The sequence below is a fragment of the Theobroma cacao genome, chromosome 3, assembly GCF_053813885.1.
Source record: "Theobroma cacao isolate CCN51 chromosome 3, ASM5381388v1, whole genome shotgun sequence".
NCBI classification, from domain to species: domain Eukaryota; kingdom Viridiplantae; phylum Streptophyta; class Magnoliopsida; order Malvales; family Malvaceae; genus Theobroma; species Theobroma cacao.
Window position 1 is genome coordinate 14,618,230 of NC_142641.1, and position 72,089 is coordinate 14,690,318.

Sequence of the window (72,089 nt, forward strand, 5' to 3'; positions counted from 1 at the left end):
TGTGTTGAGTGCTATGCTTTGATTTCATCCCTATGGGTGCCTAACCAAGGATGTCAAAACAAGATGCTTTTGAGTATAGTATGAAGCATGTGAAGGCAAATGAGTGGTCAAGATAGGAGTCATCACCTCAAGTGTTTTAGAGGACATATCCTATCAGTTCTTGGTTAACATTAGCTTATTGAAGTCCTTGGCCAAGGCGATATAGAGATTATGAAAAAGGTTTCATAACTCTCTATAAAGCTAATGCTATAATTGTAGGAATAAATATAGAGGTCAATAAGAGTAAACACTGTATCAAGCTTTTATCATCTTTGGGATATTGATGAGGGAATGAATTACACTGATAGACTGTACACTAAAGGTTGTCAAAGAACCCTTTGACTCTCCTAACAATTGGGTGGCCATGATGCATTGCTAGATGCCAATCTTGTTGGCTCCATTAGTTTTTGATGATAATAAAACATTCCCATTTATTTGTGTCTAATACCTTTACTTGAGTGTGTAGGAAATTAATATATGAAATTAATTAATTTAACTCTTCAAAGAGTATATCAAAAGAAAAAGAGGGATAAAAATAACAAGAAGCAAGTGTCTAACAAGGAGGAAGCTTATTGGTGAAACAAGGAAGAACGTTGGTTGACTAAGATTCAAAATTGGAGAAATGGCGGGCTGAAGATTTTGAGAAATAAAACCAACTTAGTCGATCAAGTCAATCGACTAAGTGCTCTTTGCCAAGATCTACAAACTAGAAACAGAATCAACTTAGTCAACCAAGTCAACCAAGTCAATCGACTAAGAGCTCTCGGTCTGCAATTTGAACCAGAGCACTACAAGACAGATTAATGGCTAGAACTCATCCTCAACTGTTTCCAACGACCATAAACTGTCAAACTGCCATCAGAGTTGCATCTTCAAGTATAAAAAGGTCTTCCAAGAATTAGAAACAAGTTTTTTAGAAGCCTTGAATGAGATTTGAGCTATAAAGAGTTGAAAAACCAAAAAATCTTCACTACACTTGTCTGCAGTTAAACGCCTACTCTTTGCATTTGTATTTTGCACTCAATCTTGTACCAATGAGATCAACCAGTGGTCATAGGTACTTTCTTTTACTACTCTTCTTGTATTCTTAGAGTGAGGAAGTCACTCTAAGGGGTTGTTCAAGCTTGGGATAGTTTGATTGTTGAAGGTTGTGGTTGCTGAGCCTTGGAAAACCACTTTGGGTTTTAGTTGAGCCTATGAAAAACTAGTGTAAAAGGTTTTGGCTGAGCCTGGTAAAAGCCATTGTAAAGCTTGGTGAAAGCTTGTGAATTTCACCAGTGTTTAGTGATTTGTGGGAAAATCCTTGGTTAGATAATCAAGGTAGTGGATGTAGGTCTTGGACCGAACCACTCTAAATTGTTGTGCATCTTGTACTCTATTTTTTATTTTAAGAGCCAAATTAGTTTCCAATATTGTTAAGAGCCAAATTGTGCTATTCACCCCCCTCTAGCACATATTAAAGGGACCAACAATTGGTATTAGAGTTAGTTCCCTGTTATTAAGGCTTAACATCCTTTGGGAGGATCTAAATGGCTCAACAAAAATCCATAATTGTTAAGGGACAATCAACAAACAGACCACCTTTGTTTGATGGCTCTAATTACCCTTATTGGAGCACTAGAATGTCAATTTACATTAGAGCTATAGACTATGAAATGTGAGATGTCATAACTGATGGACCCTTTTGTGCCCTCAACCATGAATGTGGTGACAAATGAGTTGATGCCCAAGCCAAGGTCTGAATGGATTGAGGCTAAAACTAAGAAAGTTCAAATAAACTTTAAGGCTATCAACACATTGCATTGTGCATTATCCCCCACTAAATTTAACAAAGTCTCAAGCTGTGCAACAGCTAAGCAAGTGTGAGAAAAACTTAGAATAATTCATGAATGGATTTCTCAGGTAAAGGAATCCAAAATTGCTCTGTTAACACATAATTATGAAATGTTCAAAATAGAGCCTAGTGAAGACATCACCAGCATGTTTGATAGATTTACAAACATCACAAATAAATTGATTCAGCTGGGCAAGCCTATTCCTGAACATGAATTAGTAAAAAGACTACTTAGGAGTCTACCAAAAAACTGGAAGCCTAAAGTGACTACCATTAGAGAGGCTAAAGATCTAAACATCATCACACTTGATGAGATTTGTGGTTCTCTTCTTACTCATAAGCTGGAGCTTAAGGAAGAAGAAGAAGAAGACCGAAAGGAAGCAAAGGAAAAGAAAAAGAGTATTGCACTTAAAGCTAGTATCCTTGAAGAAGAGCTGGAAGAACTTTCCTATGATAATGATGAAGAATTTGCTCAGTTGCAAGAAAATTCTGAAAGCTAATGAGCAGAAGAAACCGAAGGCTAGCTAGAAGAGGTTTCAAGAAAGACCAAGGTGCCTCATGGAAAAACAGAAACAAAATTGACTCAAACAACAAGGAGGAGCTCATCTGCTACGAGTGCAAGAAAACCTGTCACTTCAAGTCTGAATGCCCATTGCTGAAAGATGAAACTCCCAAGAAAAATAAGAAATCCAAGAAAGCAATGGTGGCTGCTGCATGGTCGGATAGTGACACTTCAAGCTCTGAAGCTGAAGATTAAAAATTTGAGGAATGAGCCAATATTTGTTTGATGGCACAAGATGATGAAACAGAGGTATCCTTATCCCCCTGCAATAATTCTTTTGATGACTTGCAAGATGAGTATGAATGCCTTTACGATGAACTTGAAAAGCTTTTTTCAAAATAAAAATCATTAAAAAAAAAGGCTGCATTACTTGAAAAAGATTTGGATCAAATCAAACAAGAGTTTACTTCTGTTTTTGAGCAAATAAATATTTTGCAAGTTGAGTTAGAACACTCAAAAACAGACTATGAGGTTTTAAAACAAGAGCTAGAAAACAAGTTTGAAGCTTTGCAAATAGTTCTTGATGAAAACACAGCTCTTAAATGTTTAAAAAATGAATCTTCAAAAAGAGATGTATACCACAATAAAAATTCAGCTAAAGCATTACCTAGATATTATAATTGTGGTAAACATGGTCATTTATCATATGATTGTTTTAAGAAAAGAAAAGTGCAGAAAGTTAAGAAAATCTAGATTCCTAAGGGATCTTTTGTTGCAACTAACTCTCAAGGACCAATTAAAGTATGGGTACCTATAAAGAAAAACTGAAATTCTGTTTTGTAGGTTGAGCTGGACTTAAAGGAGACATGTTCAAGAGCTCAACTCAAGAAGCAACAGCCTTGGTACTTGGACAGTGGCTGTTCACGGCACATGATAGGACATGAAATGCTATTTGCTCAACTAGATAAGAAAAAGGGAGGAACCGTATCCTTTGGAGATGATTCAAAAGGCAGAATCCATGGTATAGGTACAGTTGGTAAGAATTCCCAAACTCAAATCAATCATGTGTTGGTTAAAGGATTAAAGCACAATTTACTAAGTATTAGTCAATTATGTGATAAAGGATTTAAAGTATGTTTTGATTCAACTAAGTGTGAAGTTATAGATATGAGTACAAATAAAATCTCATTTATAGGAAATAGATTGAAGAATATGTATGTAATTTTTCATGAAGATCTTGAAGTAAATAATGAAGTATGCCTTGTTGAAAATCCTGAAAATGATAGCTGGTTATGACATAGAAGATTAAGACATGTAAGTTTGCATACTATGTCAAAATTAATTAAGAAAAATCTTGTTGCTGGACTACCAGAGTTAAAATTTGAGAATGATAGGATATGTGATGCTTGCCAACTAGGAAAACAAGTTAGGACATCCTTTAAGACTAAGAAGATAGTGTCAACATCTAGACCTCTTGAATTGTTACACATTGATCTATTTGGTCCAATAAGCACAACTAGCTTAGGAGGAAAATCTTATGGCTTTGTAATAGTTGATGACTATTCTAGATATACTTGGGTGTATTTTCTTGCCTATAAGAATGATGCTCTATAAGCATTCTTAAGTCATTATAAGAAAGTAGAAAATGAAAAAGGACTAGCCATAGTTAGCATAAGGAGTGATCATGGAGGAGAATTTGAAAATGATGAGCTTGAAAAGTTCTACAATGAAAAGTGGTTGGATCACAATTTTTTTGCACTTAGAACACCCCAGCAAAATGGAGTTGTAAAGAGGAAAAACTGAACCTTAAAAGAAATAGCTAGGACCATGCTATGTGAGAACAACCTACCTAAATATCTTTGGGCTAAGGCAGTAAATACAACAACTTATATTTTTAATAGAGTCTCAATAAGACCCTTGATTTCAAAGACTCCATATGAACTTTATAAAGGTAGGAAGCCAAATATTTCTCACCTTAGGAGTTTTGGTTGTAAATGCTTTGTATTGAACAATGGAAAACAACCCGTAGGGAAGTTTGATGTAAAGAGTGATGAAGCAATATTTTTAGGATATGCATTAAAGTCAAAGGCCTATAGGGTTTTTAACAAAAGGACCTTAACCATTGAAGAATCAATTCATGTAGTTTTTGATGAGTCAAATGCTTTACAAAAAGAAGTTCATGATGATGATGATGATGTAGAAATCCTAGAAAAACAAATGGAGGAAATGAGCTTGGAGAACAACAAAAATAATGAAGAAAGCTCACCTAGAAGAGAAAATGAAACTCCACCTTTAGAAAATCTGCAAAGAACAGAAAATCAACATGATGATCTTCCAAGGAGTTGGAGATTTGTAAGAGACCACCCACAAGACCAAATAATAGGTGACATTTCACAAGGAGTTTGTAAAGCCCGATGTTATAAAATACTTGTCATGACATACATGTGATGGCTAACATGTTTGCATGCTAGGAGAGTCTCGAAAAATTTATAAAAGTTGGTATTGTACCTAGAGGTACAATAAAGTTGATTTAAGCCTCAAACTAGATCAAATAGAGATTTTAGGGTGAAATTGAAAATTTTACAGTCCAGGAATGATTTAAAATGGTGATTTGGAGTTTGAGGATCAATTTGGAGTCAAATTGAAATTTCATGACCTAGGGGCAAAATGGTCATTTTGCCACTTGAGGTTAAGATGTGAGCATTGGATGAAATTTTTGATGAAGATTGATCATTTGGAGTATAATTTGAGTTTGAGAAGTGAAAAATTTTAATTTTGGTATTTTTTCGAGAATAAGGGTAAAATAGTTATTTTGCCAACCCAAGGGCAAAACTGTAATTTTACACCACCCAACACTTGTCCAGCTCATGGATTTTACCCAATATTATCATGGATAATTGAGGAAATTTAAGTGGTAAAGAGAGATTACTTTATGGCTAAGTATGACACATGGTCCAATGGAATGGTGACATGTGTCAAAATCTCATCCATTCATTATTTTCCTTATAAATTAGCACAAAATCAGCCCATTTCTCTTCATTATGGCCGGCCATAGCAAGAACAAAGGAAGAAAAGGAAGAACACAAACCCTAGGTGGAAAAATTCAAGGGAAAAGTGTGAAAATTCAAGTAATCAAGCAATCAAAGGTAAAATTTATTGATTTTGACTCGTGATCTACCTTTCCCATGCATTATTTTACATTTTCCATGGTTGAATCACAAGATATCATGAAGAATTCATGACTAGCCGAATGGGTATGGAGAGAGAATAATGTTGGATTGATTTGATTTCAAGTTATGTTAGTGTTTTTAGTTAGTTTACCATGTCTAGAAGCAAAACAACAAGAAAAGAATTCATTTTCCCCATCACCCATCAATGCCCGAACCTACCTTGTATTGAGTGAGGATGAATTTGATTTTTATTTTAAGAGAATTGGTTAGAAAATGATGAATTATGGTGTGGAAAAATAGTAGGAAAAATCACGGTGTTGATGCACCATTATTGACCAAAAATTCTAAGAAGAAAAGTGAAGATGGTTTTGCCAAATTTTAGGTTATTTGACTTGTGTTTGGTGAATTAAGGTATTAGAAAAGAAATGGAGCAATTTGGAGCTAAATTGGACGCGTTGGCCAATTAATCCGATGATAAGATGAATTAGGCCAATATCGGGTTTAAATGGTTACCCGTGCATTTTGCATTCCACATCATGCATTAGTAGTTTAAATTAGTTTAATTTCGATTTAGTACCAATGTAGTAAGTTTCTCGATTTTGTACTATGTCAAGGTGGTGAATCCTTCGATAAGGGTAAAGAAATTGTACCCGAGGATCGATAGTCGAAGCACTCTAAAAATTCGACTCCCGAAATAGTGAGTAACCTTATCATCGTCTTAATTATCTAAAGTATGTTTGATTCGATTTTGTGAATTTTATGGAAAATAAATTAAATGATTAATTTTTCGGTTTTATAAACAAAATGTGTTTAAAGGAAATGATTTTTTAAATTGTTTTGAAATTAAATGATGGTTTTGAAAATAGAGTAATTGAAGATCACTTGATGTGTTGTAAATTTATGGTTTTAATTGATTGGCTTATGGCACTATGGGCATGAATGGTTGAATTGCTAAATGTGTTGAAATATGTGAATTGTTGATTTGCCTTGGAAGGCTGTGAATTACAATAATTGCCATATCATGTTATTGAAGTTTATTGATTGGTGGGATAATTATTAGCTTACTGCAGTGGGCGGGTTTCTGTGGACCAGCCTTTTAGAGGGGCACGGTAAGCCCCGTTATATGTTACCTTAGTATGAGAGGTGCGGGTGGATAACTCGTGAGGTTAACACGTTAGAGTTCACTTCACGCCAAACCACCACGTGAGGGTGAACTCAGCCAACGCCAAGGAATGACTATGTTTTCAAAACAAAAAACATGATTTATGCGTACATAACTTTTTTACTGTTTTGGCAGACTCAGTTGGGATAGCCCTCGATCAAGGTATCCCTGATAATTGGGTATGAGAATGATTTTGGCACGAGCCAAAACTTTTAAGAAATTCATAAGCTCTGTTAATTACTCGATTTATATGAATTGATTTTATTTGGTTGAAACAAGTTGAAAGGTGATGAATTACAGTATGTTAAACTATTTTATCTGTTTCCATTTACTCGGCTTTAGATATTTTAGATGGTATTTGTTTACTCATTGGGATTTTATAATCTCACCACCATCATTTCCACCCATTTCAGGCTCAGTATAGGCTGTAGATAGCTGATATCGTCGAAGGCTACAGTTGGCTTTACTTCCTCAAAAACTGTAGGTTTACTGCTTTTAACACTTTTAGTCGTTCGTGGGCCCACTTGTTACTGTAACTTAAATTAAATACTCTGGCTTATTGTATTACAATATATATGAATTTATTTTGCTTTTACTTTGTAAAAATTATTTATGCAGTGTTCTAAAAATATTGTTTTATGAGAAAATTAAATATTTTATTTAATATTTTTATTTTATTCTAGTAATCATAATTTCATTTTAAATGAAGGTTTTAGATGTTTAAACTTATTTTTTATTATGAATTATGTGTTTTGTACTCGCATACTACATTTTTAGTGGATTTCTAGATTTTTGAGGAAAAATGACCAAAATGCTCCTGTGAGAAAAAAATTATTTTTCTATTTTTTGATTTGGAAATAGTTTATAATCTCTCAAAACAAAATTTTAGTAACTAATACTCACAAGGGAAGCGAGAAAACTAATGTTAAGCCTTGCGAGGTTTCGATTGACATTTCGGGTAATGAATGTCTATCGAGACATCGCGATAGTTGTCACGAGCTCGATGGGAGTTCCAGGTCATGACAATTCTATTGGTATCAGAGCTTTTGATTTTAAAGATCAGAACTTTTGGTTTTAAAGTTGTTTTAAAATTTACAGTGTTAGTGTGGCCCCGAGTTAAGTTAAGTTAGGTTTGATAGAATAGAATACGTGCATCTGCATATAGAATTTGGAGTTGTTTAGACTCGTTCTGTTTCTTCTTATAGATATTATAGGAGTATAAGTCATAGACAAGGAGCTATATGAACTCCTGCTCCCAATAATCCACTTTTTTGTTAATGTCACGCAAAAGTCATAAGTAGGGTCGTTGTCCAGGTTTAAGATGCCACCCGTAGCACGAGCCAGTCTTATAGAGATCTTAAAATGAATGCTCTTAATGAAACATTAACGAAATGATATATCCCTCCGATTAAGGATGGAGAAATTTAGAGTTGGACTAATAGGCCGTGATAATTTATTCATTTGATGGAGTTATAATTGAACTCATGGTTGTCAATTGGAAAAAGATTTGGGGGCTATGGATTGTATTGGGGTTAAAATAAAAGATCACGTGTGATAATGGTGATAAGGGGCGCACTTTGATTAGAATGAATAGTGATGGTTGTAATTCACTTGAAGTGTATAAATTAAGCATTGAGGTAAGAGTAAACCCATACTTATGTGTATGAAGATAAGAACACTATGTTAATTGAGCTAGTTATGCCCATATAAAAGTGGTGTTGGGATTTTGAAATATTTTATATATGAATATGTGTTGAATTGGTACAGAAGCTTAGAGGGAACTGATTTTGATTTCAATTAAGCGATTTGTGAGATTTCAAGAATTGATTGGACCTATTATAGTTCATGGATATAAGCATATGAATTAACTTGAGAGTGAGTATCAATGATTACTATAATTGATGTGTGGTCATGAAGTAAGAAATTAGTAAACAAATCTGCTCTAAGGATGAGCTTGAACTTTGCTATGCATAGAAAAAGGGGGAGCCAAGGGATTAAAGGACTAAATGTGAAATTGGTAGCTTGAGGTTAAATAATTTGGAAATGTCGAATCTAGTTTAAGTGTCATATGAAGTTCTATAATTGAGACTGATATACGAATTACTTGAAAGATCAATTTAAAAGTTTATTTGGTTCAAAATGTGGCCTATGATACGAATGATTAGTCTTGAAGGTGATCTCCCCAAAGTAAGAAATTTAGAAAATGTTGATGTTTGGATATACTCTAAGAGAGAGAACTTCTGCATCCTAAATTTATGACAACTTTGATCTTATGATTGCAAAGGCAAGGTGTAATAACTAAGTAAATTATTCACTTAATAAATGTGATTGGTTATTGATGAATAAAGTCAAGATCTTAACATTTAGTGGTATAAAATCTGATAATTATGTATTTAAGAGTTATTTGGAGACAATTCCTTCATCAAATTTGTACTAAATGCTATGGTAAAGGCATATCAATGTTAATATGGAAATGTATCCAGGAATGATCTTAACATACCACCAAAGGAGAATTAAACATGTTGAAGTTAATGTTCTAATAGTATGCATATGATAGAAAGCTAGTTTGTAAGTTGTAGTTTTCATGATCATGAAGTATATAAAGATTATCAATATATGGACATACACTTGGAGTTGTAATTTACAAGTTTGGAGTATTTAAGATATGATTAAATGGAATTAGCATTAGACAAGGTACGTAAATCTTTTAATTAATTTCTGTGGAGTGTGCATGATAGTAGAATGGAGGAACATAGTGCTGTGATACTATTTGGTGAAGTTACTATACAATATGGAAAGAATATTCTAAAGCGGGATTTAATGACTCATGATAAGTGATGTGCAATCTGAGATACATGTACCTATGAATAAATTTGGAGATTTTTACTTAAGCAAACTCGTACTAAATGTTATGGTAAAGATATATGAATGTTAGTGGCAAAATAAATACGTTAAATCAATGTTCTGATCGCACACTTGTGATAGAAAGTTACTGTTGTTAATTGTGGTATAGACTCAGAGGAAAGCCACACAATTGTGAATAATTGAGGTAGTAGGTTTAAAAGTGGAAGAGTTGCTGAGATAAAGTGAATTCAAACAGTTGCAACGCCACAGTACTGACTATCAAATGTTGTCGCGTTAAGAACCCCTAATGGCTAGAAAGCAAGAGCAAATAGTGAGCGGCATAAAGATGAAACTCACGAGTTGAAATATGGTTATTGGTTTTGATGCTAAGCTTTGTTGTTTGGAGTTGTAAGTGCATTGGGGAGGTATTAAGGTAAAGATGATGAGTGAAATTGCAGAGTTTTTTTATTGCCTTATATGTGGGCATGTAAGAGAAAGAAAAGTTAGAGAGTTTTTGAGATGGCTACATAAAAAAATAAATTAACATGTGGAGTGTTAAGATGAATAATATGTTGACTGAAGCCAAATCTTAAGAAATAAAGAAGACAAAAGATTAAGCCTTGTTAAAGACTAAAGAGAAAGCGAGTGGAAAGGTTAGATGAATATACGAGATATTAATAAGAGATACCAATACCAAGTGATGAAAGTGTGAATGGAGATTTCAAGAATGATATAGCAAATGAGTTTATTTAGAATATTGTTACGAGAATTTACTAATCTTGTCTTGACCTTGTTGAAAGGAAAGGATTAGTGACAACACAAGTAAACTACGGGGTATGCTAGAAACCCTTGGAGATAAGTTGAAGCATGAGTAGTTGGGCATGCCTTTATGGAAATGATATACTTGGAGTATGAAAGAGTAAATAAGTGATTAAGTGTTTCAAGAATGTTTAAACACCTTTGAGAAAGAATTATAAATTATACAAGATGAGTATAAGATGCGTGACTTTGAACTTGCTAAGGAGCCAAATGGTTAAGTCACGAGTTAAGTGATCACCTGCTATGAGACATAAGTTTAAGATAGATATCCCCAAAGAAATACTCAAGAGAAGTTCTGCCATGGATCTCTTGAAAGCAAGCACTAAGTTATGTGGTTATAAAAAGAAGCTGTAAGTTGAGAGTGATATTAGTATTGACATTGAAAAGTACTTGAGGAGAATCTAGTTTCAAATCTTGCAATTTCAAGTACAATTTATAAATTGGCTAAGGGAAATGATGTTATATTCATATGAAAGAGTGAAACAAAAGATGATAGAAGTTGACCTTGATAATGAAGTCAGATAATGAAACTTTCCTAATATATTATGGAAATTAGAATACGAAAATGCTTGAGGCATACATGATTCAAATGAGTCTGAGTTTTAAGTGACAAATCAATATCGAAATGCAAGAAAGATGCAAGGTAATGTAGAGGTATGAAGGATAATCGAGGAAAAAGGATGACTCCTAGGAATTGTGGTATTGCGTAAGATGCAATGATCAAGTTAAGATAAATCTTTGAGCCATCAATGGGATTATAAAGCATACACGCATAATAGATTATAATTCAAAGGAGATGACATTATGATGTGGGGATATATCATGATGAAACTCAAGCATATAATTGGAAATGATAAAAAGAGAGTATAAGTATGTAAATGATGTGGAACTATGCACAAGCATGATGAGAATTTATATGAATTATGACGATTATTCTATTGAATCTTGGTTATGGATGGAAATGAACAAAGAGAAATTAGTCTGAAGGCATTTGAAAATCGAGACCCGTATACATAATGAGGAATATGGACACTTGAATGTGTGTGTATACGTATATGTGGAGTTAGTGATGTACCCAACTAAAATGAAGAATGGTTTTAGTGGTTCGAGATTTACTTAATAAGTACTTGATCATAAAAGTACGAGAGTTTTTTTTGAGAATATGGTCACTAATGGTTATCAAATTTGAATTATCTGTGATGTTAAATATATATCTATGGATAAATAAAAGGTGTTTGATCCTTATGTATTATGAAATGCTTGAATGTTGGAAGGTTTGATAAAAGATCAAGGTAGAGAAATTGTGAATAGTTAAGTAAACATGCATGATTGATGATTTAAGGATGATTTGACTTAGATGCAACCCGTACGTATTCTACATCAAAAGGATTGAGTGTTGAGGAATAAAAAAAATCCCAATGGTTAAAGGCGTTCTTTTCGGGGGGAGCAAAAGGTATCGGGTTCAAAGCTTGGCGAGAAGGTCTTGCAAGGCCTGTTGTGCCACCCTTAGGCGTGGCGAATATGAGTAAGTCAAGTGATAGGGACTCGGATATAATAATACTTTGGAGTGGGCCCTCGAGGGGGATGCCACAGTATGCTCGAATGGAAGAGATGACGTGGGAAGTCGAGCACCCGATGAGAGACCGATATCCACGTCTTTTCTTGGAATCCAGTAAGTGAAATTTTGATGTCAAAATTTTATTTTAAGGGGGGTAGTGCTATAAAGCCCGACCTTATAAAATACTTGTCATGACATACATGTGATGGATAACATGTTTGCATGCTAGGAGGTCTTGAAAAATTTATAAAAGTAGGTACTGTACCTAGAGGTAAAACAAAGTTGATTTAAGCCTCGAACTAGATCAAATAGAGATTTTACGGTGAAATTAAAAATTTTACAATCCAGGAATGATTTAAAATGGTTATTTGGAGTTGGAGGATCAATTTGGAGTCAAATTGGAATTTCATGACTTAGGGGCAAAATGGTCATTTTGCCACCCGAGGTTAAGATGTGAGCACTGGATGAAATTTTTGATCAAGATTGATCATTTGGAATATAATTTGAGTTTGAGAAGTGAAAAATTTTAATTTCGATATTTTTTCGAGCATAAGGGCAAAATAGTCATTTTGCCACCCTAGGGGCAAAATTGTAATTTTACACCACCCAACACTTGTCCAGCACATGGATTTTACCCAATATTATCATGGATAATTGAGAAAATTTAAGTGGTAGAGAAAGATTGCTTAATGGCTAAGTATGACACATGAACCAATGGAATGGTGACATGTGTCAAAATCTCATCCATTCATTATTTTCCTTATAAATTAGCACAAAATCAGCCCATTTGTCTTCATTATGGCCGGCCATAGCAAGAACAAAGGAAGAAAAAAAAGAACACAAACCCTAGGTGGAAAAATTCAAGGGAAAAGTGTGAAAATTCAAGTAATCAAGTAATCAACAGTAAAATTTATTGATTTTGACTTGTGATCTACCTTTCTCATGCATTATTTTGCATTTTCCATGGTTGAATCACAAGATATCATGAAGAATTCATAGCTAGCCGAATGGGTATGGAGAAAGAATGATGTTAGATTGATTTGATTTCAAGTTATGTTAGTGTTTTTAGTTAGTTTACCATGTCTAGAAGCAAAACAACAAGAAAAGAATTCATTTTTCCCATCACCCATCAATGGCCGAACCTACCTTGTATTGAGTGAGGATGAATTTGATTTTTATTTTAAGAGAATTGGTTAGAAAATGATGAATTATGGTGTGCAAAAGTAGTAGGAAAAATTACGGTGTTGATGCACCATTATTGACTGAAAATTCTAAGAAGAAAAGTGAAGATGGTTTAGCCAAAATTTAGGTTATTTGACTTGTGTTTGGTGAATTAAGGCATTGGAAAAGAAATGGAGTAATTTGGAGCTAAATTGGACGCGTTGGCCAATTAATCGGGTGATAAGACGAAATAGGCCAATATCGAGTTTAAATGGTTACCTGTGCATTTTGCATTCCATATCATGCATTAGTAGTCTAAATTAGTTTAATTTCGATTTAGTACCAATGTAGTAAGTTTCTTGATTTTGTACTATGTCAAGGTGGTGAATCCTCCGATAAGGGTAAAGAAATTGTACCCGAGGATCGATAGTCGAAACACTCTAAAAATTCGACTCCCGAAATAGTGAGTAACCTTATCATCATCTTAATTATCTAAAGTATGTTTTATTCGATTTTGTGAATTTTATGAAAAATAAATTAAATGATTAATCTTTCGGCTTTATAAACAAAATGTGTTTAAATGAAATGATTTTATAAATTGTTTTGAAATTAAATGATAGCTTTGAAAATAGAGTAATTGGAGACCACTTGATGTGTTGTAAATTTATGGTTTTAATTAATTGGCTTATGGCACTATGGGTATGAATGGTTGAATTGCTAAATGTGTTGAAATGTATGAATTATTGATTTACCTTGAAAGGCTGTGAATTACAATAATTTCCATATCATGTTATTGAATTTTATTGATTGGTGGGATAATTATTAGCATACTGTACTGGGTTGGTTTCCGTGGACCAGTCTATTAGAGGAGCACGGTAAACCCCGTTATATCTTACCTCAGTATGAGAGGCGAGGGTGGATAACTCCTGAGGTTAACACTTTAGAGTTCACTTCACGCCAAACCACCACGTGAGGGTGAACTCAGCCAACGCCATGGAATGGCTATGTTTTCAAAACAAAAAACATGATTTATGCGTACATAAATTTTGTACAGCCTTGGCGGACTCAGTTGGGATAGCCCTCGATCAAGGTATCCTTGATAACTGGGTATGTGTAAAACTTAACCCTATAAATACATGTCATAACATACATGCACTGAGTAGCATGTTATTATGCTAGGAAAGTCCCTAAGAATAGACGAAACCTGGTATTGTACCTAACAGTACACTTGAATTGATTTAACCTCGAACTAGTTCAAATAGGAATCGTACGATGAAATTTAACATTTTATAGTCAAGGAATGACTAAAAATGATTGTTCGGAGTTCGAGGGTTCATTTGAGGAAAAATTGAAAATTTTGATGTTCAGGGGCAAAATCGTAATTTTTCCATCCGTAGACAAATTTTGAGATTTTGAGAGAATTTAGATCACATTTGACAAATTGGACAATAGTATGAGTATAAGGGATGAAAAATATGTCTATGGGCAATTTTTCAGTTTTTGGGACAAAAATGTAATTTTTAATTTTTACGGGGGCAAAAGTGTAAATTTCAAAAATTACTCCACCAAGACTTTGGATAAGTCTGAGAATTTTATCTAAGCTATGGATATGTGGGACAAGTGTATGGTGAAAATTTAGAAACAAATGGATGAAATTTTTAAAACGGACCAATGGAAAAGTGACACATGGTATTTTTTTTAATGATTTAATATTATTTTAATGAAAAGTCAGCCCATTTAAATCCCATTTTAAGTGATGGCCGGCCATAAGGAAGAACAAGAGAGGAAATAGAGAGGAAAGGAAGAAAAGAAAGAAAACAAAGGGAAAGTAGAAAAATTCAAAGGGGAATTCGCGTTTTTTGCCCGTTTACGCGTCTAACAGTAAGATTTTTTTACTTTAGCTTGATTTCTACCTTTCCTATGCCTTTGTTTCCATTTAGCATGCTTGAGGAGAGAGACCTAAAAGTGACATCAAGGGCTGGCCGAATTTCAAGGGAGGAGAAATTGAAATTTTTAGGTTTTGATTTTTAGTTAAATTGATAGTTTTAGTTAGTTAAATGTGTTTAGAAATTAAATTGGGCAAGAAAGCATTAAATTTTCACAATACCCACCCTTGGCCAAATCTGCAATGAGGTACAATGATGATAATCTGATTTTTATTCTAAGAGAAATGATGAAAAATGGTTAAATGTGATAGAAAAACAAAGTGAAAAATTAACCGAGTTAATGTTCCATTTTTGGCCGAATTTTCCAAGGAAGAGAGTGAGCTGATTTTGGTGATTTTAGAGAAATATTGGCTGATAATTAATGGTTAGAAATTTTGGAGAGAGAATGGGACAATTTAGAGCTAAAATGGAGCGCGTTAGCAATTTATCGGGTAAAGTGCCAAAAATAGGTTAATACCGCGTTTAAGCCGTTTTTGGCTATTGCATTTCATACCATGCATTAGTATAGGATTTAAGTCAAATACATAGTGATTTAGCATTAATGTGATGAATTGAGTAAATTTTTGCAATGTGTCTAGGAGTAGAGCCTTCCGGTAAAGGCAAGGAAATCGTACCCGACGAGTAGTTATCGGGGCACTTAGTAAGCTTTTAGTTTGTACAAACGGTGAGTAAACTTATTATTATTGTAAATTATCTAGAGTTTATTTTTAAATGCTTTTTATGTATTTTATGAAATGAAAACGAGATTAAAACAGGATTTTTGATGTTTTAGAAATAAATGTGACAAATAAAGATATATTGTGTTGATTATGAAATTGAGTAATTGGAGGCTATTAACTGTCTTGAAAATTATATATTTTCCTATGAATGGCTTATGAGATATGAGTATATGTGGCTATATTTTGTAAGTGTATTGGAAAATTTATGTAAGCTGTTTTTACTATGCAGGCTGGATAAATAAATAAAGCCACGTTATACTGTCGAAATTTTATTAAAATTGGTGGGTTAGTCACTGCAGTGATGGGTTTCTGTGGACTGCCTATTAGAGGGGCACGGTAAACCCGGTTATATAGTTACTCCGGTTGTAGAGGCGATGAGGGTAACTCTTAGGATAGTATTAGAGCTCACTTCACGTCGAACCCCCATGTGAATGTGTAACTCGGCCAACGCCAAGGAACGGTTTGTTTTAAAAATAAAAATATGTTTCATATGTAAATGTTATAACAACCTTGGCGGACTCGGTTAGATGCCTCAGCCAAGGTATCCCCGAGAATTAGTTTTGGCTTGAGCCTTGTTTTTAATAAAAGACATAAGCCTTAACAACTGTTTTAGTAAATTACAAATATTTTATGGTTTAAGAAATAAATTGAAAACATTATGAAATGGTTTGTAATTTGTTGTTTAAACTTGCCTCAATTTTACTTGCCTTTAGATATTTATAATAATGTTTGTTTACTCATTGGGATTACAAAAATCTCACCCACCTCCTTTCCAAACATTTCAGGTCTATGGTAGCTTGTAGATACCCTATTTTGTCGAGGATTCCAGTTGACATCTCTACCACACAGACAGTAGGTTTCTAGCACCAACACTGGGTGTATTTTGGGCCACTTGTCATTGTAACCATTATTGTACATTATAACTTTAGTAAATTTTTGTATGTATTAAATTATTTTACTGACACATTACAAAAGATTTCTTACACGTGTTTCTATAAATATTGTTTTATATAAAAATGCTATATTTTAATCAATATTTTGAATAGTGATATTTGTCTATAAATCCTTTTAAAAAAAAAATTTAAATTATCTTTGGATTTATTTGAGCCGTAAACGACTGGTAATGGTTTAAAATGGAATGTTTAACAATGATTGCTCACAGGAAAGGAAAGAAACTGATATGTAAGCCTTGCGGGGTTCCGGTTGGCATTTTGGGTAATGAGTGTCAATCGGGGACATCGCGGCGGTTGTCTGGGCCTGAGGGAGGTTTCGGGTCGTGATAGTATGAGAATGATTTTGGCACGAGCCAAAGCTTTTAAGAAATTCATAAGCCATGTTAATTAATCAATTTATATGAATTGATTTTATTTGGTTGAAACAAGTTAAAAGGTGATGAATTACAGTATGTTAAACTATTTTATGTGTCTCCATTTACTCGGCTTTAGATATTTTAGATGGTATTTGTTTACTCACTAGGATTTTCTAATCTCACCACCCTCCTTTCCACCCATTTCAGGCTCAGAATAGGCTGTAGATAGCTGATATCGTCGAAGGCTACAGTTGGCTTTACTTCCTCAAAAACTATAGGTTTACTGCTTTTAATACTTTTGGTCATTCGTGGGCCCACTTGTTACTGTAAATTAAATTAAATACTCTAGGTTACTGTATTACAATATATATGAATTTATTTTACTTTTACGCTATAAAAATTATTTATACAGTGTTCTAAAAATATTGTTTTATGAGAAAATTGAATATTTTATTCAATATTTTTATTTTATTCTAATAATCATAATTTCATTTTAAATGAAGGTTTTAGATGTTTAAACGTATTTTTGATTATGAATTATGTGTTTTGTACTTGCATACTACATTTTTAGCGAATTTCGAGATTTTTGAGAAAAAATGACCAAAATGCCCCTATTAGGAAAAAGTTATTTTTCTATTGTTTTGATTTGGAAATAGTTTATAATCTCTCAAAAAAAAATTTTAGTGACTAATACTCACAGGGGAAGTGAGAAAAACTGATGTTTAGCCTTGCGAGGTTTCGATTGACATTTCGGATAATTAATGTCTATCGGGACGTCGCGACAGTTGTCACGGGTTCGATGGGAGTTCCGGGTCATGACAGAGTTAGAACTAGAAATGCAACAAGAGAAACTTGTGAGTTTTCAACTTTTATATCTTAAATTGAACCTAAAAACTTTGAAGAAGCTAAAAAAGAGGAAAGTTGGATAATGGCCATGCAAGAAGAACTTGATCAATTCACAAGGAATTGTGTATGGTTATTAGTACCTAGACCTTCAAATCACCCTATTGTTGGTACAAAATGGGTATTTAGAAATAAGGTAAATGAGCAAAGAAATGTAATTAGAAATAAGGCTAGGCTGGTAGCAAAAGGATATAACCAAAAGGAAGGAATAAATTATGATGAAACCTTTGCTCTCGTTGCTAGGATTGAAGCCATAAGGTTTTTGCTAGCTTTTGCATGTTTCATGAATTTTAAACTGTTCCAAATGATGTAAAAAGTGCATTCTTAAATGGATTAATTCAAGAGGAAGTATATGTAGAATAACCACCTGGTTTTGAAGACTTTGAAAAATCTGATCATGTTTTCAAACTTCATAAAGCCTTGTATGAATTGAAACAAGCTCCTAGTGCTTGGTATGAAAGGCTTTTAAAATTTCTAGTTGAAAAAGGGTATGATAGAGGCAGCATCGATACTACGTTGTTCATAAAAAGATATCGAAATGATTTAATTGTTGTGCAAATATAGGTGGATGATATTGTGTTTGGTGCAACTATGAAGTTTTATGCAAGAACTTTGCAAAGGAAATGCAAGGTGAATTTGAAATGAGCATGATGGAAGAGTTGAAGTACTTCCTTGGTCTTCAAATTAAACAAAGTGAGGAAGGAATCTTCATTAACCAAGAAAGATACACTCATGATATGCTCAAGAAATTTGATATGCTAAAGCTAAAATCAATTTCTACACCAATGAGTCCATCCATCAAACTTGACTTAGATGAAAAAGGTAAGAATATAGATCAAAAGCTCTATAGAGGTATGATCGGCTCTTTTCACTACTTAACAGCAAGTAGATCGGATATTCAGTTTAGTGTGTGCCTGTGCTCTAGATTTCAGTCACAGCCTAAAGAATCACACCTAACAGCTGTTAAGAGAATTTTTAGATACCTCATAGACACTGAGAATTTTTAGGTAACTCATAAACACTCAAGAACTAGGAATATGATACTCTAGAGACTCAATTTTTAACTTAGTTGGATATCTAGATGCTGACTTTGTTGGCAGCAGAACTGACAGAAAAAGCACTAGTGGAACATGTCAATTTTTAGGAAAGATGCTTGTGTCTTGGTCTAGCTAAAAGCAAAACTCAGTAGCTTTGTCAGTAGCCGAAGTAGAGTATGTATCACTAGGTAGCTGCTGTGCACAATTCTTTGGATCAAACAACAATTAAAAGGCTATGGAATAACTATGCATAACGTACCAATATACTGTGATAACACAAGTGCAATCAATATATCAAAAAACCATGTGCAACACTCTAGGACAAAGCACATTGCAATAAGACACCATTTTATTAAAGATCATGTTGTGAAAAATGATATTAAAATAGAATTTGTGAACACTTTACAGCAATTAGCAAACGTTTTTACTAAACCTCTGAATAAAGATAGATTCTATGAGATTAGAAGAAATTTAGGGATGATTAGTATGAAGGAATTATAGGAAAACCTTTGGCTCTCACATAAAAAATAGAGTGCATTCAATCGACTAAGGAAATCTTAGTCAACTAAGAGTAGTCTGACAGCATTAAATAATAAGACTCAATCAGTTTAGAGAAGAAGGAGTAAAATGAGGTAAAAATATTACCAGGTGCAAAGAGAAACAAGAAATACTACCAAAGGTAAATAACCAAAATTTTATAGGGAATTTTGAAATTATAAAGAATGAAAGTAGGGCAGCACTTAAGGGAATGTGAGCAGTTTTTCTAAGAAATAACTGTTGACAACCTTTCCTCTTCTCTCCCCTGAAACCCGTTACTCTAAAGAAAAAAATCCAAATCTTTCTGTTTGCCTTTGAAACTGACTCAAACCCTCAGAAATTTCTGGAACCAAAATGGCTAAAACATCTCAGAGTAAAGAGATATTAGAAAATAAGAAAGGGAAAAGGCCAGTGGAGGAAGGAACAGGAACAGAAAGTCTGAAGAAGAAATAGAAAATCATGCCTGCTTCGGTGAAAGAAATATCCAAGAAACTAAGAGAAAAGAAGCAGAAAACTAACAAAAAGAAAGAAACAGAACCCTCACTCCACAAAGGTACCAGTTCTTCTTCTTCAAAGTTTAGGAATAAGTTGCATGAATATAGGTTCAAAAATATCGAGAATGCACCAATATTCTGTGGCAATGTTATTGATTGGAAGAGTTTTGAGGAAAATGTAGAAATCTAAACTAGTTTATCTGAGTACTTTGATGAACTGAAACTAAAAGGTTATAGCTCCTTTAAGAATAAGTCTTATAGTCCAAGTCTGGTTAAAGTATTCTATTCTAGCATTGCTTTGAAAAGAAAGGAATTAATAGATTCTGATGATTATGATGAAGATGGTTTGAATGTATATTTGAATGGAAAAGAATATATTGTGACTGTTGAAGATTTAGGAAACCTGCTGAAAATGGAATGTAAAGAAGGTGAATTTGATTTGCCTGAAAAATATGATTCGTCCTCATTGTGGGAGATCATCACTAAGAGGAAGGAAAAGTTCCTTAAAGAGTAATTCTGGACTGATAATCAGTCCTCAAATTAGGATTTTACATTATTTTATAGTAGCCAACATTCAGGGTAGAAGTGTAAGCCTTAGCTACATTAGCCTTTAGGACCTCTGGCTGATGGAGCATGCTTTCAATGGAGTGGCTCTGAATTTGGGAAGATATATGATTGAAAAGATGAGAAGTGCCTGCAGACTTGATAAGGTTAATCTGCCGTATAGGAATGTAATTACATCCCCTGTGCAGAAGAAAAGAATATAGGTAAAGGGGTATGATATGGACTTGATAAAAACTAGAGATCAAGCTATTTATTATGGGAGCTTGGTTAAAATGGGGTATATACTCAATGGGGAAAGGTTCATTAAAACCTCCAAGATTGGTCCAAGAAAAGAACACAGCCTACCTGCTCAACCTGAAGGAGCCTCTTCCAGATTTTCAAATGAAGTAATTTTTAACTTGCTCATAAGGATTGATGGAAAGTTGACTAACCAAGGAGTAAAGCTACCAAAAATTGAAGACAAAATCACTGAGTTGGAAAACAAGCTGAAGGAGAAGGAAAACACGCCAACTGAACTTGTGGTTGTAGATAGTTCTTCCACATCCATCACTGCACCTGCACAGTAAGGAGTTGAAGGTTCAACTGAGCCAGTAAGAAAATCTGTTCTTCATGTTGAAAGTTCTGGCATTCAAGCTGAAGGTTCCACTACAAGTCTGCTAGTCCTGTTCTGCAAACTAAGGACTCTTCTCAAGGGGTTGATCAACCAGCCAAGACATCCTCTCTTGAACCTTAAAGCAAAAATGATTCAGAACAAGGGACAGAAGTGGTTGGTTTAGAGACAAAGAAACAGCAGACCTCTCCTCCAAATTTAGAGGAAGTTTCCATCATGGATATCTTCCACCAAATGGTTAAGGAGGATCAAGCTGAAAAAGACACTGCCATGACAGAAACTCAAAAGGATGGTGAATATGTAGGAAAAGGAAAGAAACCTGCATCAACTACTAGAGTAAAGGCAAAAGTAGGAAAAGCCAAAGCCACTACAGCACCACCAACTGAGGCAAAACCACCAACCAAGGAAAAGAAGACTATGGCCACCAAGATAGCTTTTCTTAAGAGAAAAAAGTCTTCCAAGTTAGTAGAGAAATCCAGGCCAGTTTCAACCTCTTCTCCTCAAAGTCCAATGCTTGTCACAGACAAGTCCTCATTAGAACCTTCCCTTAGACAGTCATCACCTTTACGAGAGCCCTCTATTTTTCCTCTAAACCCTTTCTATGACACTAAAATCTCACCTTTTGGCACATCAGCTAAATAGAAGGCCCTTCCTTTGATGCTGACAAAAAATAGGAGTAGAATGGGTGCAGGAACTAAAGAATAAATTTTGAAAAAAAAAATGTTAGGCTGAAGGAACCAAGAACCTAGGAAAGAAAAGAAAGCAGAATCAGGAGCAAGAACTTAAAAAAATAGGAAATAGGAAGCAAAATTATCCAAGAGCAATTTCAGAATACTTTTGTATTAACTGCTATTTATGCCATGGTGGCACTTGGAACTTAAGTTTAATTCTGTTGTTTATATAGTTGTGTGTGAAAAGTGAATGCTGAAATGTCTATGTTGTTTAACTGCTACAAATTGAAGTCTGCTGTATTTTGTTATCTTGGTATTTTTACTGTCATGAACAAAATCTGCTGATGTTATGCTGATATTGATGTTGATAAATGATTTTTGTTATGGCATTATGAATGATTTTGTTTGTAAACAGATATAGATAAGGTGAATAGTATATCAATTGAAACATGAATGATGTAGACAAAATCTGAAATCAATAAACTATTGACAGCTGCTGGAACATTTATGAAAATCTGTCAACACTTACTGCTGAAAGTTTAATGATGATCTACTAATACTTACTTGCTGCAAATCACTCCATATTGCTGCACATATGTACGATGTCATTTTCTATATGACAAAAATAAAATTTGATGGAATGAAGTAAGCAAAATATGCACATACTTAGGGGGAGCAATCCTTATTTTCTACAGAAAACTAAAAATAGTTAAAAAGATACTATGCTGTTAATGAAGGAATGTTTTGTCATCATCAAAAAGGGGGAGATTGTTGGCTCCATTAGTTTTTGATGATAATAAAGCATTCTCATTTATTTGTTTCTAATACCTTTACTTGAGTGTGCAGGAAATTAATATATAAAATTAATTAATTTAACTCTTCAAAGAGTATATCAAAAGAAAAAGAGGGATAAAAATAACAAGAAGCAAGTGTCTAACAATGAGGAAGCTTATTGGTGAAACAAGGAAGAACGTTGATTGACTAAGATTCAAAATTGGAGAAATGGCGGGCTGAAGAGTTTGAGAAACAGAACCAACTTAGTCGATCAAGTCAGTTGACTAAGTGCTTTCTGCTAAGATCTGTAAACCAGAAACTGAATCAACTTAATCAACCAAGTCAGTTAACTAAGAGCTCTCTATCTGCAATTTGAACCAGAGCACTATAAGACAGATTAATGGCTAGAACTCATCCTCAACTATTTCCAACGGCCATAATTTGTCAAACTACTATCAGAGTTGCATCTTCAAGTATAAAAGGGTCTTCCAACAATTAAAAACAAGTTTTTTAGAAGCTTTGAATGAGATTTGAGCTATAGAGAGTTGAAAAACCAAAAAATCTTCACTGCACTTGTCTGCACTTAAACGCCTACTCTTTGCATTTGTATTTTGCACTAAATCTTGTACTAATCATATCAACCAGTGATCATAGGTACTTTCTTTTACTACTCTTCTTGTATTCTTAGAGTGAAAAAGTCATTTTAAAGGGTTGTTCAAGCTTGGGATAGCTTGATTGTTGAAGGTTGTGGTTGAGCCTTAGAAAACCACTTTGGGTTTTAGTTGAGCTCGTGAAAAACTAGTGTAAAAGGTTTTGGCTGAGCCTGGTAAAAGCCATTGTAAAGCTTGGTGAAAGCTTGTGAATTTGACCGGTGTTTAGTGAATTTGTGGAAAAATCCGTGGTTGGTAAATCATGGTAGTGGATGTAGGTCTTGGACCGAACCACTCTAAATTGCTGTGCATCTTATACTTTGTTTTTTATTTTCTTAAGTTCTAGAAATTAGTTTCCAGTATTGTTAAGAGCCAAATTGTGTTATTCACCCCCCTCAAGCACATATTATCGGGACCAACAAATCTTGGTCTATGGAATTGATTATAAACTAATTGATTGAAATTTATATTAATCAATTAAGTCATTAATCAATTCCATTGCCAACATGTTGGGAACTTAATAGGTCACACACAATGATTGCATTTGAATTAAATTGGAGAGTGACGATTTAAGTTAGACTTAAATCACATGAGAGGTAATTAACTTCTATAAACTTAATTAAAAGAGTTTAATTAAGTTTTTGGCATAATTATAAATAGTTATAACTATAAGGCCTTGGTTGCAAAATATAAAGAAAATTAATTTTGTTTTTACTTTTCAAGGACTTAATTAAAAGAGTTTAATTAAGTAATAGACCCAATATTATAATGTGTTATAATGTGGAGGGCTTAATTGCAAAATTGAAGTTATTTTAACCTAACTATATAAGTCACCTTTTAACTATTTTCCATATGAGAGTTTTTCACAATTGAAGAAAACGTAGTTTTTGTCAGAAAAAGAAAAAAGTTTTCTTTCTTTGCCACCACTCCCTTTGTGTGAAAGAGAAAATTGCTTATGAAGCAATTTTCGAGAAAGGTTCAGCTAAGATTGTGAAAAAGAAGAAAAGGACAATTGTTATCCTCTTTGCTAGCACAATGTATAGTTAAAAACTCCTTCATTTGTTGAAGGTTCAAGTGCAATTGTGTGTACTACCATTAGAGGCCAAACACTTAATTGGCTGGGGTTTTTGCTCCTTGTGGTGTTCACGGGATTGCTTCGAAAAGTGCTATCGTGATTACGAAATTACATGGCAAGGTAACTTTCTAAACAACAATTTGTTTTGTCCTTTTATGTGTTAAATATCACCAAGGTGATCCATGGGTGGAGGCATGTTTTGTTGTTTAGTTATAAAGTTTTTAATTTTCTTTCCGCTAAGTATTTTGAGCATACCATCCATAGCCAAACCCATCACTATAGTGGACTATGCTTCTCTATAGTTAACTATGGTTGTGTAATCTTGACTTTTTTTGGACTTTGACTTGTAAGGTTCAACTATGCCTCCTTTATAGTCAACTATGATTGTATAATCTTGACTTTTCCTACTTTTTGACTTGTAAGAGTCAACTATGCTTCCTCTATAGTCGACTATGGTTGTGTAATCTTCAAGTTTTGCATTCTTTTAGCCTTCAAATCGACTTGAGCTTCTCTAGGATTGACTTTTTGCTTATTTTTTAAGGTATTCTTAGCTTTTCGGTGCTTCTCTCTTGCTATTTCCTTCTTGCCTCATACCTATATTTAAAAAACATTTCAAGGCATGTTTGCTCTTGCATTTTTAGTTGAATATGCATTGCTTGAAAGCTTATAAGGTATTTTCTAGTGATGCATGACTTTCTAACAAATATGTAACTTACGAGACTGAAATGTATTTAAGACAATTTCAAATGCTTGACATTAAGTTCAAGAAAACATGTGATTTTTATCGAATCAAAACATGATGTAACTTAAGGCTAACACAACTAAAATATGAAAGAATGAAACAATAAAATAGAGTATAAGCTGAATGAGTAACGGGTAGAAAAATAAAAACTTCTCAATAAGATTTTTAGAAAGGTTCGACCTTCTAATGCCTATGTCCTCTCCCTTGATTGTATAAGGAGTTTGAATTCATTATTAGTTTACCTTTTCAACAAGGTCAAGTGTAACCTTTACAGCATACCTTTTGCAGGATCAGGCATAACCTTTATTAAGACATTGCCTTTTTCAAGTTGAAGCACAACTTTTATACAAGATGAAGCCTTTAAAGGATCAGGCAAAATCCCTCTACCTTTTACTTAGAGGTATAACAAATACACTAGTGGATTCTAGTGAATCACCAACTAAAAACCTCTAGGAAGATTGATAAAGAAGTTTAGGATAAAAAAGGTGAGAGCTTTCACAAGGATATGGATGATCAAAGAAGGTTTAAGCTCAAGAATGATCAACTTAAGAATAAAAATGTGATCTTTAGGTTCTTTGCTTGCTCAAAGATTAGAGCTTTTGTACTCATAACTTTTTCTCTTGTTTTTTTGCTATTTTCTTCTTCAAAGATGATTCAAATTCTTTCAAATTCTTCTTCTCTTCTTTCTTTAACATCCTCAAGAAGGATATTTATAACTTTTGAGATTTTTTTCCTGTTAGATTAAGATTTGAATAACTTCTTGTATGTTTTAACTAGCTTGCAAAATTCTATCGCATCTGTAGAATCGATTCTTAGCTATTGAATTGTTGATTTTGTAGCTTTCTGTCTTTGGAGAATCAATTATTTTATTTTGAGGTATTGGTTCTTCTAACACTAGGTTTAAAGGTGACACATTTTCAATCTTGGAGAATTAATTATTTTGCCTCTAGGTATTGGTTCTTCACTGTGGTCCGGCATCAAAATTTAAATTTAAGCTTGATTTTGCCATTCCACCTATGTCCATTTGTACCATGTCTTTCTTAGTCACCAAGTTTCTAAGATGTACTTTTTGTGTTTCAAGAACCGACATCTTCTCCACGTGGAATCGGTTTTTTCTTCTTTGCTTTTCTCCTTTTGTATTTTATCTCTCAAAAATCGATTCTTTGTTTCTGAGGAGTCGGTTCTTCATAAATCCTAAAGCTTTTGTCTTTCAAGAATTTCTTTTTTTCTCAAAATTAATTCTTTCCTGTTGATCTTTGCTTGAGAACTGACTTTTTCTTCTCCAGAATCGATTCTTCCTGTAATCAAAGAAATAGATTTTCTTTCTTTTCATTTAAGAATCAAGTAATTTCTTTTGAGAACTTGATTCTTAGGTTGACACTTGGAATTTTGAAAACAAGAGAACTTTGAGAAAATTAAGAGATATTTCTTTAAGTTTAAAGGCATATGATCATTCATATTCAAAACATGTTCAAACAATTAAAGCATTTTAATATATCTTTCTTTTAAGTTTAGCTTTAACACTCCTTTGAGGATTTTCTTCATATTCAAAATATATTTTATTCATTTTCAAAGCTCATTAAGTTCAATCAATTTTTTCATGTCCAAAATAATAATAAAGCTAAGAATATCGATACCAGTAACATAGGGTGCCTCTTGCACCCATTTTGGTTGAAAAGTATAGTTACCATTAACTTATACATTTTGTCCAAAGAGTTTCTGTCTTCTAAGAATTGATACCCAAGGCATGGGTATCAATACTCTTAAAACAAAATATCTTTAGGACTCTACTTTACTTGGCAAGTGTCGATACCTTTTTCAAAGGTATCGATACCTCCATAAATCTAGAATTTTTTGCATTTTTCAGTATATACAAGGTTTTCCAAACCTCTTCCAACTTAAACTTTGACATTTAACACAAAATCATGTTTCAATTGGCCATAATTAGTGCAATTCAACACCAACAACACTTTCAATATCACTACCGGGTACTCCCTTCGAGCCCATGACAACCGCCGTAATGTCTCGATAGACATTCATTACCCGAAATGTTAAACGAAATCTCGTAAGGCTCTTGCATCAATTTTATATCTCCCCTGTGATCAACAGTTACTAAATATCATGATTTAAGGGAATATAAACTATTTTTAAATAAAAAACAAACAAAAGTAATTTTTACCACACAGGGGTATTTTGGTCATTTTTACTCAAAAAATTTGAAACATGGTGAAAATACAACATATGATCAAAAAATATACATTTCTTATCTAAAAATAATTTTAGTAATCTAAATCATCCATTTAAAAATGAAATTTTGGCTAATCAAACTAAATAAAAATATTAAATAAAATATTTCATTTTCTTATAAAACAATATTTATAGAATCCTGCATAAACAATTTTTGTAGCGTAAAAGCAAAATAAATTCATATATATAATAGCACACTAAACCAGGTATACAAAAATATTCTACAATGACATGTGGGCCCAATATAATCGAAAATATAAAAGACTGTAGACCTTCGATTTCTAAGGATGCAAATCCAAAAGCAATCCTCGACAAAATCGGTTATCTATAGACTGTCTTAAGCCTGAAATGGATAAAAAGAAGGGGTGAGTATTTACAAACCCAGTGAGTAAGCAAAATTCATCTATAACATCTAAAGTCGAGTAAATGGAGACAATTAAATCATCCCATCATAATGTAGTTCATAACATTCAAAACTCATTTCAATTCCTATAAAACAATTACATTTCATCAAAATAATCAACAAGGCTTATGATTCTCTTAAAAACTTGGCTTGTGCCAAAACTCATACTCGGTGACACCTTGGCCCGGGCATCCAACCGAGTCCGCCAAGGATGTTAAAATGACATATACCCGTAAAATATGTTTTTACTTTTAAAATATAGCCATTCCTTGGTGTTGGCTGAGTTTCATCCTCACGTGGTGGTTTGGCGTGAAGTGAACTCTAAACTTACCTTAGGAGATACCCTCCGCGCCTCTCATTCTAAGGTAAAATATAACGGGGTTTACCGTGCCCCTCTAATAGGCTGGTCCATGGAAACCCGCTCACTGCAGTAAGCTAATCTAATAACCCACCAAATCAATAAACATTTCGATAGCATGACATGGCTAATATGATATTATCCAACCTGTCAAGGTAAAACACAAACAGTTCATATAATCCACAAACTACGAATCTAGACATTCATGCCATCACATTGTCATAAGCCATCAATCAAATCATGTATATATATATATATATATAATACAAATGTATAGCCTCCACTTACTCTATTTTGAAAATCAACATTTAGTTTCAGAATAATTTATAAATCTCATTCATTTAACCATCACTTAACTTGTAAAATATAAAAATCTATAGTTTAAGTTCATTATTCTTTAAAATCATAAAAAAATGAATATAAACTACTGTAGATAGTTAAGATGAACATTTGATTACTCACTATAATGGGAATTTAGAATGGTAGGAGTACTTCTATTCTCGATCCTCGAGTACAATATCTTTACCCTTATCAGAGGGCTCACCACCTATACATAATACACGATACGTAATTCAATACATTGGTGTCAAATTGTTATAAAACTATTTTAGACTCTATATGAATGCATGAAGTTGAATGAGAAATGTTTGGATAGTCACTTAAAGACGGTGTTCTACGTAGGTTCAATTGTGATCGGAAGGAATTTTTATTCGACCTAATTCGAACTATACACCATTGATTTAACCAAAACATCCAATTCAACTCCATATATATTCATTACACTTCCAATAATCTAGTACACCAAAGCATTACAATGAACTTGATTTTTGACTAACTTCACCATTTTTCGAAATTCATTCCGATTCCGAACTAACATACTAATCAATGTCTACACAGTCTCATAAATCCATATATATATCCTTAGGAATCAAATCCAAGTCCATTTACTATGATTTTCTCAGTTTCCATCAAGCCATTTTCTAAAGGAACTATACTTTTCAATAACCAGTTTCGATATCCAACATCATAATTCATCAATTCCTAGCTAAATAACATGATTTACAATCAAATCCATCATCAACATGCCCTATAGAAAATTTGGCCAAATGAGGGTGGTTGAAGAACATGTGATTTTCTTGCTTATTTTTCCTTCCAAACATCACAAAATGACTAAAAACACTAGGATATTATGAAATCTAGCAAAATTCATCACCAAAACTTCTCTATCTAGATTTGGCCAACAAAGGTTCCCTTTTGAAAACTTGAATTTCAGCCATGGAGAATGAAAAAGAATGCATGGGAAAGGTAGATCACAAGTTAAAATTAAAAAATCTTACCTTTGCTTGCTTGATTTCTTGAAATCCAACAATTTCTCTTGAATTTTTCCTTCCTAGGGTTTGTTCTTCTCTTTTTCTCTTTGTTCCCTTGCTTGGCCGGCCATAAGAGTGTGAATGTGAGGGTTTTAAGTGAGTTTATATAGGCAATTAAAATAATATTTAAGCTTGACACTTGTCACCTTTTAATTGGTCCATGTTTAAAAACTTAATAATTAAGCATTTCATTCCCACCACATATAATCTCTCACTTTAAAAAAATAATGGGTGAAATTCATGGGTTTGACAAGTGTCATGGTGGTGTAAAATTCCAAAATTTTCCAATTTCATCGTCATGGACACTTAAAATGATCATTTTGCCGCTATGTTCAGAAAAATGTTGAAATTGAAATTTTTCACTTCTCAAATTTAAATAATGCTCTAGTTAATCAAATTTAGTCAAAATATCATCCGACATTCCAATTTTACCCTTGGGTGGCAAAATGACCCTTTTGCCCTTACGTTATGAGAATTCTCGAATTAACTCCAAATCAATCCTCGAATTTTGAATCATCATATTAAGACATTCTAAGATTCAATAACTCTCAAATACATCGTAAAATCTTTATTTGGCCTAGTTTGAGGCTTTAATCAACTTAATTGTACCACTAGGTACAATACTGACTTTTAACGATTTTTCGATACATTCACTTATGCAAACATTCTATCAAGCACATGAATGACATGACAAGTATATAATAGAGTAGGGCTTGACATTCAACATTTCAATATGCAATACCACATCAAAACATATTCATTATTCAACTTGCACTTAGTAAAGCTTTGGTTTTTGCGGAGCATGCTTAAGAAGTACAGTAATTAGTGTTAGGGTTCCTAAGATATACTCGACTATAGTATGCAGTGGAATTTAAAATTTTCTAGAACCTTAAATAATAAATCTCTTTAATTACAAACAATCTAAGCTTAGTAACAAGGAATTTTCGATGTACCTTAAAAGCTTGAAGTTGAAATTGCTAAGCAATCTCCTTCTTGCCTTTCCAATCCTTCTTACTCCACCAACAAGTGGTTGTGTCAAACCTTAAGCAACACAATTGTCCGGCCACCAATTATGATCCACACAATAACTATTAGGAATATTTTCTCTAAAATAGGAAAGATCAAAAACCAAATCTATGCTAGTAGACTCTCTACTTAAAGCTCTTGTGTTTTTTTTTCCAAGCATTTAAGATTTTAATCTCTGCACATGAGAAACTAGAAATCTCTAGCAAGTTCTCTCTTAAAACTTATACACAAGGGGTAGCTAATGATCCTTTAAATAGAGAGGTAGAAGACTAACAGCCTAATTACCTAGGTTTACTCCTAATCCCATTAGGATTGCCTAATAAATTGAGCTATATCGAGCTAATAGTCTTCTTAAACTTTTTAATTGCCATTAGTCCATTCATACTTAATTTAGTTAAGCAAAACAAGGTCCAATTATCCCTTAAGGAAATCAACACACATGTTGGATAATACCATGCAACTTGCAAGAAGGTCCAATTTGGGTAGTATTGCAAGTATGATCCAATTGGGCATTCATAATGAAATTTGACAAACCCAATGATCTTCCTCATCATGTCGACAAGCTTTCCAAGCCTCTTAAACAAGTCGATATCTTCCTAAGTCCTCTTAAAGAGATCGCACATCATATGTGCATATCTCAAAGATAGCTTAAATATTACTTCTATTCAAGCTTTATGGCTTTTTTTGTGTGAGATTAAGCCATGCTATTCCATCACCATGTAATGCTCTAAAACTTAATTTATTAACTATGTTCAAATAAACTTTTTTATTATAACCTCTTGCAATAGCCTAAAAAACTCATAATTTGAACTCTTCAATTTATCACTCTGTGAAGTCTTTCAATTTCATCAATCAAAGTAATTCATGATAATCAGCTTATGTGTCTAACCCAGTAGGCTTTTCATCATGTTGGCAATAAGTATAATTTGCAATTCTAAACCTCATTTAAGATTGGATGGATCAAATCCTAATTGATTTCATCATCAATTCTCTAATTAACAGATAATAGTTATAGACCAAGATTAGCTTCTAGCAAAGCATCATGGCCACCCAAATGATAAAAAAGTCATATGGGTTGACTTAACCTTTTGTGTCTAGTCTTACTTGTGTAATTTGATCTTATCACCATGTATCTTGGAATGGGAAAAATGCATGGTATAGTTGTTGTCGATTTTATCACATAAGTGTACATATCGTAATAAGTAATATAATAGTAAGTAGAGTGATGAATCCCACAAAGAATTGTCTCAACTTTTGCTAAATACTAAAATTAACACAACCTAATTGTAACACTCCCAATTTTTGATGCAACCTAAGAATGATTTATGAAATATGTGGAGTTTTGAGGACTTTGATGATATGTTATGCGTGCCCAATGTTTAGGAGTGTACACATTGACACTTAGTCAAAACTTTGAGGAAATATGTTATAGTCCCATAATTTGAGGTTTTGATATAAGTTTGATGTTATGTTTATGAATTTATGTGCATGAGATTAATTTAAATGAATGATTTAAGGTGCAATATCAACCAAGAATAATATTTGAGTGTTAAACTTGGATTTTTAGAGTTTTTGGGAAGCTTAAAACTACCTACAGGGGGTGAAAGTATCAATACATACCCCAATGTATCAATACATTCATGGTACGATGAACAAAAAAGGCCCTAGGAAGAATATTCTATTGATACATTTAAGAATGTATCGATAAATTTGGCTAAAGATGAATATGTATCGATACATTGTCCAAATGCATCAATGCATTTGAAGTAGAAAGCACCTAGAACCATTCTGCCCGAAATGTATTGATACATTGCCCCAATGTATTGATTCATTTGAAATTAGGGTAGATGTACTAAGACATTGCCAAAATGTATCGATACATCAGAGAGGGAAGGCAAAAATAAAAAAAGGGCGTTCGGCCATTTCGCTCAACCCTTTCTTTCAACTCTTTCCCTCCCTTTCTCTTTCTAAAAACCCGAAGCCTTAAGGCCTTAAATGAATTTTTGAAGTGATTTAAGGCTATTTGGAGCTTGGAAAGCCATTATGGAGGTAAGATCAAACGTTTTTACTGATTATTTTCTAATTTAATTGGTTATATGCTAAGAAATTTGGTTTTCTCTAGATTTGGTGATTTTCCTCTTTGACTTGGACTGGAGAATTTGGAGCTAAGACTCGTGCAATCTGACTTCCAAGGTACGGGTTTAGCTCATTAATGAAGGATTTGAGCTTAAATAGTTGGATTGCCAAGATTTGGTTAATTGTGCAAATGCTATCATTTTTTAAAAGCCAAGAACAATTAATCTTTTGATGTTTTGATATGTTTGAAGGGGGAAATGGAGTTAAATTCACTCATTGGCAAGCTAGAAGATGATTAGAGGTTAAGGATCGGAGCTTGGTTGAGAATGCCTCCTATTGTCACTAGAATGGGTTTAGTTTAATATGCATGTAATGCATGATGCATGAAAGATGCGCTGCACTGTATTAGAATGAAATATGTATGCCTAGATGAATGAACCTAGGCTAAGGAACAACATATGTGAATATGTAAATACGTGAATTGTGTTTGATAATGTGTTGTGATGTGAGCCACATAGGTGGCTAATGTTGTGTGTGTGCTTAGACTAGGAAGTCTAGAGGCTATAATGAACCCCTAAGAGTAGATTACCCTAGGTGAATGATATGTGAGATGATTTGCTTGAATGATGCCTCGAAGACTTAGAGGTACTTAGAGCCTAACTGAGCTTAAGACGATTAAAGCTCAATAAATGTGAATTGAGGTTTGATAAGGAAATTATGAATGATAAAGGCATAATGGCTTTATTTGTGCATTTGTGTTTTCGTTTGAGGAATGAATCCCAGATGTTGATTTGATTGGTGGTTGAGTGGATTTCTGTCCTCTTGTGACTATATGTGTGCCTACAGGGATGGTGGCACAAATCCTGCTTGCAATGCTTTGATGCCAGCCGTTGAGATTACTCCGGGTGATGCTGACATCGGGAGATTTCTTTGGTTGATGATCTGTTCTCTACTAGCTACTCTAGTGTTGTTGGTGATTTGTTTTTCGCCCGTTGCTTTGGCATGTGCGTGATCTGTTTCTCCACTAGCGACTTTACCCTGAGCGTGATTTGATTTTTCACCGATTGGTCATCGAGCGTGATCTGACTATGTGTAGGGGATGACCACTCATTGATTTGATTTGTATATGATGTGAGATAACCATGGAGAGGCTTAGATAAATGTCATATGATTCTTATGTGATACTCTAGTGATTAGAGTGTGCCGTGGAGGACGATTTGAATAACTTTGATCAATTTCGAGGGTAAGCCTAATGATACGTGTGATGATCTTTGGAGATATTGAGGATGATAATATGCCTTCATATTAGAGATCTAGGGATAATGATATGCCTTGTATTTGGAGATGTTTGTTTGAACATCTAGTTGCATGAAAAGTGCATATATTTTATATATGTATTATATATATATATATATATGTTTTTATTTATCTGCACCACTAACTAAGTATTATAGTACTCACCCATTTGTATACCATATTCAGATAAATAGGCCATAGAGCTATGTGGCACAAGTCGTCTAGTGACAGACCTATTTTGGAATCCAGTAGGTTCTCATTTTGGTTACTCCGCTGAGTCAGTTAAAGCCTTTCGCTATGGATAATGTGTATAGGCACTGAGTGCCATGTTATACTATGTGTAAGGTTGTTATGTACGAACCTGACTTGATTGGCCAATGTATGGTCTTTTGACCATTTGTATAAACTATGTGCTAGGGATAATGTATTCATGTTTGAATTTATTATGAATATTTGATTATTAAATCCTTTGGCTTATGTTATATGATTTTGGACACTGAAGCTTGCTTGGGCCTAATTGGCTTGCCTGCTGTGCTTGTGCACTGGTACGAACCCCCTGGATTTGGGTTGTGACACTAATATTATTCAAACAACCAAATTAAAGTGATTAAGTGAAAGCAAAACCAAAACTAAATAATAACTAAATTGAATCTAAAACCTAATAGGCAAAACTTTACTAGAAAAATTCAATTAATAAAAACCTTAGAATTACAATATCCTTCAACTTTTCATCTGAATACTCTCTCTCTTTAAACATACTTCAGTGGATGATAATTCTATTTTATAAAATTATTTTATTCTAATTTTGTTATTAAATATTAACTAAGTCCTTAGTTTGTAATTATAATTTAGTTATTTTTAATTATTTTTATAATTAGTTTATTTTTAAGTGAGTTATTTTAATTTTATGTTTATTTCTTTTAATTTGGTTATTATTTATTAGTTTTTATATTTTTGTAAGAATTAAAGGAATTGGGCTTAATTTTGGAAAGTAAGGTGTTGAAAGACCGCAAAGTTTGCTTGCATATACTTCAGTATTTTGCCCATAACTTGCGCTACAGGATTCCAAATAATGTGATTCTTGAACCATTGGAAAGCTAAAAGATAGAGCTAAAACTTCAATGCAGACTACTTTGCCTGATTTGGCATTTAAGATAGAGAAAATCATGTTGTAAATGACTTGGTGTATTGCTATGGGAATAGAAATTTTGAAAGATGATATTTGATTTTTGGGCCTCTCATTACACTTTTAAGCCCAATTAGAATCAGTAGGTTAACTTAGGGGATTTTAGGTTAAGGTTGTTAGTATAAATAGGATATTTTTTACGAGACATTAGAAGAGAATTTTTGGCGATTCAAGAGGCTGAAAGTTAAGGTAGAAACTCGGGAAACAAGCTGCAATCAATCATTTTGTTTTCTGACTTAGTTTTTATTTTTCTTGTTACTCTCAATGGTTGGATTTTATATAATGTTATTTGTCTTTGTAATTGTGAGTAGTTAATTTTCTTTTTCTATGATTACAATTGAACTCACATGTAATCTAAATTTTTAATATCTTTCTTGTTTATCTTTAATGGGATTTGAATTGTTTATTCCAATTTGTTTTTAGTGCTTTTTAATTGATTGGTCACCAATTACATTTATTTAGTAACCTAAACAAGCTTGGGAAAGGAAGTTTAGTGTAAACTAAAATTGGAATAACATATGATCATATTAATTGATTTATGTATAGGATAAGGATATACCGATAAGCCATATGTAGCCAGATTAGAGCTTGAACTTAATAAGTCTAGTTTAATTTCAATTCACTTAGGGATATAGTGTTTTGATTAAAATAGATACTTTTATAAGATGAGTTGAGAGACCTTCGTAAATAATTGAGTACTTTAAGTTAGCAATTCAACCTATTGAAATAAGTTGAGAAAGAGACGTAAGATTTAAATGAAGTGTGAGGGATATTGTAATCCTAGGCTTGTTTGATTTGCTTTTTACCAAATTATCTTGTTGCTTTAATTTTTAATTAAATTTGTTTTAGTTGAGTAATTTTTAGTTTGATTAGAATTCATATTTTAATTATTTGAATAAAACTAAATTGTTCTAATTTTAGCGCTTAGTAAAATTTTATATCAATTCTCTAGTGTCGATAGTCTGCTTGCTTATATACTATCTATTCGATATGTATACTTGTGTAGTAGAATTTTAACTAACAAGTTTTGGGAGCTGTTGCTGGGGAATTATATCCGAAATTTTTACTGGTATTAATACCAAGCAATTTAGTCTTACTTCAAATTTTATTTTTCTTGTTTTAATAATAGTTTTTTTTTTTGCTTGCAGATATCTTTGGTCATTATATGCAAAAGAAGAAACAACTTGAATCTTGTTCTTTTTGATCTTGAGATAGAAAGAACTTTTAGAAGACGTCGAAAGGAGAATTTTCATGTTGCAACTTTAAACCAGACAATGGTTGAGGATAACAACAACAATGGCAACAATGCTATTAATCTAGTTCTTGAAGAAAATAGAGCATTGCAGGATTATGCTATTCCTCTTTTGCAAGGTTTACACCAAAGCATTAGAAGACCTTCCATCACTGTAAATAATTTTGAAATTAAACTAGCTTACATTCAGATGATTCAATCTTTAGTCCAGTTTGGTGGGTTACCTATTGATCATCCTAATTCTCATTTGATAAATTTCCTGAAAATTTGAAATACCTTCAAATACAATGGAGAAACTGATGATGCTATTAGATTGAGACTGTTTTCATTTTCCTTGAGGGATAAAGTAAAGAGTTGGCTTAATTCATTGCCCAATGGGTCTATTACTACATGGGAAGACTTGGCTCAAATGTTTCTAGTAAAATTCTTTCTACTTGCCAAGACTGCAAAGATAAGGAACGATATCACCTCATTCACACAATTTGAAGGTGAATCCTTATATGAAGCTTGGGAAAGATTTAAAGAACTACTAAGAAGATGTCCATATCATGAGATTCCTAATTGGTTGTAAGTTCAAATGTTCTATAAGGGGATGGTTAGTTCAATAAAACCCACAATTGATGCTACTGCTGGTGGGGCATTAATGGGTAAGAATGCTACAGATGCTTATAATCAGTTAGAAGAGATGGCCTCAAATAATTATCAATGGCCTTCAAAAAGGTCTAGTCCTAGAAAGCTGTTGGAGCCTATGAAATTAATGCACTTAGCACCTTAACTACTCAAACAAGTGGTTGCACTATTCAAGAAGTTTGACACACTAGGAGTTCATGTGGCTCAAAATTCATTTGTAGTTTGTAAGATGTGTGGAGATGGCCATTCAAGTGATCAATGTCCATACAATTTTGAATCAGTATAATTTGTGGGGAACTTCAACAGGTAGCAAAATAATCCATATTCTAATACATATAATCTTGGTTGGAGAAACCACCTAAAATTTTCATGGAATAACAACCCAATACCTTCAAATTTAAAACCTATCATGCCTCCTGGTTTTCAACAACAAGCTAGACCACCAATTCTTAAAAAAAAGTCCCAAGTGGAAGAACTTCTCTTGCTATACATATTAAAGAATGATGCTATAATTCAAAGCAACAGAGCCTCTTTGAGAAATCTTGAGACCTAAATAGGATAGCTTTCAAATTCCATCGACAGTAAACCCCAAGGTGCCTTACCAAGTGACACACAAATCAATCTCAAAGGTAAGGAATACTATAATGCAATTACCCTTAGGAGTGGAAAGAAGTTGAAGGGGTGAGTGAAAAATTAATTGAATCTTCAAAGGAGCATGTAGATGATGATGAGGTAATTGTTGAGAAAGAAGTTGAAGTGGAATAGAAAGATAATGGGCAAGCTAAAAATCAAGTGAAGTCTCAAGCAAATTATCTTCCACCACCATTCCCACAAAGGTTGTAAAAGCAAAATTTGGATAAGCAGTTTGAGAAATTTCTCAATGTCTTTAAGAAGCTCCGCATAAATATCTCTTTTACTGAAGCTTTGGAAAACATACCAAGCTATGTTAAATTCTTGAAAGACATCCTAACCAAGAAGAGGAAATTGGAAGATTTTGAAATACTGGCACTTACTGAGGAGTGTAGCACAATAATTAAAAACAAGCTTCCCCCAAAACTTAAGGATCTAGGGAGTTTTTTTATCTCTTGTACTATTAGTACCTTTAAATTTACTAAAGCTTTGTGTATTTTGGGTGCAAGTGTTTCAATCATGCCTTTGTCAATTGTTGAGAAACTTGGACTTAATAAGATACAACTTACTACAATTTCTTTACAATTAACAGATAAAACAATCAAGTACCTTGTTGGGATTATTGAGGATGTATGGTTAAAGTTGGGCATCACTACATTCTGGTGGACTTCATTGTGCTTAAGATGGAAAAGGATGTGGAATTTCCTTTAATCTTGGGATAACCATTCTTGGCTATTGCAGGTGCAATCATTGATGTGAGGGAAGGCAAGATAACTTTTAAAGTTGGAGAGGAGGTGGTTGAGTTTAATATTTTCAATGCAAATAAACATCCTAGCTCTACAAATTGTTGCTATAGAGTGGATTTAGTTGATGAAGGCAAGGGTGAACTTATTACTCCACTTATAAGTGAGCAAGCACCAATCTTTGAGTTTAAGCCACCGCCTTCACCCGTTAGACCCAAGTAGTGGCCAAATGAGCATCCTCATCCACCATCTAATTGTCCTTTCGAGATTAGACAACAAGTAATGATGCTTTCTCAATCATTCTTCAAGCATTTTCCATGGAAAGGCAAAGAAAGATGGCAGGGTCTTTTCAAAGTAGTAAAGGCTTATCCTTGTGAAATAATTGACATTGATAGTGAGGATACGGGCACATTCATGGTTAATGGGCTGAGCCTCGACCATATTTTGAGGATGAAGATTTGCAAAACCGGGTGCTATAGTCAAGCTAGTAACTATAATCAAACGCTTTTTAGAAGGTAACCTAAGTTTTTCTGTCATGACCCGGTACTCCCTTTGAGCCCGTGACATCCGCTGCGATGTCTCGATAGACATTCATTACCCTGAATGTCAACCGAAACCTCACAAGGCTCTCGCATCAGTTTTACATCTCCCTTATGAGCAACAGTTATTAAATACCATGTTTTAAAGAAATATAGACTAATTTCAAATCAAAAACTATCAAAAAGTAATTTTTACTATACAGAGGTATTTTGGTCATTTTATCCAAAATTTTCAAACCCTTGGAAAAATATGATATACGAGTAATAAGCATCCATTTCATGTCTAAAAATAAGTTTCGTTGTGTAATTCATCAATTTTAAGTGAAATTATAGCTATTCAAATTAAATAAAATATTCCATTTTCTTATAAAACAATATTTATAGAACTCTGCATAAATAATTTTTGTAACGTAAAAGCAAAATAAATTCATACATACAGTGGCACACGTAGCCAGGTATACAAAATATTCTACAATGACATGTGAGCCCCCAAAATAAACATATATGTATAAGACTATAGACCTGCGATTTCTAATGGTGCAAACCCAAAAGCAAACCCTCGACATAATCAGTGGTCTACAGACTGCCTTGAGCCTGAAATAGGTGAAAAGAAGGGGTGAGTTTTTGTAAACCCAGTGAGTAAACAAACATCATCTAAAATATCTAAAGTCGAGTAAATAGAGACAACTTAAAATAGTTCATCGTACTATGATTCATAACGTTTCAAACTCATTTCAACTAAATAAATAATTTCATTTCACTTAAATAATCAACATGGCTTATGAATTTCTTAAAAATTTGACTCGTGCCAAAACTCATTCTCAAGGATACCTTGGCCGGGGCATCCAACCGAGTCCGCCAAGGCTGTAAAAGAATAGTTCATATACGCATAAAACACATTTTTACGTTTAAAAGCATAGCCGTTCCTTGGTGTTGGCTGAGTTCACCCTCACGTGATGGTTTAGCGTGTAGTGAACTCTAAAGCTTGACCTTAGGAGATACCCTCTGCACCTCTTGTATCGAGGTAAAATATAATCGGGTTTACCGTACCCCTCTTTAATAGGTTGGTCCATGGAAACCCACCACTACAGTGACTAATCAATATCCCACCAAATCAATAAAAGTTTTGATAGCATGACATGGTAATTATATTACTATCCAGCTTACTACGGCAAAACAAACAGTTCATACAATTTCAACACAATTTCCAATTCAGCCATTCATGCCAATATCACCATAAGTCATTCAATTCAAACCATAAATTCACAACACAATCAAACAGTCTCCAATTACTCAATTTCTAAAATCATCATTCAATTTCAAAATGATTTATAAAACTCATTTCATTTAATCACATTTTACTTATAAAACATAAGGATTTACCATTTAAACTTATTTTTCTATAAAATCACAAAAACGAATAAAAACTACTTTAGATAATTAAGACGATAATAAGGTTACTCACAATATCGAGAGTCGAAGTACTCCTAGTCCTGGTCTTCGGGTACAATCTCCTTACCCTTATCGTAAGTTTCACCACCTAAACATAATGCACAACAAGCAATTTACTATATTTGTACTAAACCGTTATAAAACTAATTTAGCCTCTATATGAATGCTGAAATGGGATGCGAAATGTTTGGATTATTATCTATATATGGTGTTCTATGTAGCTTTAATTATGTATCGAAATAAAATGGTATTGGCCTAATTCGATCTATACACCGATTAATTGGCCAATACATCCAATTCAACTCCAATTAACTTGATTCCACTTCCAACACTCCAAGTCATCAATTACAAGTTAAACAATATGTAATATCACAAAAATCCATCATCAATATCTTCCTTGTAAAATTCGGCCATTGAAGGTTTAGTGTAGAACATGTAATTTTCATGCTTGATTTTTACACCTTACATCATAAAACAACTAAAAACACCTAAATATCATGAAATTCATCAAAGTCCATTATCCAATTTCTCTCTTGAAAATTTCAGCCAAGGAGTGTGGGTGAAGGGCATGAAATTTCTTGCTTGTTTTTCATGCTAAATATCACCAAACAACTAAAAACACTAAGATACCTTGAAATCTAACCAAATAAATCATCAAATCTTCTCTCCCTAAATTTGGTCAACCATGAATCCTTCATGAGATCTTGAATTTTAACCATGATAATTGAAAAAGAATGCATAGGAAAGGTAGATCACAAGCTAGAATTAAGAAATTTTACCTTTATTTGCTTAATTCCTTGAAATCCAATGAATTTTCTCTTGATTTTCTTCTCTAGGGTTTGTTCTATACTTTTTCCCTTTTGTTCTTGCCTTGGCCAGCCAAGAGAAATGAGATGGGAGACTTTTAGTTGTGTTTATAAAGGAAAATATAATAATATTAAAGCTTGACACTTGTCACCATGTGATTGGTACATACATAAAACTAAATAATTAAGTATTTCTTCTCCACCACATAAAATCCCTCAATTATCCAAAGTATAAAATGAATTTCATGGGTTTGACAAGTGTCAAGGTGGTGTAAAATTTCAAAAATTCTAATTACGTCCTTATGAACACATGAAATGACCTTTTTGCCCTTATGTTCGAAAAATTATCGGAATTAAAATTTTTCACTTCTCAAGCTCAAATTATGTTCCAAATAGTCAAACTTGATCAAAATTTCATCCACCATCCCAAATTTGCCCTCGAGTGAAAAAATGACCATTTTACCCCTACATTATGAAAATTTCAATTTAATCCAAATCAATCCCCGAATTTCGAATCACCATATTAAGTCATTATAAGATTTAATAACTCTCAATTGCATCTTTAATTCTTTATTTGAACTAATTTGAGGCTTAAATCAACTTAGTTGTACCACTAAGTACACTACCATCTTTTGATGATTTTTTCGAGGTATTCAAGTATGCAAGCATGTTGTCAAATACATGAATGACATGGCAAGTATATTATAGAGTAGGGCCTGACATTTTCAAACTTTTACTTTTTATTTTTATTTTATTTATTTATATTTCTACGTTAATCTTTTTTTTTTTTGCAATAAAAAAATTTATCTTCCACAAGCATTAAGGATAATGAAGATAAGGAAGAAGATTTGAGCATCTTCAGATTCATCAAATCACCAGAGGAGTATTCTTTACCTTTCTTTTATTTTTTTTTCTTTAAACATTGGAGACAATGTTTAGTTTTAAGTTTGAGGGGGTGTTTTTGTTTGTTTATCTTTATTATTTTACATGTTTAGCTACTTTTTATTTTTAGTTTTTTTTCCTAAAAAATTGAGATAGTTTGCACCTTATCCATGGTTTTTCAAATCCTAGGATGATAATTTGATTATCATGTGATTTTTAGCTTTTGGGAAACATATGGTTATGATATAATTTTATGTGATATTCTTGTGTTAGCTTTATTTTAGAATGCAACTTCTAATAATTTGAGCACTATATATATATATATTTATGTGATTTAGAGAAAGTTTATGTTGATAAAAAGTATAGTGAAGTTAAGAATTCTAGAATTTATTTGATTCTCTCTCAAGGCAAATGTAATAACTCGTACTTTGATATGGTGACTAATAAAGCTTATCGAATGCCAATTGAGGTTAATTATAATGTTTAAAAATGATGAAAGATGAAAGGAATAGTTTGGGATAAAATATTTTGCACGTGAGGAAATAATAATAAAATAATAATATTTTTATCGAGAAAGAATTTGTGAGATAAAAAGTAATTCGGAAGTGAATTGAGGCATAATAAGGTATTTTGGATACCAATGAGATGAGGAAATTTTTGAAATAAAATAATATTTTATTAATAAAATAATATTAAAATATTAATATTTTATTTAGTGTCCAAATTTTTTATGAAGGAGGGGTATTTGGTCAATCTAAGTGGGGGAGAAGAAGAACAAGAAAATTTCAGAGAAAAATGATATTAATGGGGCCCGTGTGTCTTTACTAAATAAAAATAGCGCGGGTAAATAAATATTTTAAATATTTTGGGGACACCGTGTTGGAGTATAAACTTTATACTTCATTTATACATGTGTAAAAGGAGGTAATAGAAGGAAATTGGAGTTAAATGAGTGATGGGAGGATACAATTAAAAAGGGTAAAAACCTTAGAGGGTAAAATGGTAATTTTACCATTTGCTTGGTCAAAGCTTCCCAAGGAATCTTTGACTCCTTTCTTTTTAAGCCATGACCATCCTTATCCTCTCCCACTAGATTTTCTTCTTCTTGCTCCTCCATCCCACGCCATTTTCTCATTCCACCACCATGAAAAGTTAATTTTTTTACATTTTCTTTCCTTGTTTTCTTTTCATTTCCTTTCTCTTCTTGCTTCTTCCTTGTCCCAACTCCTTGTGCACCAAAGTTACAACTTCTAACCCCAATTTCCAGCATTTCCAAACCCAAGGAGAGAGAGAAAAATCTCTCTTTCTTTCCTTATTTTCTATTTCCACTTCACTTTCAACAATACTTGGATTTTTGGCTTCAAATCTTCATTTTCAAGGTTGAAAGGTATATATTTCCAACTTTTGGAATTTTTGAATTCATGGTTATATTTTCAGATTTATTTCCTAATTTCTTCAAATCATTTTTCTTGGAAAGATTAGGTTTTTTGTTGATCTTCATGCCTCCAAGCTCATTCAGGTAACGAAATTTTAAATTGGAGGAGTTGGCCAAATGAGTTTGTGAATTAGACTAGAAATTTAGGTTAAGTGTTAGGTTAGAGGGTAGATTGCCTAATGTAAATTTATTAGAATTATTAAATTTAATTGATGAATTAATTGAGGCTGTTATGATTTATTAATAAATATAGGTTTTAATGGTATTTCAGGACTACCTGGATTAGAACCTTGTTGGTGCTAGTTTTGTCAGGTGAGTGAACTTGCATTGAAAATATTTTGGAAAATGTATTGGTATTTGGACAAAGCGTGTGAATGGTTTTTATTTGATTTTTCCTTAACGATTATGCATGAAAACAAGCCTTTATTAAAATGTTTTACATTGTGAGTGTGCCATATGATGAATCCTTGTGCCTTATATGATGCTAATATAAATATATATGTTACGTATTGATAGTTAATATTGTGTAATAAATATAAGCGTGTGTGTGCGCGATGTGGGGGATGCACATGCTGGTGATGACGTGGTGCGGAAGTATGGATAGTGATGTTGATGTGTGCAAGTAGGGAGTGCAAATGATGATGTTGATGTGCGCAATGTGGGGGTGCACACGATGACTTCAGCTATGTGCGGTGCGGAGTGCACATGAGCTGGGGGAGGTGGTGGTTGTATACATGCTTGTATATATATATATATATATATATATATATGCTATAGATATGTTTTTATATGCTATAGAAAAGGGTATGAAATAATGTGTGATTGCATTGAATATTGAGAAAACTTGATTATTGTCAATATGGTCAATGTAATGTACAATGTGGCATGAGTGGATCTTCCTTGTGGCAATGAAAACCCAATAAATTTTATCAGGCCAAAATTTTGCTGCAGCGAGAATGCGTTTTCGCTGCAGCGAGAATCAATCTATTATGCTTGACTTGCTTGAATTCTACTAAAGTTTTCACTCTTCAACTTTTTTGTTTGTGGTTCATGGATCCTTCATCATTGAGTGATTAAACAGCCAAGGGTTTGAATGAGGGGTTTTTTTTTTTTACCAAGAATTAAAATAAATTGCATTGTTTTTGAACTTAAGTGCATCATGATTTCTAAACTTCCTTTATTGTTGCTTGTTCCCTTCCTATGTTCACTCACTGAGTTTATACTCACGTTTTTAAACTTCATGTTTTAGGTTTTTCTGAGTTAAAGGTGATTGGATCCTAGGACGAGTTGCTCCTCCCTATCCATTGCTCGGTAGGTTTAATATGACACTAAATGTTAGCAACCGTGCCCAGAGTCACTCCGTGGCAGTCAATGTCTAATTATGTGTATATGAATACTTGTTGTGAAATGCTAAGATTCATTTGTCAAGCAATATATATGTATAGTATGGATGATGATGCCATTCTGAATGCATAATTGGGTTGTATGAATTGTTTTCAAAGAACTATATTTGAACATTACAAATTTTGGAGTTTAAAAAAATATGGATTAATGTATAAGATTATATAAATAAGCTTGCTTGGGTTTAGTGGGTTGAGCCCATTGGGCCCTTGCGTTGGTCATGACCTGAGAATTGGGCAGTGTCAGCAAAATCTTATATAACACTTAGGATAGGAAGAGATTTAGACCATCTTTGGATCGTTTGAGCCTTATTGACTTACCTTGTTATATATTTATCTTTAGTCACCTATTTTGAGCCTAATTTACTTTTTCTTTGTATGTACACAACTATATTAGCACTAGCTTTTTTTATTTAATTTAAACATTTTGAACCTTTCACTCTTAAATATTTTGATATTTCTATGAAGCGTATTGAGCTTAAAGATAAATTGAGAAGGAGAAAGGCGAAGAAAAAAAAAAGTGATGGGTGCTTGAAATTTACCCCATGTTCATAATTGTCAAAAATAAGTTTGGCGGTGTAAAAGAAAAAAAAAAGAAGGAAAAAAATAAAGTATGTTGTACGAAGGAAATTTTACTTTAAGTTTGGGGTGCTATAACTTTTATTAAGCTCTGTATAGGTCCTAGATTGATTAAGTGTTTAGGGTGAATTTGAGCCTAAAAATATCCTTTATCATACCTTGACCCTAGCCTTACATTATAAGCTTAATAAAGTCCTATTAATCCTTGAATAAGTATTATTCTACACTAGTGGAGAGAGAGAGATAAAAAACAAACTTATGGGATTCTAATAATAATCTTTGCTTGGACTTGGCATAAACTAATATAAATTGCATGAATATTCTTTTTAAGAGATTATTCACGCACACAGAAAAAGTCTAGTCAAAAATAAGTTTTCACTTGAATTGATGCATGACTTTAAGGATTAGCTATATGTTTCCTTAAGTTGGAATTGGAGAAAATTCTTGAGCCACAAATTGGAAAATAATGATTTGGTACTTCTATCTCTTGTAAAAATTTATTTTATGTTTTGTTTTCTTTGTTTTATTTCTTTGGTTTGAGGACTACCAAAATTTTAAGTTTGGGGGTGTGATAATTCTATTTATAAAATATTTTATTCTAATTTTATTATTAAATATTAGCTAAGTCTTTAATTTTTAATTATAATATGTTATTTTTAGTTGTTTTTATAATTAGTTTATTTTTAAGTGAGTTATTTTAATTTTATGTTTATTTCCTTTAATTTTCTAACTATTTATTAGTTTTTATGTTTTTGTAGGAATTAAGGGAATTGGACTTAATTTTTGAAAGTAAGGTGTTGAAAGGCCCGAAAATTTGCTTGCATATACTTTAGTGTTTTGAGCATAACTCGGGCTACAGGATTCTAAATGATACGATTCTTAGATCATTGGAAAGGTGAGAGAAAAGCTAAAGCTTTTATGGAGACCATTTTGCCCAGTTTTGCCTTGAAGATAGAGAAAATTATGTCGGAAGATAACAAGGCTTACTGTTACGGGAATAGAAATTTTGAAAGATGATATTTGATTTTTGGGCCTCTCATTACACTTTTAAGTCTAATTAGAATCAGTATGTTAACTTAGAGGATTTTAAGTTAAGGTTGTTACTATAAATATGATATTTTTATGAGAAATTAGGAGAGAATTTTTGGAGATTCAAGAGGTTGAAAGTTGAGGCAGAAACTCAGGAAATGAGCTACAATCAATCGTTTTGTTTTATTCCTTAACTTTTATTTTTCTTATTACTCTCGATGGTTGAATTTTATATAATGTTATTTGTCTTTGTAATTATAAGTAGCTAATTTTCTTTTTCTAGGATTACAATTGAACTCATATGTAATCTTAATTTTTAATCTTTTTCTTGCTTATCTTTAATGGGATTTGAATTGTTTATTCCAATTTATTATTAATGCATTTTAATTGATTGGCCACCAATTAAATTGATTTAGGAACTTAAACAAATTTGGGAAAGGGAGTTTAGTGTAGATTAAAATTGGAATAGCATATGATCATATTAATTGATTTGCATATAGGATAGGGATATACCTGTGAAACCTCAACCTTCATAGACGTGTAACTCGAGGTGAAACTTATGTTTAAAGATTTAATTTGAGCTAATGATGCTAGTTTTACACTACTTATAATTATTTTATGTCGTTATAGGAGAAGGATTCAAAAATAATTTCAATTGGTGAAGAAAGGTGTATAATGGGCTGTTGCTCTATTTGTAGATTGTTTCGATTTTTCAAGCATATCTCCCACTACAGAAGTCCAAATGACATGATTTTTAGACCATTAGAACGCTAAGAGGTAGGGATAACACTTTGATGTTTATAACTTTGCCTAGTTTTGATGGGAAGATGGTCAAAATCTTTGTTGAATTGGAAGTACTGCATTAGGAGAATAGATTCAGATAGAACATTTGAGCGCCACGATGCTGGAAATTGAGAGCCGCGGCCCTCACTGTAATTTCCACAAATAACAAGTTTAGGGAATTTTTGAAGCTAGGACTTTTGGGGGCTACTTAAGGGACCTCTTTTTCAGAGGATTTTGGACCTTTTCCTAGTGTCAAAAGAATAAAAAGATTGCACAAGAAAAGGAGGAAGACAAGTGGCCTTGTTAAGGGCATTATTATAATTGCATGAGAAATTAGATAAGCTTTAACTATAAAGATCTCATCTTTTCCAGTACCTTCAACAATTCTCCAACAACTTCTTCTTCCTCCTCTCATCTCACGTTTTTCTCCTCTTCCATGAAAGTTTCTCTCAAGCTTCCATCACTCTCTCAAGCTAACCTTAATTTTCGTGCTTTACACACCTTGTTGTAGAGTTTTCCATACTCTTTTACTCCTTCACCTTAAACAAACCCTTAAAAGTCTTTCTTCAATACTTTCTCTCATCAGCTGAACTTAGTAGAGAGAGAAAGAGAGGTTTCATGATAGCTTGAGGACTCTTGGGAAGAAATTTCATTACCATCCACCAAGTTGAGTGATGAATTAGGATTGGTTTTAAGTTATTGATGATGGCTAGTAATTAGAGTTATGAGTTGTGTTATTTGCTAAAATTATTTATCTATTTCTAGTGTTACTAAAGTAAAAAAACAGAATAGCCAATCAAATGGTAATTGGAAGGTAGATAGGAAGGGCTATTGAAGCTTGAATTGGGAAACACCTTTTGGAGTGATATTAATGTAAATTGGATTCGCTGTGATGTTTTTATGCATGATAGGTTTCAACAAGGCCCCTCAGCCCTATTTGAACCATTAGGGAAGTTAGAGTCGATTAAAGGTTCAACAAATACCGGTGAGTGAACTTGCATTAAAAAGGTTTTAGATATACACATGTATGTTTGATTGAATCCCCTAAAGCGTTTTATTAGTTTTATCTTCAAAACTTGCACGGGAACAAGCCCTTATGAAATGTTTTTATGTTATGAAATGGATAGTGTGATGAATTCATATGTTTATGTATAATGTTGATATATATATATATACTATGTCATAAATGGTACCATTGTGTGACAAATGCAACCGTGCATGTGTGGGGTGAGTTTGCACTTGCCGGTGATGATGGTGGTGAGGGATGGATGGTGATACTACCCGTGTGCACAATCTGGGGGGATGTACACAATGGCATTAACTGTGCACAATGTGGGGGGATGCACACAATGACTCTAGCTATATGCACGATGTGGGGGGATGCACACAAGCTGGGTGAGATGGGGTGTCCAATTATGTGCATGATGTGGGGGGATGCACACGAGTTGGGTGAGATGGGATGTCTGGCTATGTGCACAATGTGGGGGGATGCACATGAGCTGAGTGAGATTGAGTGTCCGGCTATGTGCACGATGTGGGGGGATGCACATAAGCTAAGTGAGATTGGGTGTCCGGCTATGTGCACGATGTGGGGGGATGCACATGAGCTGGATGAGATGTGGTGGTATATTAATTGGTATATGTTTAAGTATATGTATATGCAATAGAAAGATCATAAGTATAACATATGATTATATGGCATGATGAATCTTGAAAATTTCCCATTTACTTGTAACTTAATTTTATTGCAGCAAGAAACATTATGTTTATACTGCCTTGCTTGGATGATTTCTGGAAATTTCCTCTCTTTCCAATTTCATGCTGAATATGGTTCCTTCATCATTAAATAATTTAATAACTAGGGGTTTAATGGAGGGATTTTAATGAGAACTTGAACTAAGTTGCATTGTTTCCAAATAAGTGCATCATGATTATCAACTTTCCTTATCGTTGCTTGTTCCATTCTTATGTTCACTCACTGAGTTTGTACTCACTGTTTTCAACTTCATGTTTTCAAATTAGGAGGCAGTTGGAACCTAGGCCGAGGTGTCCACATAGTATCATCTCTTTGGTAGGTATGTTGGCATTTAGTAGCCGTCCCTTCACCTTGGTCATTCCGCTGGAAGCCTAGAGTCATTTTTTTTTTTGTAAATACGTACATGTGATGTATAGAACTAAAATGCAAGCCTTAGAGCATATATGTATATTTTGATTGTTAAGCCACCATGAGTGGCAATGGTTAACATTATTTGGGTTAATGTGAAATGCAGTTTTGATTGTTATAGCATATTAATTAGGTTCTTATAAATTGGAAGTAAGAAAAGTGACTTTAAGAATAGTTGATGGAATGATGAGCAGGATTATATAAGTAGGCTTGCTTGGGCTTGGTGGGCTATACCCATTAGGTCCATGTGCAGGTCAAGGCTCGTAAATCGGGCTGTGACAAAGTTGGTATCAGAGCTCTAGGTTGTTTAGGTCCTAGGACTTCCTTTTGTTGGTGCAGCGGAGTGTCGGGTCTTTATGTGAAACTTTAGTTGTGAAGTGTGAACCGCGACACATTTTACAACCAAGTGACTGCATAGATTCCCTATCTTAGAAACCATTTTTTTCCCTTAAGTATGATTATAAACTGTGTTTAATAACAAGTGTTTGCTCTTGTCTAGGTAAGAATGCCGCCTAAGACACGAGCTGCCTCAAGATGGATGGGGGAGCAAGATGCTCCTAATGAGATGACAAATAAGCCACGGGCATCCACTCTTAGGGGGTGAGGTAGACATGGCGGGGCCATTAGGCAGGTGAGGGTGGATACGCTTATGGGTAGGCGAGAGGAGGGACAGTCTTCAGGTGATGTGGATAGACAACTGGGGGTATTACCATTGAGGACTTGGCGAAAGGCCTGTAGGGAGTTAATCGAGTTGTAGAGATGATGGCAGCTCGTATGGACGATATACAGAAGATAGTGGAGGGGAGACCTACAGTACAAGAATCCCCTAGTTCCCAAGGGTAGGCCGAATGGTAACATCTTGAGGTCGAGAGGGGTCATTTAGAGATTTCTCTTCTTGATTTTCTCAAGCTTAAGCCTCCGTCATTTTCAGGGTCTGATGCATTGGAGAAACCCTAGATTTTCTTAGATAAGATGGAGAAAATTTGTAAAACCTTGGGATGATCCAGTGTCCGATCAGTCGAGCTAGTCCTATTTCGATTAGAGGATGTGGCGCAAGAGTGGTATCGCTCCTTATGTAGAGGCAAACCAACGGATGCAGCACCGTTGACTTGGAGTGAGTTCAGTACAGTCTTCTTAGATTGATTTTTACCACTCAGTGTACGTAATGCCAGAGCTAGGGAGTTTGAGGCTTTGGTGTGGACCTCGAGTATGACGGTGTCGGATTACGACATAAAATTCACATAGTTGTCTCGGTATGCACCCTATTTAGTTGCTATAGAGGAGATGAAGATACAAAGGTTTGTGGATGGGTTAGTGGAGCCATTGTTTAGGGCTGTGGCAGCTCTAGATTTCAATACCTACTTCGCAGCAGTGGATTGCACTCAGCTGATTGAGATGAGGACCAGTGAGAGTAGGGTTGTGAAGGATAGAGCAAAAAGGGCCAAGACAGAAGGTTATCAAGGTCGTAGAGATTTTAGCAGTTGTATTTCATCTTCTAGCCGTCAAGGTCCACAAAAGGACTCACGATTACCCCAAAAGGGGAGTGATGTGTCTAGTGTCAATGTTGGACTAGGGCAGAAAGCTTTTAGTGGAAGAAGGCGACAAGATTCTAGATAGGGTAGTCAAGTTATCCACCCTTGTGATACTTGTGGGAGATGACATAGTGGACTATGCTTATGTATTATGAGAGTTTGTTATGAGTGTGGTCAATCTGGACATATTAGGAGGGATCGCCTCGATGGCTTATCAATCACAAGTTTCTGCTCGTGGCTCCAACCAGCCAGCTTCGTCTGCTCCTTTATTTGCCACTTCATCTGATTACGAGGCTAGTGGATCAAGAGGTAGAGGTGCTGTTACTTCCTCTCAAGGTAGACCTTCTAGGTCTGGACGTCAAAGTTCCATTGGTAGAGCCCAAGTGAGGGTATATGCTCTAACACCCAAGGAGGCCCAGACATTTAATGCAGTGGTCTCAGGTACTCTTTCCGTTTATAATATGGATGCTCGAGTATTGTTTGATCCTGGTGCTACCCATTCTTTTATTTCTCCATGTTTTGCACTTCGTTTAGGTAAGGATTGTGTTAGGAGAGAAGAACTGTCATGACCCGGTACTCTTTTGGAGCCCGTGACAATCGTCGCGATGTCCTTATAGACATACCTTACCTGAAATGTCAACCGAAATCTCGCAAGGCTCTAGCATCAATTCTCCGCCTCCCCTGTGAGCAACTATTACTAAATATCATGTTTTAAAGGAATGTAGACTATTTTCAAATCAAAGACAATCAAAAAGTAATTTCTACGACACAAGGGTATTTTGATCATTTTACCCAAAAATTTCGAAACCTGCTAAAAAATATAATATATAAATGAAAATATACATTTTATATCTAAAAATAAATGTAGGTATCTAAATCGTCCATTTAAAGTGAAATTATTGCTGATTTCTAAATCAAAATATTGAATAAAATATTCCATTTCCATATAAAACAATATTTATAAAATTCTACGTAAACAGTTAATGAAAAGTAATAACAAAATAAATTCGTATATATAATAGCACATTGTGCCAAGGTATACAAAAATATTCTACAATGACATGTGAGCCCCAAAATAACAAAAAAAAAAAAAACACGACTGTAAACTTACGATTTTTAACGGTGCGAATCCAAAAGCAAACCCTCGACAAAATCGACGATCTACAAACTGCTCTGAGCCTGAAATGGGTGAACAGAAGGGTGGTGAGTTTTTATAAACCCAGTGAGTAAGCAAAGATCATCTATAACATCTAAAGCCGAGTAAATGTAGACAATTAAAACATCTCATCATAATATGATTCATAACATTAAAACTCATTTCAACCCATATAAAATAATTACATTTCATAAAAAAAAATCAACAAGGCTTATGGCTCTTTTAAAAACTTGGCTCGTGCCAAAACTTGTACTCGGTAACACCTTACGCAAGGCATCCAACCGAGTCTACCAAGGCTGTTAAAATAACATATACACATAAAACATGTTTTTACGTTTAAAAAGACAGCCATTTGACCCTCACGTGGTGGTTCGGCGTGAAGTGAACTCTAAACTACCTTAGGAGGTACCCTCCGTGCCTCTCATACTAAGGTAAAATATGACGGGGTTTACCGTGCCCCTCTAATAGGTCGGTCCACGAAAACCCACCCACTGCAGTAAGCTAATCAATTACCCCACCAAATTAATAAAAATTTTGACAGTATGACATGGCTAATATGATATTACCCAGCCTATCAAGGTAAAACAAAACAGTTCATATATTCCACACAAACACAAATCTAGCCATTCATGCCATCACATTGTCATAAGCCATCAATTCAAACCATATGTCAATTACAAATCCCGTTATGCCGATACATTTATTACAAAGCAGGGTCGGCATAACTAATAATAGTCAAAACATATATATAACACAAGTATATAGTCTCCAGTTACTCAATTTCCAAAACCAGGATTCAATTTCAAACCAAATTATGAATCTCATTTCATTTAACCAACACTTTAGTTATAAAACATAATAGTTTACAATTTAAGTTCAATATTCTTTAAAATCATAAAAACGAGTATAAACTACTTTAGATAGTTAAGATGATAGTCTGATTACTCACAATAACAAGAGTACTCTTACTCCTGGTCTTCGAATACGATATCCTTGCCCTTACTAAAGGGCTCACCACCTATACCTAATACACAACAAGTAATTCAATACATTTGTGCCAAACTGTTATAAAACTATTCCAGCTCTATATGAATACTTGAAATTGAATGAGGAATGATCGAATAATCACTTAAAGATGGTGTTCTACGTAGGTTCAATTGTTATTGGACTGAAATGATATTTGATGTAACTCGCACTATACATTATTTAATTAGCCAAAACAACCGATTCAACTCCAAATAGATTCATTGCACTTTCGGTACTTCAAATACACCCAAAGTACCTCAATGAACTTGATTGTGACTTAAATGATCACATCCGAAACTCATTTTGATTCCAAACTAACGTGCTAATCAGTGTCAACATAGTCCAATAAGTCCGTATATATCATTAGAAATCAAATCCAAGTCCATTTAGCATGATTTTCTCGTTGTCGGTCAAGTCGTTTACTAAAGGAAGTATACTTTTCGATAACCATTGTTGATATCTGACACCATAAATCATCAAATACGAGCTAAATAATATGAAATATAACAAAATTCATCATCAATATATTCCCTATCAAATTCAGCCAAGGAGGGTTTAGTGAAGGATATGTGGCTTTCTTGCTTGTTTTTCATACCGAATATCACAAAACAACTAAAAACACCTAGATAGCATAAAATCTAACAAAAACCATCATCAAAACCTCCCCCCCTTGATTCAACCAACATGACTTCATGAAAGTTTGAGTTTCAACCATAGAAAATAAAAAAGAAAGCATGGGAGAGGTGAATCTTAAGCTAAAATCGTGAAATCTTACCTTAGATCGCTTCGTTTTTTGGTAACCGACGAATTTCTCTTGAATTTTCTTCCTCAAGGGTTGTTTCTATTCTTTCCCCCCTTTTCTTTGGGTTGCACGGCATTGAAAGAAGAATTGGGAGAGGTTTATGTTGGTTTATAAAGAAAATTATAAAAGAATTAAAGCTTGACACGTGTCAACGTGTGAATGGTTCATGGTTAAAACTTAACTATTAAGCATTTTCTTACCACCACATATAATACCTTAATTATCCAAAGTATAAAAATGATAATAGGTGAAATTCATGGGCTTGAAAAGTGTCACAGTGGTGTAAAATTTCAAAAATTCTAATTATGTCCTCATGAACACGTGAAATGACCGGTTTGCCCTTATGCTCAGAAAAATGCCAGAATTAGAATTTTTCACTTTTCAAATTCAAATTATGCTCCAAATAGTCAAAATTGGTCAAAAATCTCATCCAACATTCTAATTTTTTGCCCTCAGGTAGCAAAATGATCATTTTTCCCTTACGTTATAAAAATTCTCGATTGGATTCCAAATTAATCCTCGAACTCCGAATCACCATTTTAAAACATTCTAAGGTTTAAAAACTCTCAAATACATCCTAAAATCTATTTGGACTAGTTCGAGGTTTTAATCGACTTAATTGTACCACTAGGTACAATACCGACTTTTAACGATTTTTTGAGGCATCCAAGTATGCAGACATGCTATCAAGCACATGAATGACATGGCAAGTAATAATAGAGCTAGGCTTGACAAGAACAATTGGTGGTGTCTACTCCTTTAAAGGAGGTATTTGTGGCTGAATGGGAATATGAGTCTTGTGTAGTTCGAGTCAAAGACAAAGACACTTTGGTGAGTCTAGTGGTGTTAGACACCTTAGACTTTGACGTGATCTTGGGAATGTATTGGCTATCACCCTGCCATGCCAGTGTGGGTTGTTATCATAAATTGGTTAGATTTGATTTTCCAGGTGAACCATCATTTAGCATTCAAGGGGATAGAAGTAATGCTCTAACCAATTTGATATCGGTCATGGCTACCAGAAGGTTATTAAGACAGGGTTGTCCAAGTTACTTGCCTGTTGTGAGATATACTCAAGTGAAGGTTGGAGATATAAGCCAAGTGTCAGTGGTGAATGAGTTCATGGATGTATTTCTCGAGGAACTACTAGTTTTGCCTCCCGAGCGAGAGATTGAATTTTGCATAGATTTGATTCCCGATACTAGACCTATATCCATACCCCCATATAGAATGGCACCTGCGGAGCTAAAGAGCTTCAGGATCAATTAGAAGATTTGTTGGATAAAGGTTTCATCCGTCCTAGTGTCTCACTTGGAGAGCACCAGTGCTATTTGTAAATAATAAAGGTGGGTCACTTTGATTGTGCATTGACTACCGACAACTTAAGAAAGTGACGTGAAGAATAAGTACCCCCTTCCAAGAATAGATGATTTATTTGATCAACTACAAGGAGCGCAATGTTTCTTTAAGATAGATCTGCGATCTGGGTACCATTAGTTGAGGATCCAAAATGAAGATACACCAAAGACTGCCTTTCGAACAAGATATGGACACTATGAGTTCTTGGTGATGTCATTTGGGCTTACGAATGTCCTTATGGCCTTTATGGATTTGATGAACCGAGTGTTCAAGCTCTATTTAGACAAGTTCATGGTGGTGTTTATTGATGACATCTTGATCTACTCGAAGAGTTGAGAGGAGCATGAGCAGCATCTTAAGATAGTGCTCTAAACTTTGATAGAACACCAATTATATGCCAAGTTCTCCAAGTGTGAGTTCTAGCTTGAAAGCGTTGCATTCTTGGGACATGTGGTATCCAAGGATGGGGTACAAGTCGATCCAAAGAAAGTTAAGGCAGTGGAAAAGTGGCCAAGGCCAACATCGGTTACGGAGATTATAAGCTTTTTGGGTTTGGCTGGTTATTATCGTCGTTTTGTGAAGGACTCTCCAAAATAGTCACCCCTCTAACTAAGCTGACACGTAAAGATACAAAATTTGAGTGGACAGATGCTTGCGTGAATAACTTTGAGAAGCTTAAGGCATGTCTCACCACAGCTCTAGTATTAAGCCTATCGCAAGGCACAGAGGGTTATACGATATTCTGTGATGCATTGCGGGTTGGTTTAAGGTGTGTATTAATGCAGCATGGGAAGGTGACTGCGTATGAATCGAGGCAACTTAAAGGGCATGAACAAAATTACCCCGCACACGATTTGGAGACATTACTTGTATGGTGAGACTTGTGAGATATATACGGATCACAAAAGCTTGAAGTATATATTTCAGCAGAGGGATCTTAACTTGCAGCAACGTAGGTGGATGGAGTTGCTAAAGGATTGTGATTATACTATTCTTTATCATCTCAGTAAGGCAAATGTAGTAGCGGATGCCTTGAGTCGAAAATCGATGGGGAGCTTGGCACATATCTCCCCAGATAGGAGATCCTTGATTAGGGAGATGCATAGCTTGGGAGACATGGGTGTGCATTTGGAAGTTTCGGAGGCAAATGCATTGCTAGCACATTTTAGAGTGAGGCTTATCTTAGTAGACTGAATTAAGGAAGCACAAAGTAAAGATGAGTTCATAGCCAAGGCCTTAGAGGATCCTCAAAGAAGGAAAAGAAAGATGTTTACTAAAGGAACAGATGGAGTGTTGGGGTATGGAACAAGACTTTATGTGCTCGATAGTGATGGATTGGGGAGAGCAATATTGGAAGAAGCGCACATGGCAGCCTATGTGGTACATCCAGGGGCTACAAAGATGTATCAAGATTTGAAAGAGGTATATTGGTGGGAAGGACTTAAGAAAGATGTAGCTGAGTTCGTATCCAAGTGCTTGGTTTGTCAATAGGTTAAAGCCGAGCATCAAAGGTCTACAGGGCTACTACAGCCATTACCAGTGCTCGAATGGAAGTGGGAGCATATTGGAATGGATTTTGTAATAGGTTTGCCTCGAGTTAGTAGGGGCTACGACTCGATCTGGTTCATAGTAGACCGATTAACAAAATCAGCTCATTTTCTTTCGATTAAAACTACATACGAGGCTGCCCAGTATGCCCAGCTTTATGTAGACGAGATAATACAGCTGCATGGCATTCTTGTTTCTATAGTATCTAACAGGGGGGCACAATTCACCAGTAGGTTTTGGAAAAAGTTACAAGAAGCGTTGGGCACTAAGTTGGATTTTAGCACTACTTTCCACCCTCAGACTGATGGACAGTCTGAGCGGACGATGCAAATATTGGAAGATATGTTAAGGGCCTGTGTAATAGACCTTGGGATCAGATGGGATTGATATCTACCCTTAGTGGAGTTTGCCTATAACAACAGTCTCCAAGCTAGCATCCAAATGGCACCATTTGAAGCATTATATGGATGGAGGTGCAGGTCACCTACTAGATGGCTATAGGTGGGAGAAAGGAAACTCTTGGGGCTTGAGTTTGTACAGGACACCACCGAGAAAATATGCATGATTCAACAAAGGATGTTATTAGCACAAAGTAGACAGAAGTCATATGTTAATAATAGACGGAGGAACTTGGAGTTTTAAGTGGGGCATCATGTATTTTTGAAGGTCTCACCAACAAAGAGGGTAATGAAGTTTGGCAAGAAGGGAAAATTGAGCCCTCGATATATAGAGCCCTTTGAGATCTTAGAAAGGGTTAGAGCAGTGGCATCTTGTTTGGCATTACCACCAGACCTTTCGAATACTCACCATATATTTCATGTGTCGATGCTGAGAAAATATAATCTGCTTACTCCATTAGTTTTTGATAATAATAAAACATTCCCATTCATTTGTGTCTAATATCTTTACTTGAGTGTGCAGGAAAATTAATATATCAAATTAATTATTTAACTCCTCAAAGACTATATCAAAAGAAAAAGAGGAATAAAAACAATAAGATGTAGCTATCTAACAAGGAGGAAGCCTATTCGTGAAACAAGGAAGAATATTGGTGGACCAAGTTTCAAATTCGAGGAATGGCAGGCTGAAGAGTTTGAGAAACAAAATCAACTTAGTTGACCAAGTTAGTTGACTAACCGCTCTCTACCAGAATCTGCAACCTGAAACAGAACCAACTTAGTCGACCAAGTCAGTCGACTAAGAGCTCTCTGTCTGCAATTTGAACCAGAGCACTACAAGACAGATTAACGGCTAGAACTCATCCTTAATTGTTTTCAACAGCCATAAACTATCAAACTGCCATTAGAGTTGCATCTTCAAGTATAAAAGGGTCTTCTAACAATTAGAAACAAGTTTTTAAAAGCCTTGAATGAGATTTGAGCTATAGAAAGTTGAAAAAACCAGAAAAGCTTCACTGCACTTGTCTGCACTTAAATGCCTATTTAGCACTCAATCTTGTACCACTCAGATCAATTAGTGATCATAGGTACCTTCTTTTAGTACTTTTCTTGTATTCTTAGAGTGAGGGAGTCATTCTAAGGGGTTTTTCAAGCTTGGGATAGCTTGATTGTTGAAGGTTGTGGTTGAGCCTTGGAAAACCACTTTGGGTTTTAGTTGATCCCGTGAAAAACTAATGTAAAAGGTTTTGGCTGAGCTTGGTAAAAGTCATTGTAAAGCTTGGTGAAAGCTTGTAAATTTCACTGGTGTTTAGTGAATTTGTGGAAAAATCCTTAGTTGGATAATCAAGGTAGTGGATGTAGGTCTTGGACCGAACCACTCTAAATTGTTGTGCATCTTATACTTTATTTTTAGTTTATTAAGTTTTGGAAATTAGTTTCCAATATTGTTAAGAGCCAAATTATGTTATTCACCCCCCCTCTAGCACAGATACAAATCCTTTGGATCAAGCAACAATTAAAAGACTATGGAATAATTATGCATAATGTACCAATATATTGTGATAACACAAGTTGAATCAATATATCAAAAAACCCTGTGCAATATTGTGATAACACCATTTTATTAGAGACCATGTAGTGAAAAATGATATTAAGATAGAATTTGTGAATACTTTACATCAATTAGCAGATATTTTTACTAAACCTTTGAGTGAAGATAGATTCTGTGAGATTAGAAGAAATTTAGGGATGATTAGTGTGAAGGAATTATAGGAAAACCTTTGGCTCACACACAAAAAACAGAATGCATTCAGTCGACTAAGGAAATCTTAGTCAACTAAGAGTGGTTTGACAACATTAAATAATAAGACTCAGTGAGTTTAGAGTAAGAGGAGTAAAATAAAGTAAAAATTTAGTTTACCAGATACAAAGAGAAAGAAGAAATACTACCAAAGGTAAATAACCAAAATTTTAGAGGGAATTTTGAAATTATAAAGAATGAAAGCAGGGCAACTCTTAAGGGAAGGTGAGCGACTTTTCTAAGAAGCAACTGCTGACAACCTCTCATCTTCTCTCCCCTAAAACTCGTTGCTTTAAAAACAAAAATCCAAATCTTCTTGTTTGCCTCTGAAACTAACTCAAACCCTCAAAAATTTCTGAAACCAAAATGGCTAGAAAATCTTAGAGTAAAGAAATATCAGAAAAGAAGAAAGGGAAAAGGCCAATGGAGGAAGGAACAGGAACAGAAAGTTTGAAGAAGAAACAAAAAATCATGCTTGTTTTAGTGAAAGAAATATCCGAGAAACTAAAAGAAAAGAAGCAAAAAACTGACAAGAAGAAAGAAACAGAACCCTCATTCCACAAAGGTACCGGTTTTTCTTTTTCAAAATTTAGGAATAAGTTGCATGAATATAGGTTCAAAAATATCAAGAATGCACCAATATCCTATGGAAAATTTATTGATTGGAAGAGTTTTGAGGAAAATGTAGAAATCCAGACTAGTTTATCTGAGTACTTTAATGAACTGATACTAAAAAGTTACAACACTTTTAAGAATAGGTTTTATAGTCCAAGTCTGGTTAAAGAATTCTATTCCGGTATTGTTTTGAAAGGAAATGAATTAATAGATTTAATGACTATGATGAAGATGGTTTGAATGTTTATCTGAATGGAAAAGAATTTGTTGTGACTACTGAAGATTTAGGAAACCTGCTAAAAATAGAATGCAAAGAAGAAAAGTATGAGCTCCCTGAAAAATATGATCCATCCTCATTGTGGGAGATCATCACTGGAAGGAAAGAAAAATATTCTTCAAAAAGCAATTCAAGTCTACTAATCAGTCCTTAGATTAGGATTTTACACTATTTTACAACAGCCAACATTCAAGGTAGAAGTGGAAGCCTTAGCTACATTAGCCTCCAAGACCTCTAGCTGATGGAGCATGCCTTCAACGAGGTACCTTTGAATCTAGGAAGATTTATGATTGAAAAAATGAGAAGTGCCTATAGACTTGGTAAAGTTAACCTACTGTATGGGAATGTAATTACATCCCTTGTGCAGAAGAAGGGAATATGGGCAAAGAGGTATGATATGGACCTGGTAAAAACCAGAGATCAAGCTATTTATTATGGGAGCTTGGTTAAAATGGGGTATATACTCGATGGGAAAAGATTCATGAAGACCCCTAAGACTGGTCTAAGAAAAAAACACAGCCTACTTGCTAAACCTGAAGAAGCCCCTTCTAGATTCTCAAATGAAGAAATTTTTAATTTGCTCATGAGGATTGATGGAAAGCTGACTGACCAAGGAGAAAAGATACAAAAAATTGAAGAGAAAATCACTGAGTTAGAAAACAAGCTAAAGGAGAAGGAAAACATGCCATCTGAACTTGTGGCTGCAGACAGTTCTGCCACATCCAACATTGCACCTGCATAGCAAGGAGCTAAAGGTTCAGTTGAGCCAGCAGAAAAATCTGCTCCTTATGTTGAAAGTTGTGGCATTCAAGCTAAAGGTTCCACCTACAAGTCTACTAGTCCTGTTCTGTAAACTGAGGACTCTCCTCAAGGGGTTGATCAGCCAATTAAGACATCCTCTCATGAACCTCAAAGCAAAAATGATTCAGAACAAGGGACAAAAGTGGTTGGTTCAGAGACAAAGAAATAGCAGACCTCTCCTCCAAATTCAGAGGAAGTTTCCATCATGGATATCTTCCACCAAATGATTAAGGAGGGACAAGGTGAAAAAGACACTATCAGGACAGAAACTCAAAAGGATGGTGAAGATGTAGGAAAAGGAAAGAAATCTGCATCAGCTACCAGAGTGAAAGCAAAAGAAGAAAAAGCCAAAGCCACTGTAGCACCACCAACTGAGGCAAAAACACTAACCAAAGGCAGGAAGACTATGGCAACTAAGACAACCTTTTTCAAAAGAAGAAAGTCTTCCAAGTTGGCGGAGAAATCTAGACCAGTTTCAGCCTCTTCTCCTCAGAGTCCAATCCCTGTCTTAAATAAGTCCTCACTAGAACCTTCCTCTAGACAGTCATCACCTTTTTGAAAGCCCTATATTTTTCCTCTAAACCCTTTCTATGACATTGAATCCTTACCCTTTGACATGTTAGATGAATAAAAGCCCCTTCCTTTGATGCTGACAATAAGGGGGAGTAGAATGGGTGCAGGAACTAGAGAATGAGTGTAGGAATTAAAAAAAAATGTTAGGGTGGAGGAACCAAGAACCTAGGAAAAAAAAGAAAGTAGAATCAGGAGCAAGAACTTAGAAAAATAGGAGATAGGAAGTAAAATTGTCTAGGGGAAATTTCAAAATACTTTTTAATTAACTGTTATTTGTGCCATGGTGGCACTTGAACACTTAAGTTTAATTTTGTTGTTTATATAGTTGTGTGTGAAAAGTGAATGCTGAAATGTCTATGTTGTTTAACTGCTACAAATTGAAGTTTGCTGATATTTTGTTATCTTGGTATTTTTACTGTCATGAACAAAATTTGCTGATGCTATGCTGATAAATGATTTTTGTTATGGCATTATGAATGATTTCTGTTTGTAAATAGATAGAGATGGGGTGCATAGTATATCAATTGAAATATGAATGATGTAGACAAAATTTGAAATCAATAAACTGTTGACAGCTACTGAAACATTTATGAAAATCTGTCAACACTTACTGCTGAAAGTTTAATGATGATCTGCTAATACTTACTTGTTGCAAATCACTCCATATTGCTGCACATATGTACAATGTCATTTTCTATATGATAAAAATAAAATTTGATGGAATAAAGTAAGGAAAATATGCATATACTTAGGGGGAGCAATCCTCATTTTCTGCAGAAAACTAAAAAGACTAAAAAGACACTATGCTGTCAATCAAGGAATGTTTTGTCATCATCAAAAAGGGGGAGATTGTTGGCTCCATTACTTTTTCATGATAATAAAACATTCCCATTCATTTGTGTCTAATATCTTTACTTGAGTGTGTAGGAAAATTAATATATGAAATTAATTATTTAACTCCTCAAAAAGTATATCAAAAGAAAAAAAGGAATAAAAACAACAAGATGTAACTATTTAACAAGGAGGAAGCCTATTGGTGAAACAAGGAAGAATAGTGGTTGACCAAGTTTCAAATTTGAGGACAAGCTGAAGAGTTTGAGAAACAGAATTAACTTAGTTGACCAAGTCAGTCGACTAACTGCTCTTTGCCAGAATTTGCAACCTAAAACAGAACCAACTTAGTCGACCAAGTCAGTTGACTAAGAGCTCTTTGTCTGCAATTTGAACCAGAGCAATACAAGATAGATTAATGGCTAGAACTCATCCTTAACTGTTTCCAACAGCCATAAACTGTCAAACTACCATCAGAGTTGCATCTCCAAGTATAAAAGAGTCTTCCAACAATTAGAAACAAGTTTTTAGAAGCCTTGAATGAGATTTGAGCTATAGAAAGTTGAAAAAACCAGAAAAGCTTCACTGCACTTGTCTGTACTTAAACGCCTACTCCTTGCATTTGTATTTAGCACTCAATCTTGTACCACTCAAATCAATCAGTGATCATAGGTACCTTCTTTTACTTCTTTTCTTGTATTCTTAGAGTGAAGGAGTCACTCTAAGGGGTTATTCAAGCTTGGGATAGCTTGATTGTTGAAGGTTGTGGTTGAGCCTTGAAAAACCACTTTAGGTTTTCGTTGAGCCCGTGAAAAACTAGTGTAAAAGGTTTTGGTTGAGCCTAGTAAAAGCCATTGTAAAGCTTGGTGAAAGCTTGTTAATTTCACCGGTGTTTAGTGAATTTATGGGAAAATCCTTGGTTGGATAATCAAGGTAATAGATGTAGGTCTTAGACCGAACCACTCTAAATTGCTGTGTATCTTATACTCTTTTTTTATTTTCTGAAGTTCTGAAAATTAGTTTCTAATATTGTTAAGAGCCAAATTGTGCTATTCACCCCCCCTCTAGCACATATTATCGGGACCAACATAATTCGGATCCATCTCATGTAATATGATATGAAACCATTCAGTTGAGAGATGATCTAACCTATAAAGAGCAACCTATGGCTATCCTTGATAGGCAAGTCAAGAAGCTTCGTTCAAAGGATGTAGCCTCAGTTAAAGTGCTATGGCGAAATCAAACCAGTGAGGAGGTAACATGGGAAGCCAATGAGGAGATGCAGATAAAGTATGCCCACCTCTTTGATGCTTAGAGGTACGCTACCATATAGTTCGATTTAAATTCGAGGATCGAATTTCTTTAGTGGGGGAGAATGTGAAACCTCAACCTTCATAGACACGTAACTCGAGGTGAAACTTATTTTTAAAGGTTTAATTTGAGCTAATGATGCTAGTTTACATTACTTATAATTATTTTATGTTGTTATAGGAGTAGGATTCAAAAATAATTTCAATTCATGAAGAAAGGTGTATAATGGGCTGTTGCTCTATTTACATATGTTTCGAGTTTTCAAGTATATCTCCCACTAAAGAAGTCTAAATGACATGATTTTTACACCATTAGAAAGCTAAAAGGCAGAGCTAAAACTATTATGTTTAGCACTTTGCCCAGTTTTTATGGTAATATGGTCAAAATTTTTGTTGAAGTGGAAGTACTGTGCTAGGAGAACAGATTCAGACAGAACATTTGAGCGCCGCGGCTCTGGAAATTGAGAGCCACGACCCTCATCGTAATTTTTACAAATAACAAGTTTAGGTAATTTTTGAAGCTAGGACTTTTGGTGGCTACTTAAGGGACCTCTTTAGAGGATTTTGGACCTTTTCCCAGTGTCAAAAGAGTAAAAAGATTGCACAAGAAAAGGAGGAAGACAAGTGGCCTTGTTAAGGGCATTCTTGTAATTGCATGAGAAATTAGAAAAGCTTTAACTATAAAGATCTCATCTTTTCCAGCAGCTTCCACAATTCTCCAACAACTTCTTCTTCTTCCTCCTCCCATCTCACATTTTTCTCTTTTTCCATAAAAGTTTCTCTCAAGCTTCCATCACTCTCCCAAGCTAACCTCAATTTTCATGCTTTACACACCCTGTTGTAGGGTTTTTCATACTTTTTTACTCCTTCAGCCTAAGTAAACCCTTAAAAGTCTTTCTTCAATACTTTCTCTCACCAACTAAACTTTGTAGAAAGAGAAAGAGAGGTTTCATGATAGCTTGAGGACTCTTGGGAAGAAATTTCATTACCATCCACCAAGGTGAGTGATGAATTAGGATTGGTTTTAAGTTATTGATGATGGCTAGTAATTAGAGTTATGAGTTGTGTTATTTGCTGAAATTGTTTATCTATTTCTAGTGTTACTAAAGTAGAGAAATGGAATAGCCAATCAAATGGTAATTGGAAGGTAGATAGGAAGGGCTATTGAAGCTTTTGGAGTGATATTAATGTAAATTGGATTCACTGTGATGTTTTTGTGCATGATAGGTTCCAACAAAGCCCCTCAGGCCCATTTGAACCTTTAGGGAAGTTAGAGTTGATTAAAGGTTCAACAAATACCGGTGAGTGAACTTGCATTAAAAAGGTTTTTGGATATACACATGTATGTTTGATTGAATCCCCTAAAGCATTTTATTGGTTTTATCTTCAAAACTCGCACGGGAACAAGCCCTTATGAAATGTTTTTATGTTATGAAATGGATAGTGTGATGAATTCATATGTTTCTGTATAATGTTGATATATATATATATATATATATATATACTATGTCATAAATGGTACCATTGTGTGACAAATGCAACTGTGCATGTGTGGGGTAAGTTTGTACTTGCCTGTGATGACGGTGGTGAGGGATGGATGGTGATACTACTCGTGTGCACGATGTGGGGGGATGTACACGATGGCATTAACTGTGCACGATGTGGGGGGATGCACACAAGTTGGGTGAGACGGGGTGTCCGACTATGTGCACGATGTGGGAGGATGCACACGAGCTGGGTGAGTGGGGTGTCCGGCTATGTGCACGATGTGGGGGGATGCACACGAGCTGGGTGAGATGGGATGTCCGGTTATGTGCACGATGTGGAGGGATGCACATGAGCTGGGTGAGATGGGGTGTCCGGCTATGTGCACGATGCGGGGGGATGCACATGAGCTGGATGAGATGTAGTGGTATATGAATTTGTATACGCTTAAGTATATGTATATGCAATAGAAAGATCATTATTATAACATGTGATTATATGGCATGATGAATCTTCAAAATTTCCCATTTACTTATAACTTGATTTTATTGCAGCGAGAAACATTCTATTTATATTGCCTTGCTTGGATGATTGCTGGAAATTTCCTCTCTTTCCAATTTCATGCTGAATATGGTTCCTTCATCATTAAATGATTTAATAACCATGGGTTTAATGGAGGGATTTTAATGAGAACTTGAACTAAGTTGCATTGTTTTCAAATAAGTGCATCATGATTATCAACTTTCCTTATTGTTGCTTGTTCCCTTCTTATGTTCACTCAGTGAGTTTGTACTCACTGTTTTCAACTTCATGTTTTCAGATTATGAGGCAATTGGAACCTAGGCCGAGGTGTCCACGTAGTTTTGTCTCTTTGGTAGGTATGTTGGCATTCAGTAGCCATCCCTTCACCTTGGTTATTCCGCTGGAAGCCCAGAGTCATTTTGTTTGTAAATACATACATGTGATGTAAAGAACTAAAATGCAAGCCTTAGAGCATATATGTATATTTTGATTGGTAAGCCACCATGAGTGGCAATGGTTAACATTATTTGGGTTAATGTGAAATGCAATTTTGATTGCTATAGCATATTAATTAGGTTCTTATAGATTGAAAGTAAGAAATGTGACTTTAAGAATAGTTGATAGAATGATAAGCAGGATTATATAAGTAGGCTTGCTTGGGCTTGGTGGGCTATGCCCATTGGGTCCATGCACCGGTCACGGCTCAAAAATTGGGTCGTGACAATACCTATAGGCCATATGTAGCTAGATTAGAGCCTAAGCTTAATAAGTCTATTTTAATTTCAATTCACATACGGATATAGTGTTTTGATTAAAATAGATATTTTTATAAGACTAATCGGTAGATCCTTATAAATAATTGAGGACTTTAAGTTAGCAATTCAACCCATTGAAATAAGTTGAGAAAAAGAGGTAAGATTCAGATTAAGTGTGAGGGATATTGTAATTCTTGGCTTGTTTGATTTGATTTTTACCCAACTATCTTGTTGCTTTAATTTTTAATTATATAAGTTTTAGTTGAGTAATTTTTTGTTTAATTAGAATTCAGATTTTAATTATTTTAATAAAACTAAATTGTTCTAATTTTAGTACTTAGTAAAATTTTAGATCAATTCTCTGTGGGATCGATATTTTTCTTGCTTATATAATATCCGTTCAATACGTATACTTGCGTAGTAAAATTTTAAATGATAGTGGATTGAGTTGCTAACTGTGAAATCCCACCTTAAGTAAGAAGATAAGTTAGGAAATCCTTAGTTGAGCATATAGATTACATATTTTGAACATCAAACTTAGTTTAAAACTTCAAAAGAACACTTTGACACTTTTAGTTTTTTGTCACTTTTGAAGTAGAAAATTTTCCAAGTCTGGAATAGGTTAAAATGTGTGATTTTTTTAGAACAATCTTTTGAGAATAAAAAAATGACGGTAATGATTCCCTTGATTTTTAGATGATCAAAAATGATTTTTTTTCGTATTTTTTGGAATATGTTTGTTATGGTATATGGGAGCTACAAATTTAAATTCAATCGATCTTTTTATATTTTGTTCTTGCAAACAAAATTTAGATTTTGATTATTTTGGATTTTGATTTTTTTGACATTTTTATTGAATCTAAATGAGGGGTTGTTTGCTTATTTACATTAAATATTTAAAGTAAATGGAGAGTAAAAAGTAAAAAGGACATTTACTTAAATGATATTTAATGTAAATAAGCTCGACAGGTTTTATAGGCAATCTGCCTCAAAAACAGCATTTTGTCTCAAATGTATCGATACATGTTCATGATGTATCGATACATTTAGCTCAGAAGTGGTTTTTGATGAATATGTATTGATACATGTTCATAATGTATTGATACGTTTTTCCGAGAACAAAATGTATTGATACATGGGCAAATATACATTTCGTCGATTGTAGAAAAATAAAAGGGGTAAAAATGTATTTTCACACCTTAGCTTATAAATATATCACATTTTTTTAGGGTTGGAAACCCTCAGCTACATTTGCAAGGTAAAACACCTATTCTTAAGCTCTTCCAAATCATGATTAAATGATTAAATGATGTAAAACACCTATTCACATTTTTTAACTCAAATCTTCATTTTTAATGATTAAATGATGTGGTTTTGAGTTGTTATGAAAAAAGTGACATTTTTAAGCCTTGGAAACTTTACATCTTGATTTTTAGTTTCTGGAAATATGATTTTGTTACCTAGATTTTCTGTTGGTGATTAAATCTTAAAGGCTTTGTGATTTCCTTATGCATATAAGCTCGCCTAAGGTAAGGATGGAAGATTTATGGGTTTCTAAGCATGGGTTTTAGCTAGAAAATTAGTTTAGCTAAAATCGAGTAGTTTCGAAATGATTATTACAAAATCTTTATTCTATGAAATGATTGTGATGATTGTTGTATAATAGGAACCCTTGAAAACTCCACGGATAACATCGAAACGGAGTTATGATTGAAGCTAGTAATCGACTCTTCAATTAGGTGAGTGGGTACACCTTTTCAAGTATTTTAATATGTAAAGTTAGCATGATTTTTATGGAAATGGTTGTTTAAGCAAGTTGAAAACCTATTTTCATAAAAGGTTTATCAAGGATTTGAACTATAAGGTTTTATGAAGTTTTCAAGGAAATGTTCAAATGACTTGATTTGATAATGATTGTTATATGTGTGACACAATGATTTTCAAATTGTTTACGAATCTACTATGTATGTAAATATACTACTATGTATTAGTTTTCAACAAGTGGGTACAAGCCTTTTTATGTTTGTAGTCCACTCAATTACTTCGACCTTCAAGCTAGTGTGGGTACGAGATATTGTTGTGGTTAATGTATGAATGTTATTATGCACATGTTAGATAGGATGTCTCATGATGAGAATGTTGAATGCATGAGTTCCATTTATGAGATTGTAACATGTTGCCATGAGATGTATGTGTTAAACATATCATGTACACTATGGGCTAAGCATGTAAGTGATTTATGAGGTTATGAAATGTATGCCATGAGATGTGTATGTTGAGATAGTCATATACACTATAGGCTAAACATGTAAGTGATATATCAGATGATGAAATGTATGCCATGAGATGTATATGTTGAGATAGTCATATACACTATGGGCTAAGCATGTAAGTGATTTATGAGGCTATGAAATGTATGCCATGAGATGTATCTATTGAGATAGTCATATACACTATGGGCTAGCATGTAAATGATTTATGAGACTATGAAATGTATGCCATTAGTGTATGTGTTGAGATAGTCATATACATTATGGGCTAAGTATGATGATGATTTATGGAGATGTTATATGTTCATGATACAAGCTAAGGATGAGAACGATCCTAAGCTCAATAGATCTTATGATGACCGTGGGTGAGGCCCAAGTGCCACTCACACAACTTTGATGATTGTTCACATAAGGTGAACTAGAAGGTAGTCAGGACTTTGTCCTCCACCCACCTAAGTGACTTGGGACCACTCGATAGATTGTGGATGGGGTTGATGTGCCATTCACGAGAGCACACTAGAAACCTAAAATAGTGCAGGTTAAACCACTATTCGTCGAAATGGGATGGACCCACTCATAGTTAGAATTTTATGACAAATGAGATTAATGAGTTAGAGAAATGATTGAATGAGTATTGCCTCCTGATATATGCTTAAATGCCTAATTTATGATTATATGAGTATTGGTGATGCTATTCACACTGTAATGTGGTGATGTTGGCTTGGTTAAATAAAACCTTAGCCTAGAAAATGATCCCTCAATGTTAGAAAGACTTATGAATGAGTTAGATTCAAGAAAATGCTTAGAAAGTTGGACTTTATGGTAAACGTATCGATACATAGGAAGTATGTAATGATACATTGTCAATAGAATGCTACAGGAGGCATTTTGTGTGAAATGTATCGATACATTACCAAGGGTATCGATAGATATCATGCTTGTATCGATACATTCTAGAATGTATTGATAGAATGGTTGCATAATTGCTTTCTAAAGTGATTTTTAAAGAGGTTTTCCAAATTTAAGGGTTTGTGATGAACTATGCAAGATGTTTTCCATGTAATGTTATTCAAAGGATGATTAAATGCTATGTTTCATGAACATCATGGTAAAGTAAGAGGATTTATGAATCATATGTATTTATAATTACATCTTTATGAAAAACTCTTATCCCTCGGCTTGTCCCCTTCCTCATATCCACTCATGGAGTCTTTGTGACTCTCACGTTATTTTCCCTCACTATTTTTGTTGTAGATCAATGATAGCTCTTTTGCTAGTAGCCAGTATCACGAAAACATGATCCATTCATTTCTCATTGGTAAATGTCTAGTAGCCTCTTAATGCCTAACGAGTCAGGTCATGTTTTGTTGATGAGTCAGTTTATGTTTTCAAACTATGGACATGTTTTATGGATTATGAGTATGTTACAATAATGTAGCAAAATGTTTGGGCATATTACATTATGAATGTTATGTTAAATATGTAAAGTGGCTCAAGAGCCCATATGGACACTTGAAGGTGTTGAGACATGTAAATGTTATGGTGCATTGGAAATGTGGCACTATGATGATATATGAAATGTTGCACTTACACTAATACGTTGAGAAGTTCCATATATGTGTAATGTTACGTATGATGGTATGCATGAGTTGATGTTGTATGCCTATGAATGTTTATGTATGCTGTCGCATTGATCAATGTTTAATGATGAATGATAAAGAGGCTTGCTTGGGGTTAGCAGGCTATACCCATATGGGTTATGCACCAGTCATGTTCCACCATAAAATGGGATGTGACATTAACCTAGAATCCCATACTATTTACAAGTCTCTATTGTGGTGCTCATAAAAATATCTCTCCCAATTAGTTTACAATATGTCTATGCAAATTCAATTGAAGAAAAATTCATTAAGTTCATTCTTTAATCTTGGTTACATTTGACACATGGGTATATCTTTATCCTATATGCAAATCAAATCAACTAAGTGAATGTGAACACATGCTATTCCATTCTTGGCCTAATCGAAACTCCCTTTGTCTAGTTGCATTTAGATATCCAAAATAATTTAATTGGTGATCAAGCAATTAAAAGCATTAAACACAAAATTGGAATAAACAAGTCATACTCCATTGATAAGAAGCTAAAGAGAGATAAAGTATTCAAATTACATGTTGAGTTCAATCATGATCCTATAAAAAGTAAATCAGTTCATGCTGAAAAATAAAAACATAATCCAAATAAATTTAACCATTATAACAATTCAAGAAAAACTAAGAATAAAAAGAGAAGAATAGGAAACCAAAGATTTGTTAGATCTTTAATCATCAATCTTGCACAATCTTTCCTACTTTCTTGGTTGTTTGTGGCCACTTTTCTTTCGAGAAAACCTAGTAAAAACCTCCTCTTTTATTTCTCTAAAAGTCTTTTTTTATAGCCTCCAAAAAGAACTAGTTCTGACTCAAGCGGAAAAAGGAAACCTAGGATGTCGAAGCAGCGCCCTGGCCTTGTTCTTTGGGTGCCACTATAGTGCCCTGCTTTTGGCTAGAGTATGATGCTTCAATTTTTCTAGGGTGTGTGGCCTTGCTTCGTTAGCACTGTGGTCCTTAGTCCTTGTATGGTAGCTTCGGCATCAAGTGTAACACCCCGTACTTTGATATGTTGATTAATAGAACTTGTCGGATATCAATTGATGATGAATTAATAATATAAAAAGTGATTCGGAAGTGAATTAAGGCATAATAAAACATTCTGGGTGCCAAGGAGACAAGTGAAAAATTTTAGAATAAAATAATATTAAAATATTAATATTTTATTTAGTGTCAAAATTTTTCATGAAGAAAGAGTATATGGTCAATCTATGTGTGGGAGAAGAAGAATGAGGAAATTTCGAAGAAGAATGACATTAATGGGGCCCGTATATTTTTATTAAATAAAGCTAGCTCGAGTAAGTAAATATTTAAATATTTCGATGCTATCGCGTTGAAGCATGAACTTGATATTTTATTGATACAAGTGTTAAGGAAGAAAAATGGAAAGAAATTGGAATTAAAAGATTGTGGGAGGATACAATTAAAAAGGGTGAAAACCTTGAAGGGCAAAATGGTAATTTTGCCATTAAGTTGGTCAAAGCTTCCTTTGGGAAGCTTTGACTCTTCATCCTTATCTCATGGCTGGTTCTTATCTCCAGCCACAAGATATTTTCCTCTTCTCCTCCATGCTCCACGCCATTTTCAAGCTTCCATACCAATTTCACCTTGCCACCATGCATTTGAAAAGAAAAATGGCTATGTTTTGCAAGGAAAATCATACTCTTGGAAAGAAAATAGATGAGATCAGTTGGAAGAAAGGAGAAAGGAAAGAAAGAAAGGAAAAAGGAAAGAAAGAAAGGGGAAAGAAAAAGTGAGAAAGGAAGAAAAAGCTTGGTTTTGGTGATTCAAGCAAGGAAAGGTAAGGATTCTTGTTTTTGGCTTGAGTAATATTTGAAAATGAGTTAGTGACTAAGAGAAATGTCTTGTGGCAGTAAAGATTTGCTTGATTGGAGAAAAATTGGTGACATACAAGCCAATAAACCCATAGGTACATGATGGACTCAAAGTGGAAAAGGAAAGCGATAAGCTTAAC

The 72,089-nt window shown here is 34.2% G+C and overlaps 1 non-coding gene across 1 annotated transcript; it reads right to left on the reverse strand.

Moving 5' to 3' along the window:
* Window positions 1–36,782: 36,782 nt before the first annotated feature.
* Window positions 36,783–36,889, reverse strand: LOC148763614 (small nucleolar RNA R71). The gene has a single exon (XR_016025657.1). It is a non-coding gene; the product is annotated as a small nucleolar RNA R71 (small nucleolar RNA).
* Between the last annotated feature and the right edge of the window lie 35,200 nt (window positions 36,890–72,089).